This window comes from Nicotiana sylvestris, chromosome 12, assembly GCF_000393655.2.
Source record: "Nicotiana sylvestris chromosome 12, ASM39365v2, whole genome shotgun sequence".
Taxonomy (NCBI): domain Eukaryota; kingdom Viridiplantae; phylum Streptophyta; class Magnoliopsida; order Solanales; family Solanaceae; genus Nicotiana; species Nicotiana sylvestris.
In genome coordinates, this window is record NC_091068.1 from 115,925,978 (window position 1) to 115,998,066 (window position 72,089).

Sequence of the window (72,089 nt, forward strand, 5' to 3'; positions counted from 1 at the left end):
TGTTTACCTCGTAATAGCTATCTGCGTTCAACATCGAATGCATAAGTTGTACTACCGCATTGGAATCAGATCCCTTCATTTCTATGGACGATCTAATATTAGCTAGTGCATCTGCTTCTGCATTCGCTTCCCTCAGGATATGAGTAATTGACCACTCCCGAAACCGACCAAGCAGAGCCTGGACCTTCATTATTTATTGTTGCATGCATTCCTCTTTGGCTTCGAAGATCCGATAGACCTGATTTACCACCTACTGGGAGTCGCATTTGATTTCTATGACCTCGAAGTCCAATCCGGGGCCAATTTGAGTCCTACAATCAAAGCTTCATACTCTGCTTCATTGTTACTCAGAGGCACAATTCTTATGGCCTGCCTTAGGGTTTCTCCCGAAGGCATGGTTAACATTATACCAAGCCCGAACCCTTTCACATTGGAAGCTCCATCCGTGAACAAGGTCCAAACTCCTGATGTCGATTCTGACACCATTACTACTTCTTTGGTAGCTAGAGGTAAAAGTCCTGGACTGAAATCGGTCACAAAGTCGGTCAAAACTTGCGACTTAATTGCAGTCCTAGGTTTATATTCTATATCAAATTCGCTCATTTTGATGGCCCACTTGGCCAGCCTACCTGAGAGTTCAGGTTTGTGAATAATAGTTTGTAGGGGAAAAGTGGTCACCACAACCATCGGGTGACAATGGAAATAAGGCCTTAGCTTTCGAGCGGCGACTACGAGGGCTAAGGCCAATTTTTTTAGATGTAGGTAGCGAGTTTTTGCTCCCGTCAAAATTTTACTTACATAATAAATATGAGATTATGTACCTTCGTCCTCGCGGACTAAAACATCACTTATCGCTATCTCCGAGACTGCTAAGTAAATTAGTAGTTGTTCGCCTTCCTCCGATTTTGACAGTAATTAAGGACTTGACAAATACATTTTTAGATCCTTCAAAGATTGCTGGCATTCCTATGTCCACTCAAAGTTATTCTTCTTTTTGAGAAGTGGGAAGAAATGATAGCATTTTTCTGAAGATTGGGAAATAAATCTGGTGAAAGCGGCCAGTCTCCCTGTTAGCCTTTGAACCTCTTTCATGCTTGATAGCTGGTTCGGGATGTCTTCGATAGCATTGATTTATCAGGGTTAACCTCGATCCCCCCTTTGCGACATGAGGAATCTTAGGAACTTACCAGAGATGATCCTGAATGCACACTTCTCGGGGTTAAGCTTCATGTTGTGTTTCCTCAAGATGTCAAAGGTCTTTTACAGGTGTTTTAGATGGTCACCTGCTTTTAAAGACTTAACTAGCATATCATCTATGTAAATTTCCATAGTTTGCCCTATTTGCTTCTCAAACATTTTGTTTATGAGTCATGGATAAGTGGCTCCGGCATTCTTTAGCCTGAAATGCATCCATTGTAACAATATGTGCCAAAGTTTGTTACGAACAAAGTTTTTTCCTGATCCTCCGGGTTCATCTCAATTTGGTTATACTCGGAGCATGCATCAAGGAAACTTATCAACTCGTGCCCAGCCATAGCATCAATCATTTGATCAATATTTGGCAATGGGAACGAGTCTTTTGGGATCGCCTTATTTAAATCTTTATAGTCTACGCACATGCAAAACTTATTATTCTTCTTTGGAACTACTACTACGTTAGCTAGCCAATCAGTATACTTTGCCTATCGGATTGAACCGATATCAAGCAAGCGAGTTACCTCTTCTTTGACAAATTTGTTTCTGCCTCGGCAATAGGACATTTTTTCTGTCTTACCGAAGGGATGCTGGGGTCCAGGCTTAGCTTGTGAACGTTCACTTATGGCGGGATACCTATCATATCCGCATGTGACCATTCAAATAATCGACATTCAATTTAAGAAATTCAATACATCCATACTGAGTTCAGGGTGCAATCCTGTTCCCAAGTGGAACTTCCTCTCCAAGAAATTTTTGAATAATGCGTCTTGTTCAAGTTTTTCCAATATGGACTTTGTTGCGTCTATCTCTTATGGTACCTGGAAATACCTTGGCACCTGATAGGATTCTGATGACTCTTCCCCCTGGTTGACTTTACTTGGCTCGGGAGCAGGCATCGGTTCCTATAATTTCTATGCTACATGCTCATTCCTTTTTCTACTGGAGACTAAAATTGCATTCATCTCCCTTATTGTCGGTTGGTTGCCTCTTTTTTGTTTAATTCCCTCAGGAGTTGGGAATTACAGCAACTGATGATATATTGATGGCACAACCTTTATATCGTGCAACCATGGTCTCCCCATGATGATATTGTAACCCATATCACCGTATACTACCTTGAAAAGGGTCGTCTTCATCACCCCCTCAGTATTCGTGGGCAGTAGGATCTCTCCCTAGGTTGTCACGCTTGTCAGATTGAACCCGGCAAGAAGTTTCGCTGCTGGAATGATACTTCCAGTGAAACTTAGCTTGCTTCAACACTCTCTACTAGATAATATTGGCCGAACTTTCTGGGTCTACCAGAACACGTTTAATTTTAAAATCTAATACATTTAGAGAGATTACCAGGGTGTCGTTATACGGTAGCAGCAGTCCGCATCTTCTTCCATGAAAGTTATGTCGTCCTCGGAGACTTCCTAGAGTCTCTTACTGTGTGTTACCGACACCTTTGTCTTTTTTACCGCCGAAAATATCACACCGTTAATCTTGTTCCCCCCAAAAATTATACGGATCATCAAACGTGGAGGATCCTTTCTTGCTTTTGAAGGCTCCGTGTTATCGCGACTGCGACCGTAATTGTTTTTAGCCCGATCACTCAAATATTCCCTGAGATGGCCATTTTTCAGCAATGTTGCCACCTCTTCATGCAGATGTCGCCAATCCGTAGTCCGGTGACCATTTGTCCTGTGATATTCGCACCACAAAAGAGGATCCCTTTGGCTAGGATCAGATCTCAGTGGCTTTGGGAATCATGCTTCTTTATTGTTCCTCACAGATGACACCAGCTTCATTACGCTGATGTTAAAGTTGTATTCGAAAAGCCTAAGGTAGGAAGAATCTTGAGAATGTGACGTTTCCTTGTCCTGCAATGACCTTTTATTTCGGTCGCGATTAGTTCTCCTATCGGTAGTGAATCTATCTGCCGAGTGAAAACTTCTTCCGCGTCATTCGGCCCATTCATAGGGCCAAAATTGACCTCTTGAAGACCGTCAATCTGTGTCGAAATCATCTTTCAATTTTTCTTTATTCTTTTCCCAATCCTGACCTCTGGCCGACGCCGGGAAACCGAGCTGATCATCATCAATCCTTATCTTTGACTCGTACTGGTTGTGAACATCCGCCTAAGTTGTCCCGTGGAACTCAAGTAAACTTTCTTTTAACTTCCGGTAAGCATTGAAACTTCTCGGATTCAGACCTTTGGTGAACAGTTTAGCTGCCCATTCGTCTAGTACGGCCGGTAGCAACATCCTTTCCTTCTGGAATATGGTCACAAACTCCCGTAATAACTCATATTCTCTTTGTGCAATCATGAATATGTTGGCCTTTCGGGCTTGTACCTTTCGGGCCCCGACAAGGGCCTTGATGAAAGAGTCCGCGAGCATCTCAAAGGAGTCTATGGTGTGCTCTAGCAAAAGCGAATACCATGTTAGGGCTCCCTTCATAAGAGTCTCCCCAAACTTTTTCAGTAAGACTGACTCAATCTCTTAGGGAGTCAAATCGTTTCCATTCACCGTCGTTGTATAGTTGGTGATGTGTTCTTGAGGATCTGAAGTCCCATCACACTTTGGCATGTCTTGTATTTTAAACCACTTCAGGATTAATTCTGGTGTCGCGCTTTGTTTGAACGACAATTGTGTGCACTTCTTTCAGTCCGACCCTTTCTGCACTGGTGGTGCACCCAGAATTTGATCCATTCGAGCGTTTATTTTCCTTATGAACCACATGAGTTCGATTTTAAAAGGATCATTCTCATTGTTATTACCGGATCCTCCATTGTTCCCCTCGACCCTCTCAAAGCCGACTTTGACCCTTGGGGTGTTGTTATCGACCCTCTACGTTGTTTGATTCGCGGGAGCACCAGGAGGAACTACACCTTGTCCATTCGCATTGTTGGAAGCATCCAACAATGCCTGCTTTAATTCTGTCATGACCTGATCCTGCCACGAGAGATGGCCCATAATGGCCCTTTGTTGTTCCATCGGGATCCTTACTATTTCAACGACGTGCTCATCTTCAGCATCATCAGGGTTTGCCTCTCAGACATGTCGTGGATACTGCTCATCGTGAACCGGCGTGGCCTTGATCCCCTCGTTGCAGGTATCGCTGATGGAATCTTTGTGTTGATTTCCTTGGACCTCAACATTTTGTATGGTATTGACACTGTTATCTACCATTTTTAATAATTTTTGCTAAGAACAAAGAATCGAACAAGTTAGTAATAGATGTAGGGATCAATTCAATTACATGATTGTCTATGACCAACGGTGAGCGCCAAATTATTTACCCGTAAAATGATACAGTTGAATTTGTATATGGTTTATAGACAAATGAGACGATTTGATCCAAAAAATAATAGATGAATTAGACAGAAATGTAAGACTTAGTCTTGAAATTGAAATAAAATGGCAGATATCTTAGTCTCGGGCGCAGAGTTGGTGGAGGCAGTAAGAACAATATAAATAACAAGTAAAATGTTATTGAGCTTTTAATAGAATATATTGTATGCTTATCAGAAAATTCGTGTCCTTACAATGATGGTAGAGCTCACTATTTATAGTTACACCTAGGGAACAAGGTCATAGGATCAAGCCCCTCTTAAATGACAATTATGAGGGTCATTGAAGATTGTGTAATGGTGGAAGTGAATGTCATATTCTCTATAACAGTCCATGCACTTAATGCTATAGAATATTCTTCATTGAATGCTACCGGGTGACAGGCATTTATTCTGTCTTTATGAATATCATTCTCTCTGATGACAAGCAAGATCATTGCCTCCGGGCCCGACTGTCTTCTATCTTCGGCTTTACGTGTCGCTTTCTCATGCAATTATTAAATATGAACATATTTTACTCTATACAATGGTATTAATCTAGATTAGTCGGGCTAATAGGTTCCGATACTTCCGTGTATATGGTTAAAATTAATCGTGCAGTTCAAAGTTGGGACCAAAAGATTGATAGAGCTTTCTTATCTACAGGTCGTTTTTCTTCTCTCTTTTATCAGGTGGTATTTCTCTTCTTTTTATCTAGAGGTTGTATTCCTTCTTTTGGTGTGTTATTGTGATCACCATCTCATTCTATAAAAGGATGACTTCGACATATTCATATTCAAGATTAAGATGAATTTTCATGCTTAGACTTTAGGTAGCTTTCCTCAAGTTTTTTTTTTAAAAAATTTACATTATGAGCACATAAAGATGAAGTGTACTTGGCTTTGGAATAATTGGCTGAAAACAAGAGAAATCTTCACTTTCTTTCAATCCATAAGCCAAGTCACTTTCTTTCTCTTTTATTTTCTCTACCTACACCTAATTAACTTACGTAAAACACTTTTAGAACAAGAATTGTCAAAAAGAAAGCTGCATGCTTCTTATATACGCAAAGGAAGAAGGGTGCCCCCCAATTACATTATAAGATCTAGACACGCTTAGTCCCCCTCGGATATTTCATTTTTATTTTATTTTTGTAATAATAATCGATAGATTATATATTGATCGTTTTATATCTTAAAATGAGTTGTCCATAAATACTTAATCTAGTAGCATATATTGTTACGTTATAGCTTTTGACTGGGGATCGATAAAATTTTGTTCTTGTGAGGAAATTGTTGGATAGTTACAATATGGAAGTGGTTTTTAATAAAAAGAAAACCATACTCCAGTATTTGTTCTAAAAAGGTTTCAACCTTTTGAAATTATATTAATAGAAAAGAATGTTGTTGGCAATTTGAATTCGATAACAAGATTGTATACAAGATAAAGAAAATTAAATACAAGTAGTCACTTTAAGATAATTGTAGTAGAAGGTTTCTTAATTTCACCAATAATGATCGACATATTAAAGTAACTATTTATGCTTGATCTTTCTATATAAGAGCAGACTTCCAGCATGGGAAGCATGTTTGGCAGAAAATAACAACAATTATTGGCTACTAAATCTAGTGGGAAATACCTAATATCCATATTCATTTTTCATTTCAATATTTCATTTAACAGAGTAGAAGGATGTGTTACGCTTTCAATTGGAAATCGATTAGTGATGTTGGTTTCCTACTACCTACGTAGATGATAAGCTAGAAACTTAATTTTTAACTATATTCCGCACTCTTATTACTATACTTTAATTGTATTTGAGCCTAATTATTAGAGTTTTGTACTTATTATGTGTGTTATGTTGTGTAGGATGTGATTTTGAGCGAAGTGAAGCCAGTTTGGAGCTAAAATGGATGATTTAGAGCTTTGAAGTCTGAGTAGAAGCCCAAGAAATTAAGTTGGGATCATGTTCGGGGGTCGAGGACCAAGTCTGGATATTAAAAAGTAAGGAAAAAAGATTACTCTGAAAAAATACACTACCGCGTCGCGGGGTGCAAGATGCTAGTGCAAAATTCCTGCGGAGTGAAAAAAATCAACTCTCTGAAAATCCTCACTGATGCGGCGCATGGCGCTCTGCGCCAGTATATTTTTGTGGTCCAATTATCCCACTTCGGCTTGGAAAGAGTAGTTTCGTTCGGGTCCGTCCCTACATGGTATCTATACACATCAAAACCACGATTTTTAGAAGACTTTTCACCTTGGAAGCTTTTGGAGAGCATGGGAGGCTACAAGACACACGATTTCATCATCTTTCCATCAATTTAATACGGAAGTTTCGATTGTAACATTAGATTAATATTTTCTTACTTTTAAATTATAATTGTGATGACTTCCTCCACGATTATGGAGTAGTTTTCCTTAGTATTTGACGAATATGGTATTTTGATTAATATTTGTGGATATTACTTCTAGTTCTTTGCTCGAAATCGTTTGTGGAGCTTTAAATTGTTTGCAATTTAATTCACCGGTTTATTTAATCAAAAGAGAAATATTTTGGTGATTATCTTTGCGTTACTTGTTTGGTTTAATTCAGTGATTCTTTTAAGTAATCGAAAGAGCTTATTGAATTGTTGATTAAGTCAAGTTAGGAGAATATTCGAGAAACGATTTCCTAGAGACTAATCCATTAATGCATGCTTGCATATTTTTACGGTGCTTATTAAATTATTTCATCTCGTAGAGTTAAGATTTAATCGAGAGAGGAGTGTTGGCTACACGTTGGAACTAATCATCGAGTGAATTCGTGAGAATCATTAGAACAATAGAGTGAATTGAACTTGAATGGATCCCAAATAACTATCTTGCACCTATCATGTCACGACCCTTATTTCTCTCATTGATATTTCAGTGTTGTTCAACTCTTGCCTTTCTGTGATCAATTGTTAATTGTTTTAATTTCATAGTTAATTTTAGTTACTAATCATCCCAATCAAAGTGTTAATCATCCTGAATAGCGTTAAGCTAGAAATTACTTGAATAGTATTTAAATCCAATCCCTGTGAAGACGATAATTAAAATATACTATATTTGGCTAGCGAACATCAATTTCGTATAGGTTTTACGCTCGTCATACCTCAAACGGAGTTGAATTATTATAAATGATTATGATCTCTGATATTCTATAAAGTGAGTGATGAAAAATGGAAGTCGATATGGCGGAAGTAATGGTGAAGAAGAAAATAAGAGCAGCAGTGATTGTAGAAGCAGAATAAATTCAAATATGTATTTTTTTCTTTTGCTAATGTGCTCTTTTTCATTATTTTGTTACGGAAAAATGACATTGTATAGTTGTTCTCAAAGTAATAATCAAATATATATATATACATTTTAATATATTATATATAAATTGTATGCAGTTTTACAACTATCAAATGTAAATAGTTTCGGGTGAGGGCTAAAAAAATAATCTTTACCCATTATGGTACCACTTAAGCTGTGTTGGAAATGCACGTGCCTAAGATACATTTTGTTTGCGGTTCGAGATTCTAATAAGACAATCCTCTTGTTAAAGTGCTTTGATGAAATTTTATGGCTAAGTTTAAGGGGCTGTCTATGTATTTGGTCATTTTTTCCTTTCGAAGATATATAGATTTGTTTCTTGTGAAAAATGGAAGTATGCATATCCACAAATTAAAGTTGCATCTATGTATCGATGTACTATTAGAGTGTTTCTTTTTGTTTTAACCATATTGTGAATGTGCGTGGTTAATTTACTCCCGTCGCAAAGTATAGATTAGATTTATTGGAGAATGTCGATATCGATATCAATACTTTAAAGTTTAAACAGAGGAAACTCTTGTTGGTTTTCTACGCTTCTTTTTCTTTTTTGGGTTATAAAGAGAAGTAGTATACATAGTCTTTTGTTCATTATTCAACTGTCACCTTACGTAATTGTTAAAGTTCTCTTAACACTTCAGCTACCTAATGACAATTATTGTACCCCACATCCCCAATGCTAGCTCCCATTTTCAATTCATGATACAAACCTAATAATTGAAAAAAACAGAAAAGGACAGCTCGATGAACGAAATTCTTGCGTTAATATAAGATTCGGGAAAAAGCTATAACTCAATGGAGTATAATATAGGGAGTCTACCCTGACATAAGCATTAGTGGTTATGCTACAACTCGAACCCCTAATTATAGTTCACACGACAACTACATTATCATTGCTCTAAAGCTTCTCTTCAAATTGGGAAAAAAAAGTCATCCTACGAATAGTTGCGGCAATCAGATATCAAACTCCTAAAATAAAACAAGAATAGCTTTCCCAATATATATATATATATATATATATATATATATATATATATATATATATATATATATATTAGGCTAAGCAAGTGGTTGTAGAAGTTCGCTTATGAAGATGAAGCAAGTGGTTCGAGAAAAGAAATAGCAGTAGACTACATATCTGCCATGAGGATGGTTGGTTTCAAAGGACAATTGTATTATTAGGAGTTCATATCAACGAAAGAAAAAAGAATTAATATAAAAACATATTGGTTTTGAAGTTGGTAACAGAAGAAGGATCCTTTTTTCATTAGATGTACAGTGCATTTTCAAAGTGACATTGTAAAAAGAACCGCTGCTACAATCTTGTTGTTCAAGACCTTAGGCTACCCTAGCAAGAAAGTGTTTTAACTTCACCAGTTCTAGTGAAAATTTTAGATTTCACGAAGCTCTTTGACGCCAAATAACTTCCCAACACGAATTCCACATCACAGGAACACTCTCATTGCTATTTAGCGACACCTCTAAATGTATGGTTTTCTTTAAATATTACTAGAAAATATCAGCAGCTTAGCAGCCTTGACATCTTATTGTAGGTGTAAGAGCTAAAGAAAGTGTTTACTTCTCGATAACTCGTTTAGCTCCATCCAAGGTATTCTTGAGAAGCATTGCAACAGTCATTGGTCCAACACCCCCAGGAACTGGAGTTATCCATCCAGCTACCTTACATGCTTCCTGAAAATTGACGTCTCCAACAAGCCTATAACCTGATTTCCTATTAGGATCATCTACAGCATTTGTCCCTACGTCAATTACTGCAGCGCCCGGTTTAATCCAGCTACCTTTGATCTGAAAAATAAGCTAGCAACTTGGTTCAGAGGCCAATCATCTATGAACTAAAAAACCAGCACTTGCTTCATTGAGAAAACTCTATTGCAAGGGAATAGTAAACAAGGAATTAACTAATAGAAGCAAAATGTTCAAAAAAGAGGCTTCCAGGAGGGTGAGAAGGGAGAAATGAATGCTCCTTGTTACCATCATAGCCTGTCCTGCGGCAGCAATAATAATGTCTGCTTCACGAACGATTTTTTCTGGTTCCTTGGTGCGTGAGTGCACTATAGCAACAGTAGCATCTTCCTTCAGAAGCAGCAGAGACACTGGTAATCCAACAATGTTACTTCGACCAACCACAACGGCATTCTTCCCTTTTATGTTAATCCCACTTCGATGCAAAAGCTCGATGCATCCCTGTTTAGCAGAGACCAGATAGGAGTGCTTTTAGAAGACAACAACAGATTGTTGTATATAGATAGTATAAGATTTGAACATAAATTCTTAATTTAGGCAGGAGAATAAGAGAACTGGATGTTTCTATCTTCCATAACATAAATATTAGTTGTTCTCAGAATCAATGAAGTGTCTCACTTTATTACCTTGGGCGTGCAAGGGAGGAACAGAGGTTGTCTGCCTTTCATTGCAAGCTTGCCAATATTCAGCGGATGAAAGCCATCTACATCCTTTTCCAGACTGATTTCACCAAGAACTCTCTCTTCATTAATGTGTTTTGGTAACGGAAGTTGTACCAGTATACCTGTAGCAATGCACAGAGTGCTTTTAGTTCACTTGTCTTTGTTATGTGACATTTGATATTCTACCCCACATATTTGCTTCACAAAAATGTACTTGCAGAACTTTGCAATAAAATGCTTACTCATGGAAAAAGAGAGAAATTAAACATCTATGCAGCAGTCAGGCTCAGGCAAAACTTGAAAAAAGCCACCAACTGAGAGTGAGTGAGTTTTTTTAATATTACCAAGGTAAAACCTACTTTAAATAGTCATGTATAGACGGTCTAAATACACCAACACCAGAACACCCATATATAGAAGTTGTAGCAGGTACTTAGCCAAGTTGAAATCAGACCTACAAAAGCCAAAATGTAGGAATGAGATATTTGATGGGCCGTGCTTTCCCGACACAGCATATTAGATAAGAAACCCAATCTGAGGATTTCAACAATGTGTCAAATTACACTTACTATATTAACTGATTATGTAGTATCCACTTAGTACCAATGTCATAAAGCAATATGCAGGTTGCATGTATAATGTCTGGTTACTATAGATACCACTATGTTGCCAACAATTAACACGATTGATTTTGTCCAACAGAGCAAATTTCATATCAGAATATTTTACTAGGACCTTAAAATTTTCTTTTTGACTCTACGCAGGCATGGACAATGTTGGCTAAAAATAACCAGGTTGTACAAAAATAAAAGTAGGAGCATGGATGACAATGTGTCTCAAATTTATAAAAGTTTCAAAACTCGCTAAATATAGAATTTAATTTTTCCCCTTAAATTATACTCCTATTACGGATTTAAACTCTTGTGATTGACTTTTGAGTTACTTCTTTATTTATAAATAATTGTGACACAATTAGAAAAATATTAATAATTTTAATATTATAAATTATTAAAAATGGGTATCATTAATTATTAGTTAAGTGAAAACAAAACAAAACAAAAAATAAATAAGAAAAAGAAATAAAAAATAAAATAAATGGAAGGATAAACCTAAAAGCCCATAAAGGGCTGTTGGGACCTAAAAGGGTTCCTTTACCCTAATACATAAAAGTCTTATGTTCATTCTAGAACAGAGAATAACGAAAACAGAAAAATCCTTTATACTAGAACAGAGAGTAACGCAACAGAAGCAGCAAACCCAGGAAATATTTCACGCAGACAACACGAAATAATGCTAGGGTTCTTTACAAATTAATAATTCTTGAATTCAGGTATATAAAATTCCGTATTGTCAATTATCCTACAATAGTAATAGGTAAGAATTGAATAGTTAATTCCCTTCTTCCTCTATATCAACAGTAAGTTTCATGTTTAGGTGTGAAACTTTGAAATTAATTCAATTGCACTGGTTGTTGTAGAATCAATTATTTGACGGGTATAAATTGGACTGGGGCCTACGTATTGGCTCGAGAAGTTTTGAGGTGAGTTGATATAACCCTTTTGCTAAAGTGGTTTAACTCACAAAAGCACGCATACAAGGTGTTTGATAAATTGCTTAAAAGAGTTTATATTTACTTAATTGAAGCGAGTGAGTACCTATTAACTTAGAAGTGTTCTAGCAAAAGTTTAGATGATTTATTATGATATATGTGCGTAAATTTTCAGATTTTTGTGTTATTCTTATATGCTATTTTCATGTTGAAAATTTATGAAGAAGCAAGAATCTTTAGAAATACTTTTACATGTTTATTTCATTCTTATGCCATGCCTTACATTTAAGGATACCAGTATGAGTATGTATAAAAGATTTAGACTTGCAAAGTCACAAGAAGAAGTTTTAGAAAGAAAAGATTTTTGGGAGTATCCTTTATTCTGAGAAGGGGTCATCGTCCAGGCCTAGGGTCCTCATCAAGGCGTTGACTTCCTGAAACTACTTGTGCCAAAGTAGGGAGCACACGAGCCGAGGGTCTCGTTGCTGAGAACTTACTTAGTCATGCTAAGGTATGAGACATGAGCGCTGAGAACCATGAAATGAGTGGCACCTCGTGGATTGAGCCTATTCGATCAGGTTGGGATCGAACCCGTGCCGATCACACGGTGACTGAGACAGAATTAAGTCAGGATAGTTAGAACTCCCAAAGTATAAAGTGAAGTATATTTTTTTTAAGAAAGAAAAAGAAAAGAATTTCTTTTGGAATATTGATAAACTGCTATTATGCAATTATTTAGAATTATTCTTATAAGCTTTATGTTTTACATGCATTTAGAACATTTGCTCATAATGTATATGTTATTAAAGTTTCGCCCCCTGTTGTTGAGACTCATTGAGTACAATGGATGGTATTGACGTTCTCTTTTGGGAACCTACAATGGTCTGCAGTACAATGTAGGAACTGGATTTCCAGGCGAGCAGGCTACGAGTTAGGACTTCCTTCTCTTCTAGTGCTATTGGTGAGCTCCGCTTTTGTTCGTGGAGTATTCCTTAGAGTTATCTTTATTTAGTTATTTCTTTGTTTACTTAGAGAACTGGCCAGGAAATCTCATGTCCTGAGCAGTGCGTCAGTTTATCAGTAGAGACTTCATAGACATAGTCGTTGGGTTAAGATTCAAATGTTTTTGATAATAACTTAGCAGTATTTTATTGGTTGCTACGAATAAAGTTTTGAAGTTGGCTTATTTTAGATATTTAAATTATTTAAAAGTATTTGGTTACAGTAGTGCCTTGTGGCATATAAAGTTTGAAGTTATAATAGATTTGATAAGCAGAGATGGTCCGCTCGGTCATGTTTAGTGATCGAGTGCCGGTCCCGACTTGTTCAGAAAATGGGTCGTGACAAACTCCCAGGTTTATGGAGTCCTAGGGGTCTATGAAGCCGTGTTAGTAGAGTCTTGTTTATGTGTATGAAGCACGTCATCCTTATAAACAGGAGGCTACAATCATTTAGGAAAAGTCTCTTTTTTTCCTTACTTTAGATCGTGCAGTAGAGTCTACCTCTAAGAAATTATCTAATTTATACGTTTCTCCAAAACTCGCAGAAATGGCTCGTACTCGCAACTCTGACACCGACACTCAGGATGCTGCTCAAGAAACTATCGCTACTATTGTGGCTAAAGGTAGAACTAAGAAGGCTTCGACTCAGAAAAGGAGGGGAAAATCCACAAAGAGAGTCTAAGTACCCCGGGTTGAACAAGAAGAAGGGGTGGAGCATGATGATCCAGTACCGCCCCTAACAGCAGCTCCGGCTCAGGCAACTATATCTCCCGAGGTGGGTCAGATGTTTAATGCTGTCAACAGTGCTATAGAGATGTTTAAAGCCTTTATGGCCAACCAGAACGAGAGAAGAGATAAGATTCCACCTCAATCAAATAGACAGAACAATTCTGAGTCCTCAAGAGTGAATGAATTTTTGAAGTGGAGTCCTCCAGTGTTCCATGGTTCTATAGTTGATGAAGATCCGATGTTGTGGCTGGAGGGTGTCAAGAAAGCCCTCCGAGTGATGAAAGCATTTGATGATGAAGCTATGGAGCTAGCTGCTTACCAGCTTAGAGATGTGGCCGGCGCTTGGTTTGAGATGTGGGAAAAGGAAAGAGATGAAGATGATGGTCCGCCTACTTGAGAAGAATTTGAAGAGGCCTTCATAGCTAACTTTATCCCAGAAGAGGATAGGGAAGCTAAGGCTACAGAGTTCGAACAGCTCAAGCAAGGGAATAAAAGTGTGCAAGAGTACTACATGGAATTCATAAGGTTAGCTAAGCATGCTCCTCACATGGTTAAGACAGAAAAAGCAAAAATTTGCTGGTTTGTTGGCGGTTTAGCTTACCACATTAAGTATACAACATCAGCTGCAGCAGTAGGGATGACAGTCTTCTCCTCTGTTGTGGGATTTGCCAAGCACTTAGAAAAAGATAGACAACTAAGGAGAGAAGAAAAAGAGCATAACAAGAAAGCCCGGACAGCGGGCAGGTTTAATGGTACATCCAGCGGAGGTGGAAGGGATTCCTCTAATAAAAAGTCATTAGCACCAGCTCAGTCCAGTCATCAGTCAGGTGGTGGGTCTTCCTTCAGACATACTCAGAGTTATGGAAACCAGTCTCGCCAGAATTAGAATTTTAGGACATCATCCTCACATAGCCAGTCATGTTGAACAACATTCACACCAGCAAGGTCTTTGTGGAACAAGTAAGCAGCAACATTCAGGTCAGTGCAAGCTCGGGTTTCATGGTTGCTACCATTATGGAGACATTGGTCATATAAAGGCCAACTGCCCAAAGTTGCGACGTAATTTCAGTGGTGGATCAACTCGTCCTTCTAGTTCCTCAGCTACTGCAGTTGCACCACCTCAGGCTCGTGGTTCTCATAATCAGACCGGGCATGGAGCAGGCAGAGGTGCAGACCGAGTTACTCAGGGAGAGAGACAACCCCGTTTGTTTGCTACACTTGATCGTCAGAGTGCAGAGGCATCTGCAGAAGTTATTACAGATATACTTTTAGTCTGCTCACATAATGCTTATGCCATAATGGATCCAGGTTCAACGTTTTCATATGTGACTCCATACTTTGCAATTAACCTCGGACTAGAACCTGAACAACTTAGTGAGTCATTCCTAGTATCTACTCCAGTTGGCGAGTCAGTGAAAGTCACCAGAGTCTATAGAGGTTGTATAGTTTCAGTCCAAGGTCGCAACACCAAAGCTGATCTCATAGAGTTAAAAATGGTGGATTTTGATGTGATCATGGGTATGGATTGGTTGTCTTCCTGCTATGCCATGTTAGATTGTCATGCCAAGATAGTCAGGTTCCAATTTCCAAATGAAGAAGTCTTAGAGTGGAAGGGTAGTTCAGCATCGCTTGTAGGTAAGTTTATTTCTTATCTTAAGGCACAACGAATGATCGGTAAGGGGTGTCTCACCTATTTGGCTCACATTATTAATCCAGAATCAGAACCACCAGCTCTTCAGTCAGTGCTAGTTGTTCGAGAATTTCCAGAAGTTTTCCCAGATGACCTTCCCGAACTTCCTCCCGAAAGAATCATAGACTTCGGCATTGATCTCATGTCAGGCACTCAGCCTGACAAGTACCCACTGCCAAGAATTGATGATTTATTTGATCAACTCCAGGGTGCAAAGTACTTTTCAAAAATAGACTTGAGGTCGGGGTACCATCAGTTGAGAATCAGAAAAGAGGATATATCTAAAACAGCCTTTAGAACTCGCTACGGGCACTATGAATTTCTAGTGATGTCCTTCGGGTTGACAAATGCTCCAGCTGCATTCATGGACCTCATGAATAGAGTTTTCGAGCCATTCCTGGATACCTTTATTATTGTGTTTATAGACGATATTTTGTTGTACTCTAAGAGCAAGGAAGATCATGCAGAACACCTCAGAATAGCCTTGCAAACCTTGAAGAAGAATGAGCTTTATGCCAAGTTTTCAAAATGTGAGCTCTGGTTGCAGTCAGTGGCATTCTTAGGCCACGTGGTATCTAGTGAAGGAATAAAAGTAGACCCTCAGAAGACAGAAGCAGTCAAGAACTGGCCTAGGCCGACAACGCCAACCGAAATCAGGAGTTTCTTGGGGTTAGCTGCCTACTATAGAAGGTTTGTAGAGGGGTTTTCCTCACTTGCAGCTCCATTAACTAAGTTGACTCAGAAAGCAGTTAAGTTCCAATGGTCAGACGCTTGTGAGCAGAGTTTTCAAGAGTTAAAGAAGAGGTTGACCACTGCACCTGTGCTAACCTTGCCAACAGGTTCGGGTGGGTTCACAGTGTATTGTGATGCCTCCAGAGTGGGCCTTGGTTGTGTTCTTATGCAAAATGGAAAAGTTATTGCTTATGCTTCCAGGCAGTTAAAGAATCATGAAAAGAACTACCCCACACACGACTTAGAGCTTGCAGCAGTGGTGTTTGCATTAAAAATATGGCGACATTACCTTTATGGCGAACATTCTGAGGTGTTTACAGATCATAAAAGCCTCCAGTACATTTTCAAGCAAAAAAAATTAAATTTGAGATAGAGAAGGTGGCTCGAGCTATTGAAAGATTATGACATCAATATCCTTTATCACCCAGGCAAAGCTAATGTGGTAGCAGATGCACTTAGTAGGAAGTCAATGGGTGTCTTGGCCCATCTTGTAGTACAAAGGCGATCTTTGGGTCGAGAAATTTAAAAATTAGCAAATGATGGAATTAGATTGGACGAGACCGAAGAAGGAGGTATAACTGATTATGCCTTAGTGCAATCCTCCCTTGTTGCGCATGTTAAGGCTAAGCAAGACGAAGATCCGTACTTAGTGAAGTTAAAAGAAGGAGTCAGAAATAAAGAAATCACTGTTTTCACTCTAGGAAGTGATGGAGTTTTGAAGTTGAATGATCGGTTATGTGTGCCTGATGTAGATGGTCTTAGGAAGGCCATAATGGAAGAAGCTCACAGTTCGAGGTACTCTATTCACCCAGGTGCTACCAAAATGTATCTAGATTTGAAAGAGTTGTATTGGTGGAAAGGCATGAAGAAACAAGTAGCAGATCATGTAGCTAAATGTTTGAATTGCCAGCAAGTCAAAGCCGAGCATCAGAGGCCTGGTGGCCTGGCTCAAGATATAGAGATACCACAGTGGAAGTGGGAGATGATTAATATGGATTTCGTAGTAGGTCTACCTCGCACGTACCGTAAGCATGATTCAATTTGGATTATTGTAGACCGACTGACACAGTCCGCGCATTTCCTACCAGTAAAGACGATAGATTCCGCAGAGCAGTATGCGCAATTGTACATCAAAGAAATAGTCCGATTGCATGGTACTCCTGTTTCAATCATATCTGACAGAGACCCTCAGTTCACAGCGCATTTTTGGCAGGCATTTCAGAAAAGATTAGGTACCAAGGTCAATTTAAGCACCGCTTTCCATCCACAGACCGATGGCCAGGCAGAAAGGACCATTCAGACTCTCGAAGATATGTTGCGTGTGTGTGTTATAGATTTTGGAGGTAATTGGGATGATCACTTGCCACTTATAGAATTTGCTTACAATTACAGCTATCAGGCCAGCATTGGTATGGCTCCTTATGAGGCGTTGTATGGGCGGAGATGTAGGTCTCCAGTGGGTTGGTTTGAACCAGTAGAGGTGTCGTTGACTGGTCCAGAGTTTGTTTGTGAGGCCTTGGAGAAAGTTCAGCTAATTAGAGAAAGACTTAACGCGGCTCAGAGTCGTCAAAAGTCTTATTCTGACAAGAGGCATCGTGAGTTAGAGTTCATGGTTAATGATAAGGTGTTTTTGAAAGTTTCACCAATGAAAGGAGTTATGAGGTTTGGTAAGAAAGGGAAACTTCGCCCTAGATTTATCGGACCTTATGAAATTCTAGAAAAGAAAGGAAACATGGCTTATAAGCTAGCGCTACTCGTTGAGTTGTCCTCTGTTCATCCTGTATTTCATGTGTCTATGCTTAGAAAGTACATTTATGATGAGTCGCATATAATACCTGCCGATACTATAGAAATTAAAGAAGGCTTGACTTATGAAGAGGTACCTATAGAAATTCTCGATAGGCAAGTAAGAAAGTTGAGAACAAAAGATTTAGTATCGGTAAAAGTTTTGTGGGGTAATCATGATTCAAAAGAGGCTACGTGAGAGGTCGAGGAAATTATGAGAGAGAAATATCCATATTTATTTGAGGAAAAAGGTATGTGAACTTAGGTTTGAATTGGCATTTATATTTTATTTATTAAATACAAATTAGCATGTGTTTATGTCCTTGCTAGATTATACTTAGTTGTTGAAGTAATTTAGTTTTTGTCAGAGTATATTTAGTTATTTAATAATTTAGTGCCATACCAGAGTACATTTAACTCCTTAAAGTGATTTACTTTTGCTAAAATATTGTGTTTTAGATTCTTGTTGGTTATTGTGGTACCTCCTTGCCGGAGTGTGAGTAATTAATTTATAAGTTGTGTATGGTGCCTAAGAATGGCCTGTTATGGTATATGTGGTTGTTGGTGGTGTAGTTGTGGTATTTGTGACAGGGATATTTGTTTGGATAGTCCAAATTACAAGGAAAACTCTGCCGAAATTTTTGAAAATTTAGGGAGTTAGCTAAAATTTTGATTCCCTTAGAAGAGTGAGTAGTGCTAAGAAAACTTAAGAGGTTCAAGGACTTAAGCAATGATTGTTACCTTAAGAATAAGGCCCTAGCAACATTCGAGGACGAATGTTTTTAAGGAGGGAAGATTGTAACACTCCTCAAATTTATAAAAGTTTCAAAACTCGCTAAATATAGAATTTAATTTTTCCCCTTAAATTATACTCATATTACGGATTTAAACTCTTGTGATTAACTTTTGAGTTACTTCTTTATTTATAAATAATTGTGACACAATTAGAAAAATATTAATAATTTTAATATTATTAATTATTAAAAATGGGTATCATTAATTATTAGTTAAGTGAAAACAAAACAAAACAAAAAAAATAAGAAAAAGAAATAAAAAATAAAATAAATGGAAGGACAAACCTAAAAGCCCATAAAGGGTTGTTGGGACCTAAAAGGGTTCCTTTACACTAATACATAAAAGTCTTATGTTCATTCTAGAACAGAGAATAACGAAAACAGAAAAATCCTTTATACTAGAACAAAGAATAACGCAACAAAAGCAGCAAACCCAGGAAATATTTCACACAGACAACACGGAATAATTCTAGGGTTCTTTACAAATCAATAATTCTTGAATTCAGGTATATAAACCCTATTGTCAATTATCCTACAATTGTAATAGGTAAGAATTGAATAGTTAATTCCCTTCTTCCTCTGTATCAACAATAAGTTCCATGTTTAGGTGTGAAACTTTGAAATTAATTCAATTGCACTGGTTGTTGTAGAATCAATTATTTGACGGGTATAAATTGGATTGGGGCCTACGTATTGGCTCGAGAAGTTTTGAGGTGAGTTGATATAACCCTTTTGCTAAAGTGGTTTAACTCACAAAAGCACGCATACAAGGTGTTTGATAAATTGCTTAAAAGAGTTTATATTTACTTAATTGAAGCGAGTGAGTACCTATTAACTTAGAATTGTTCTAGCAAAAGTTTAGATGATTTATTATGATATATGTGCGTAAATTTTCAGATTTTTGTGTTATTCTTATATGCTATTTTCATGTTGAAAATTTATGAAGAAGCAAGAATCTTTAGAAATACTTTTACATGTTTATTTCATTCCTATTGCATGCCTTACATTTAAGGATACCAGTATGAGTATGTATAAAAGATTTAGACTTGCCTTTCACAAGAAGAAGTTTTAGAAAGAAAAGATTTTTGGGAGTATCCTTCATTCTGAGAAGGGGTCATCGTCCAGGCCTAGGTCCTCATCAAGGCATTGACTTCCTGAAACTACTTGTGCCAAAGTAGGGAGCACAGAGCCGAGAGTCTCGTTGCTGAGAATTTACTTAGCCATGCTAAGGTACGAGGCATGAGCGCTGAGAACCATGAAGCGAGTGGCACCTCATGGATTGGGCCTATTCGATCAGGTTGGGATCGAACCCGTGCCGATCACACGGTGACTGAGACAGAATTAAGTTAGGATAGTTGGAACTCCCAAAGTATAAAGTGAAGTATATTTTTTTTAAGAAAGAAAAAGAAAAGAATTTCTTTTGGAATATTCATAAACTGATATTATGCAATTATTTAGAATTATTCTTATAAGTTTTATGTTTTACATGCATTTAGAACCTTTGCTCATAATGTATATGTTATTAAAGTTTCGCCCCTATTGTTGAGACTCACTGAGTACAATGGATGGTACTGACGTTCTCTTTTGGGAACCTACGTTGGTCTGCGGTACAACGTAGGAACCGGATTTGCAGGCGAGTAGGCTACGAGTTAGGACTTCCTTCTCTTCCAGTGCTATTGGTGAGCTCCGCTTTTGTTCGTGGAGTATTCCTTAGAGTTATCTTTATTTAGTTATTTCTTTGTTTACTTAGAGTACTGCCAGGAAATCTCATGTCCTGAGCAGTGCGTCAGTTTATCAGTAGAGACTTCATAGACATAGTCGTTGGGTTAAGATTCAAATGTTTTTGATAATAACTTGGCATTATTGGTTACTACGAATAAAGTTTTGAAGTTGGCTTATTTTAGATATTTAAATTATTTAAAAATATTTGGTAACAGTAGTGCCTTGTGGCATATAAAGTTTGAAGTTATAATAGATTTGATAAGCATATATGGTCCGCTCGGTCATGTTTAGTGATCGAGTGCCGGTCCCGGCTTGTTCAGAAAATGGGTCGTGACAGACAAAATAACATCTGCAATATGCCCAAACCAAGTACAGACAAAAAGGCTATATTTCCCCACTCAAACAACAGAAGCATAACAATGCAAAAGGCTAGAAAGATTAACTTCGTAATATCGCCAATGACTAACCATGTACATCAGGATCAGCATTCAGCTCGTGGACCTTGCTAATTAATTCAGCTTCAGCTACATCCTCTAGCAGGTCTATGTCAAAAGACTTAATGCCAAGCTCAGCACACGATTTTCTCTTCATATTCACATAACTTTGAGAATCTTTCCTATTTCCTACAATGACTACTGCCAACCCAGGGACCTGAAAATAACAAAGAATTTGGATACTTGAATACTGCATAACAACAACAACCAAGAATACTGCATAACCCACGAAAAAATACAATTTCTGATGGACATTGCTTCACCATCTTCGGAATTCAGATGTAACATCTGCAATATGCCCAAACCAAGTACAGACAAAAAGGCTATATTTCCCCACTCAAACAACAGAAGCATAACAAAGAAAGCATAACAATGCAATTGCAATATGCCCAAACCCACGAAAAAATACAATTTCTTTGCTTCACCATCAAAGAAAGCAATTGCTCTCTTTGAATTATCTTCATAAAATCCACGATGTAATTACCAGATTAATAGGAAAATTTTCGTACATGCATTCGCTTAAGCATGAAGATACACATGTCAGGGAACTAACCTTGCCATACTTTTCTAAAAGGAGTCGGACTTCAGAAGCAATCTCAGAACGAATAGTTTGAGCAATTGCTTTACCGTCAATGATGGTAGCCTTGTGATCTGATGGCGATGCCATTGTTTCTTCAAACGAGAGATAACTTCCCTATAATTTCAGGACTGCTGGTTTCATACAAGAAAAGATAAGTTAAACCAAAAGGTTGGACTAGGGTAAGAGTAGGCATGTTCAAAGTCAACATTCTACTACATAAATCAGTATCAATCCAAAACATATTAAGAAGCTATCGATTTACTTCAGCTATAGTGATATTTCAAAGTGTATTGTGATTAACGGTGCCTAACAAGAGTGTGGCGTTCACAAGGCTAATATATGTCTGACTAAAGTGTATTTGTGGACTGATGAGTACATTCTTTCCCTACTTCAGAGGAACAAGTGCACTACTTTTCCTAAAGTTCCATTAGGAAGAAAAAATCATTTAGAGATGGGGCTTTTAAAGGAGTGGAAAAACTAATGGATTTGATTGAGTGTTTGCAAACTTAATGATTGAAGAAAAGCAAAACATTGCACCATAGTGCTCTATAACTGTAGGTTGAATTAGAAAATTCAAAAATTAAGGTCCATTTTCAAGTCCAAAAGTGTTTAGATAACAATGTCGGTAGTTGGTTATGCGACAGAAGCCAATGAGGTTTTTATAGTAAACTTAAAGGTCCTCAATTGGGAGAAAAAAACTTTTGTAGCCTCCCTATTTGAATTTTTCATATAAAGTAATTGGAGATATGCCCAATTCAATTTGATTTCCTCTAGTATTGATAGCCGAAAATATCTCAAAGCTTTTCTCAATTGTTTAGACAGATTTCAAGGATATAAATGCTTAAGTTTAGCACCTTCAAGCAGTAAAAAATCAACTACGCCTCAATCCGAAACTAGTTGGGATCAGCTAACTATATGACCCTCTATATCCATTTTGATTCTCTCGTTCCAACACTTGTAAATAATAAAATGTTATAATCACATTATATAATGCTGAGCAAACAAAGATATAATTCAAGAAAGAATATTCAATGAAACCCACTTAATTTCAGATAAAAATCCAGCAAATAATTCAGCTCAGCATATGCAATTTCATCCTAAATCTCAGTACGTACAATTTTAATTGAGTAGCAGATTGTCAAATCCACAATACCATTTAATACATGTATATTAATAACGATAGTAGCAAGTTATCTCCTTCTGTATAGGACTTTTTGTTATTCTATTTTTTAATATTTCTTTTGGTGCTTATCAGATTCCTTTTGTTTAGGATTGTTATTCACATAGGTTTCTCTGTATCCTAGATTCTCTCTAAGTTGTTACATTATTCACAGCTTTTATGTACTACACTTGGCTATATAAAGCCAACCATATAATCAATACGATATAAGTTCTTCTTCTGCTTATCACTCTTTATGGTATCAGGAGCCCTACTGCTCCAACGAGTTTGATCCTAATTTTTTTTAAACCCACGCACTGCACACACAAATGGCTCCAAGTTCTCCAACTGTTGTCAATGCCGATAACACCTCCGGTTCAAAGACTGTTGTCCAGTTCAATCCCGTTGCTCAACTTCCCATCAAACTTACTGGTAGCCATAACTTTTCACTATGGAAGGCTCAGGTGTCCATGCTTATGCGTGAGCACAATCTCTTTGGTCACCTTGATGGATCGAAACCAACACCCTCTCAGACTATCTCTGCAAATAACCAAGAAGTACCCAATCCTGATTTTCTTGCTTGGTTTCAGCAAGATCAGCTCATACAAAATGATGTCTTGGCATCTGTAGACACAACAATTGCTAGTACGGTTGCTTCTGCTTCCAATGCCAAAATGGCTTGGGATGCACTGCATATTGCTTATGCAAACAAGTCCCAAACTCGTATCTTTAGTCTTCGAGACCGTCTAGCCCGCCTTTCCAAGGACTCTCGCCCTATTGCAAATTATCTTCATCAAGTTCGCTCACTATGTGATGAACTTGCCACTGCTGGATCCCCCGTTTCCAATGAAGAATTGGTTGTCAAGATTCTTACTGGACTTGGATCTAAATTTCGAGACCTTTCCGCTGCCATCCGAGCTCGAGATTCAACAATCTCATACGAATAACTATATGAAAAGCTCCTTGATCATGAGCTTTTTCTTCATCATGAGGAAGCCAAAAGGACTCCTTCTGCTCCAATAACTGCTAATATTGCTCAGGAGACTGCGTCAACTCCTACACGCCAGGGATCCAACAACAATCGGCGATCAAATGCGCCCAACAACAACAATATCAATCAACAAAGTCGCAATCAAGCATGGCGCAATAATCAGCAGCCCAGGTGCAACAATCAGCAACAGCAGCCTCCCAACAACAGCATTTACTGTCGGCTTTGTGATGGTAGAGGACATACTGCTCGTGTATGTCGGACACGGTCTCACAATCATTTTCAAGCTCGCGCTAATTATGTTGCACGCTTCCAAAATCAGCAAGCTTCGTGGATCATTGATAGTGGTGCAACACATCATATTGCCTCGGACACTCAAAGTCTAGCCACTATGCAAGACTACCATGGTTCGGAAGATATAGTCATGGGCAATGGTAATACCATTCTAATCTCCCATACTGGTAATGTGAGCATTAATTCATCAAATCACAAATTCCATCTCCAAAATGTTCTCTGCTCTCCAGCCATTAAAAACAATCTACTCTCTGTCTCTAAGTTTTGTCAAGACAATAACACCTCTATTGAATTCTTTTCTCGTTTTTATTTTGTGAAGGATCTGACTACGGGGGCGCCATTGGTTCACGGATGGACTAGAAATGAGTTGTATGAGTGGCCACCGGGCGATGTTGAAGGTCCTCCCAAATGCAATGTTGCTGTCCTATATCACCTGTGGCATCGACGACTAGGCTACCCTAATCATCGTGCTCTAAATTTCTACTTGACTTTTCCATTCCAGTTTCTGATTTAAAAACCAGTATTATCTCTAATTCATGTTATTCCAATAAAAGTCACACGATGCCTTTCTCAAAAACTTCTTTGCACAGTGATAAGAAATTACATTTAATTTATAGTGATTTGTGGGGACTGTCTCCGGTATTATCAATTGACAAAAAACGATATTACGTTTTATTTGTTGATCAATTTTCAAAATATGTGGTTGTTCACACTCAAAGCTAAAACAGAAGTTTTGAAAATCTTCCAAACCTTACATCCCTTGCTTGAAAGACATTTTCACACAAAAATATTATCCTTGTACACTGATGGTGGTGGTGAATTTCAAAAATTAAATCCCTATTTAAAAACACATGGAATCGAACACTTAGTGTCGCCCCCATACACACCCCAACGGGTAGCCTTAGTTGAACGCCGACATCGGCATGTCATTGAGACAGCCCGCACCTTGTTACACCAAGCATCCTTACCTTCAACTTATTGGAGTTATGCATGTCATCAAGCAGTTTATTTGATCAATAGGATGACTACACCAAATTTACAAAATAAATCACCTTTTGAAATCCTATTTCAAACAGTGCCTAATTATAATTCCATCAAGGTTTTTGGATGCTTATGCTACCCATGGCTTAAACCATATTCAAGTAATAAACTAGAACCTCGATCTACACCATGTGTTTATTTAGGATTTTCTAATAAATTTTATAGCCATCAGTGTTTTGATCCATTCCAAAATATATGTATACAGGGATGTAGTTTTTCTAGAAGACAATTTTCCTTTTCAAAATATTTTTTCAGATTTTAGAAGTAAGGATAATGTAGCTTGGGATAATATTTCTATTGAACAACCAGCCAAAGAGGATAATAATTCAACTTTAAATTCCTCTTATCAGCTTCCACCACCGGTTACTACATTGCCCACGGTCACTGGCCTACAAGCTATCACATCTGCTCGTGATGATGTCTCTCAACAATCAGGTAATATTCCTTCTCCTCATACCTTGACTCCTACTTCTCCACCTTCCACACAAGCTCCGCAACAGCAGAGAACTACTTCTCCTCCTTCAATCTTGGCACCTCAAGTTTTGCCCTCACAGCCACTTATCACATAACAAAGACGAGAAAGACCATCCACTCCTAGCCAAAATCCAGGTTCGTCCCACTCTACATCTGCTTCGTCACTACATCAGCCGCAAATGGCTTCTTCCCCACCTCGACCAGAATCCTCTCAGCCTATTCAGTCGGACCCACCAACCCAAACCCAATCAAACCAGCCAGCCACCAAAATGCACCCAATGATCACTCGATCACAAACTAATAGCCTTAAACCTCATCAATTTCTCACAACCACTACATCATCTCGAAAAATTCCCACAACCCATAAGCAAGCCAAGCTAATTCCCTACTGGAATTCAGCAATGCAAGCCGAATTTGATGCTCTTGTTCGCAACCAGACTTGGGATTTGGTTCCATGTGACTCTTCCAAAAACGTAGTGGATTGTAAGTGGTTATTCCGTATTAAGTATAAACCTGACGGTTCTGTTGACAGGTATAAGGCTCGTTTGGTTGCCAAGGGATTTACTCAGCGTCCTGGACTTGATTACCATTCCACCTTTAGTCCAGTAGTCAAGCCTGCTACTGTCCGTCTTGTCCTAACTATAGCCACTCAACTTGATTGGCATGTTCATCAGCTGGATGTTAACAATGCCTTCTTGCAAGGTAGTCTTGATGAAGAAGTCTATATGCGGCAGCCACCAGGATTTGAAAGTTTTGAGAATCCTACCCATGTATGTCGTCTTCAAAAGGCAATTTATGGCCTCAAGCAGGCTCCTCGTGCTAGGTATACTGAACTCAACAACTATCTGTTTACTTTGGGTTTTTTTAAATCCCGATCTGATTCCTCGTTCTTCATTTTGCATAATATGGGTTCACTGTGTACATTTTGGTCTATGTTGATGATATTTTAGTGACTGGTAATCGCCAACGAGGTGTTCATTATATCATTGAGGCTATCTCAAAACGTTTTTCACCGAAGGATTTAGGACCTCTTCATTACTTTCTTGGTGTTGAGGTAATTCGTTCCTCTACTGGTCTCTTTCTCTCTCAACAAAAGTACACTATGGACCTACTGCATGAGGTTGCGATGGATAATTGCAAAGGTGTTTCTACACCCATGACATCTACTGTTGTTTTTGATCCCTCACCTGATGATCATCTAGTTGATGGTTCGTTATACCGACGCATTATTGGTAAGCTTCATTACCTTTCTTTCACTCGTCCCGATATAGCTTATGCTGTCAGCAAGTTGTCACAGGCTATGCATCAACCGCTTATGTCACATTGGGTTTCTCTTAAGCGGCTTCTCCGCTATCTCCGTTCCACTACTTCCTATGCTGTACACATTGCCAAGGAGAGTGACCGTAGACTGCTTGCTTACTCCGATTCAGACTGGGCGGGAGATCCTCATAATCGCACCTCCACCACTGGTTATGTTATCTATCTTGGTCGTTCTCCTATTTCATGGTCTTCGAAGAAGCAACGTTCAGTTTCTTGTTCTTCTACAGAGGCTGAATATCGGGCAGTTGCAGCTGCTGTTTCCGAGACTAATTGGCTCACCCATCTTCTTCAAGAGCTTCAGTTTCCTTTAACTGCTGTTCCGAGAGTTCTCTGTGACAATGTCAGCACCACTTATATTTGTGCCAATCCTGTTTTCCATAGCCGCATGAAGCATGTGGCCATCGACTTCCACTTTGTCCGTGAGCAGGTTGAGCACAAACAGCTTGAAGTTACCCATTTACATGCTGCGGATCAAGTTGCGGATCTTCTTACAAAGCCTCTTCCACAAGCTAACTTTCAATAAACATTTTTTCAAGTTGGGCGTCGTAGACCTCGATGCCAACTTGCGGGGGCGTAATAACGGCAGTATCTCCTTCTGTATAGGACTTTTTGTTATTCTGTTTTTTAATATTTCTTTTGGTGCTTATCAGATTCCTTTTGTTTAGGATTGTTATTCACATAGGTTTCTCTGTATCCTAGATTCTCTCTAAGTTGTTACATTATTCACTTGGATAAAGCCAACCATATAATCACTACGATATAAGTTCTTCTTCTGCTTTATCACTCTTTATATATACCCCAACAGAGTGGAATAGTTCAATTGGTTAGCAACAATAGAGTCAGTTAGGATACTCACTCCTCCATTAACAGTCAGATTTCTGACGTCTATGCAAACAGTAAGGGAACTGATACTTACAGTAAAGAAAATCTTGAAGTTGTAGCAGAGAAATTGGGTCGCCGGATTTGCACCCTATTTAGATCAAATCTTTCATTTGCAGGAAGAGGAGCTGACAATTGGGGTAGGTGAGACTGTACAAGGGTGAAAATTACTGTTCCTAATAGATATTTTTGGGGTACCCAATGTGGAAAAAAATGAAACCTTGAGAATTATCAAAAGGCGAATCGACAAAATAATAATAATAATAATAATAACAGTAAAGTAGAGAGCATTAAAATGAAACTTTTGAGTAGTCGAGATTAACAATATGTTCAAAGTTAAATGTTGTAAAGAATTTGTCAATAAGTAAAGAAATTCACTTTTCTAATTTTATCGAAAATGACTTTTGTACAAAAAATGACCTTTCACAAATAAAAACAAATTAATAACTTCCGTCATGCCAAACAACCTCGGCTAAAAGTCATTTCCCTTAGTCAAATTAAACATTAGAGATTCAAAACTTAAAGAGCTTTAAATCGGATCTTGAAGGAACTAAGGCACATGGGTCATGAGCTAATAATTGGTTGTGCATTGAGAACATGTATCCTTTCAATTACGAGTTTAATTAAACTCGTAACTTTCGATACAAAATGTAAATTTATATGTAAAAAACTTATTAAATTCTCAATAATATTAGACTTTGAACACATAAGTTTGACAGTACAATAAGTTTAAGGTTAAAAATCTTAAAAGCTAAATCCATTAAATTTAAATCATAGACGTGCCCCTCTGGTTGAGAATCCACTAATGCAACAGGAACAATCCAAATCCAGCTTTGGTATTTGGTACTTAAAATGTATATCAGTTTTGTTCATATAAGTTACACAGGATTATGCAATATCTATCAAGTTGCCTTGTGTCTCCTGGATTTGTAAACGAAGGAGGGAAACAAATCCTTTTAGATTCAAGTCCGCTCCTTCATTTTTCTTAATTTTAAAATGATTCCATAAACCAAAGAGATTCATAAATGGATGAACTGTCATATAATATAATGCAAATGCTGATTTGAAAATCGTATAAATAATGTTGTTTGGTTTTCTTATATAAAATCAGATCTTACTGGATCAGACATGTATATCGCGAATCGCAAATAAATATTTACTCCTATGTTGTTTGGTTTTCTTATATAAAATCAGATCTTACTGGATCAGACATGTATATCGCGAATCGCAAATAAATATTTACTCCTGCCTCTCTTGTAGGGGGTGGCACATCTTCAATTAATGCATCATTTGATTACTATTTAAAAATGGTTAAGCTTTTCTCCTCTTTATCTTGTCCAATAATCTCTAGTAATGATTAAATTTACTTAAGTTTCTAATGCAGCTATGTTTGAATTCTTTTCTTGGACACAAAACTTTTTGGCATATTGTTTAGGTTTTGATAATGTATATTTTAGGTTTAGAAGCATAAAAGCAAAATTATTGGAAATGGTTTTCTTTTTTCTTGTTTGTTGTGGGGGGGTGGGGGCAGTGGCATAACTGACCACCCTTCGTCAAAAAATTGCACTGTTTACATTGGTAAAATATTATATTTTAAAAGTATATAACACATATTGAACACCCTTTGTCGGAATTTTTTCCACTTTTTTTAAATTTGAACACCCTTAGATAAATCCTAACTTCGCCACTGGGTTGGGGTGGGGGTTAATGTATTACAAAAGTGATTTGGTAACAAAAGTACTACTGTATTAAACAAAACTCAACACTTAATCCCAATATTTATATAAAAGCAGCACATGGCCAGCAAGAAAATAGTTTTAAAATGGGAAATAGAAGTAATTGGTGCTACTATTTTGCTAGTTGCTACTATAAGCTTTCATGATCCAACCAAAACTTACATAACTGAAATTCAACATCAACAAATATATCGAAATAAATCCATTTCCATGGGATAAGAATAACTCCAGACATCATTCTAAAAGATAAATCAGTGTTGATCTGGCATGTCAAAAGGAATAGCAGCAGCACTGTGAAAGTTGACCAACAAAATGGAAGATAGACAGGTAGATCTAAGATTTAATCTTGACAGATTCGATCTTTAAGGGAACTCGTTATACTTTTCCAACACTTAATAAACCAATAAATTTAGACGAGTTCACAAGGGCCACCTTTTGGCATCTGCAACAGGATATGCATTCTATCCAAACAAACAGAATAATACATGGCCAACGCCCCCCCCCCCCCCCAAATGGAAAACTAAGAAACAATAGTAACTAAGAGCAAATAGCTTCAGAAAGTTAAAAGGCTATCTAGCTATCCATTTGCAATTTGCTTGCCAGTAGCATATTCAAACTAGCTTTAGTATCTTAAAAGATTGAGAAAGGATCTTCTACTACATAAACTTTGTTACTATAACCTTAATTTGGTGGCAGAAATATGATACAATTCCTACCTACCTTGTAACAAGTTATAAGCTCAGAAGGTACTCTTAAGTAGTTTCACACAATCGCATTTTAAGCGACAAGTTTCACAACGCTTACAAAAATAAACAGCTCCACCATATCTTGAATCGGAGATTTACCTCGTGTTTTCTCATACTTAGTTAACGAAGCAACATAGGTGGAGTAGACATGCTATGTCTCAAGTTATTTTATCCGCCAAGCAGTAATAGGAAACAGCAATAAGCATCGGAAAGGAGTAATCAAAGTTAAAAGAAAAGGCAGCTACGAATTATCAATCCTGGTCTCGAGCATAAATTCATCCGAACGATTAGCACCAGAATGATTATTCTCTCCAGAGAGATTTTCAACAAAATGTTTAAGTCCGCAATGAGATCACTCAATTTACAACAAGCAGGACTCACCTCTACATGAAATCTTATCAGAAATAAAATCTTATCAGAAAATTAATGCTGTCCAATGCTGTTAGCCTGTTACCAACAGTTATTTGATATTTCAAATTCATCCGAACATTCTTTGCTTTATATGCGACTGCTGCCATCATGTCTTCACAGACAATAACTTACCTCAATAAGAAATACAGAACTGAGTAGAGCAGCTTTTTTCAAATTCATCCGAACTCTAATGCTTCTTATGCAACCACGGAGTAGAGCAGCTTTTTTCAGAAAACGACATTGATCAATATACTTAGAGAATGTTGTTACCGCTAACTCCGAGGCCCATTATGACATTAATGCTCCCAAATTGACATTTCCTTCATTATTCATCACTAGTAGCCGACAGGGTTTAAATTAGACGGCAACATGGAGGCTGACAAGAGAAACACGATGCTAACCACAACATAATTACACCTGTAGAAGTTCGTCTAAGTGAACAATTTCAGCACTGACACTACGCACCAAATCCTAATTCTTAAAAACATAAATGGACTGGAAAGTGGATTCACAGTTTTTAAGGACCAGTACAAAGATATAGAGATACTAAAAACTGAAACACCATCTATCCAAATAAAAGGTTCTAAATCAAAGACTTAAGTATTATTCCAAAGCCAGTCTCCAGATATATCCATAAGAGAAATTAACAGGAAATTGCAAATGACAAATCAACAGTTACCCTGAATATCAATCATCTCCCGCTGGAAACAAAGTAAGAACCTTCCTCCCATTAGCAGCTGTAGCTGATTCCAAATCCTCAACATAAGATGGCACCACTGGGCTACTACTATGCACTGATGTTCCCATTCTCTGAACCTGCTGATGCGACTGCCTCGACACGAATGGAACCTCAAACTGCCCGTTTGGTGGCGACCCGAAATGCCTATACTGCTGCTGAAGCTGTGGAGGGTGTCCAACAACTGCAGCCATCTGATGATGATGATGCATTGCTGCCACTGGAACGAACGGCATATAATGGTCAGAATTACCCCTCCCTGGATGCAAAAAATGTGGAGGCACTGCTGAACTAGCAAACAGTTGATCTGTTGCTGTATCCACCATCCCTCCCCCGGATAAACCCGGTATACTTCCATTCCCATTGCCACTGCCACCATTAGAAAGTCCCTGCATACGTTTCAAATATAGCCTATACTTTTGCAAATGACTAGCCACATTCTCACGAGTTAAGCCATCTACACTCATCAACTGCATTATAGTCTTGGGGACAGCATTTTTGATCCCCAAATGAGCAACTGCATCCACAAACCTCTTGTGGAGCTGTGGGGTCCACACAAGCCTAGGCCTTTTTAAGGTGCGGGCAGGTTCATCAACACCCCCTGAACCTGCAGTGCCACCCAACTCAGCCGAGTCAAACTCAGCTGATGAGTTAGGGTGAGATGAAGGTGTATGAACTCCTAGTGGTGGAGCAGTCTGCTGGTGTTGTTGGTGGTGAGTTTTGGGAAGTGGGCTATTGGGGTTTTGAATATCAAAAGCTAAGGCTAAATCAGGAGTGATGAGGGTTTGGGATAAAGGCATTAGCTCCTCAGGAGAAGGCAGTTCTTCTTCCCATTTAGCAAACCAATTAGAATTTTCTTCCCTCATATCACTAGACCTTCAAGAATATTCTAAATTACAAGATTTTGGACCAACTGACAATTGAACTGAAAAAATGAGTTTTTGACAGATGGGGTTTGTGATAGACAGTATAAAAGTAGAAAAAAAGATCAGATTTTTCTGAGGTGGGGTTGAAAATTTTTCTGGGGTCAATGATCTCTCTCTACTTCTTGGAAATTCAGATTGATGGACTAATTCTAACAAATGAACTGAAGACTTAGTAGAAGAAGAAAAAAGGAGTGTATTTGAGAAAATGGGATTGTGATAGAGAGAGCAAAGACTTGAAAGATTAGATTTTTTCTGAGATGGAATTTTTTCTGAGAGCAAAGCTTTGATATTTGGGTGTTGAAGAAAGAGGAGGAGGAAACTTAAGACAAATGAGTTTAGCTTTGTAAATTTGCAATAATGGTATGATTTTGGACTGTGTTTGCAGAGGGTGGGTTTTGGGGGGTTGAGAGAAGGGGGTTGGGGTGGAGGGGTGTTCGAGGTGGATCTTGTTTTTTCTTTTCAGCTTTTTATTATGGTTACTGTTCGTGATGCTTTTCTCACGGATTTTATGGAATTATGAGCGGCAAAAATCACCTTATTTTTTAGAAGTGTTTTTTTCAAAAGTACTTTTTTGGTAAGAACCAGTTTGTGTTTGGCTAATTAGTTTAAAAAATACTTCTGAGCAGCAATTAATGTTTGGCCAAGCTTTAAAAAACTGCTTCTAAGTGTATTTTTCTCAAAAGTGCTTCTCAAAAAAGTGTTTTTGGAGAGAAACTACTTTTTTCTGCTTCTCCAAAACTGCTTCTGTTTCTCCTCAAAATCACTTTTTTCCTTTCAAAAGCTTGGTCAAACACCTCAATTTTTGGCCAAAAGAGCTTTTGACAAAAAAAAAATACTTTTGGCCAAAAAAAACTTGGCCAAACAGAAAGTGTTGTGCGGAGGTATGGGGAGTATGTGATTTTATTATTTGGGAATTTTGAGGGTCTTTGTGATTTTATCACCCTTCTGTCCATTTTAATTAAAAAAATTTTTTTACTATTTTCACATATATTAAAAAATTTACCTTTTAGCATTAATTAATAATAAAATTGATCATATTGATCCTAATTTGATCATTAAAAATATAACAAACTGCTTCTAGGCTCTTTAAGACAACTTTGAAAAGAAAAAATTAATTTTTTCTTGACATTTGAAAAAATCAAATATTATGCAGTTAAAGTGGACCGGATGGAATAATATTGATGAAAATCTCCACCACTCTATTCCTCTAAAGAGATTTTTTCAAGAAGGTTCTTATGCAGTTGGTTGCTAAAAAGGTGTCGAGAGTGAGGGTTATATGAAAGGTTTTTTTGCTTTGCATCGATCCAACATCTGCTTTAGAGTTAAATAATTCAGACTTTATTTGTGCTTTCTTTTCTTTTTGGATATTAGCCCATCTCTATTGTAACTCTTTTGTACCTCAATTATTTGAATAAGCAACTTGTCAGTCAATAAGCATAGGGAAGAAGTCTTTATTTCTACCTAATTAATGTTTGTATTATGTAATTCGACTTTAAGAATCATAAATTAAATTAAAATACTCATTAATAATAAACGTTGATTTTTGTTCGTTATAAATATGCTGGCATCTCTTTCGTTAGACTTAGCCCCACAAAATCCATAGCGCGTGTAAATCACGACCCACTATAAGTGGACTGTACTGATCAATCAGGTGGCAATGAATGGTGCTTTCGTAGTTCCTAAAATCAAGGTCTCATAGATTCTCCTTTTTTTGGTAAGAGAAAAATGATTGTTAAAATAACAGAAAATAAAAATGGATAAAGTATTGCTTTTTCTGTACTTTCTTATCGAGCAAAAATGATAGCATCAGCGAAAAATTATCCCATCAAAAAAGGCAACACTTTATCCATTTTTTCTTAATTACTTAGATACAACAAATTTACACAAATTAAAATGGAACACTTTACACAAATTTACACAAATTAATATAACGGGATTAAATACTGCAGTAATTTTAGTCTTGTAGTAGTTCAGGTCAAAAAAAAAAAAAAAAATTGTCAAAAGTAATTTAAAAAAAAATCACAAAAGAAAAAAGAACCTTGGTAGTTCAGGTTAAAGTTGTTTCGACTTATGAGAAAGTTGTCACCTTGTAAGAAACCTTTATTTATCATCAAGTTTGTTGCTGGAGTGGGAAATCAAATGAGCTTTCAACGAAAGAAGGCGGGTTGTGAAGAACTTAGAATGCATTTTTATACTACTTTTCTTTATGTGATTTAACAGATGGGGAATATTTTTGGGTGCTCGATGTTAGTAGTGGTGGCTTACTGGGTTTTGTTTGGGTGCTCGATGTTAGTAGTGGTGGCTTACTGGGTTTTGTTTGGTTGTGGGATATAGAGTCTGATTCCTCTTATTAATAATATCCAATGAAATGGCAAAATCACTTTTCACTCTTGTGCGTTCTGAATGGACTAAAAATATACTGTACCGAATATGCCCCTATTAAGATCAAAAATAGTCGGAGTTATAAAATTATGCGTAACGTTTTCTAATTGGGGTATTTGAATGAAATATGTCTCACGGATTTAATTTACCAAAACAGTATCATTGCAGCATTATCAATTTACCATAACTACTGGAGGTCAAGCTAGTTTGTCGTAGATTTTACTTTTCAATTTCTCAGTTGTCCAAGTATATTTTCACAGGTCGCGAATTCTGTTTTACAGCCAAATTTGACGAAAAACAAAACATAGATCAAAGTTTATTCTTTTAGAGAACCTCACCAAACATTGCCTGTTTTACCGAAATTCAGTTGAACAACTATGGAAATGTTTCAGAGTTTTTAAACTAAATATTTCAATGCAAGAAAAAAAGTCGCTTTTGGTTATACTATTCATATGAAGAAGCAGCCAAGAGGGATTTGGCTGGAGGTTGCAGTGCAACAGCACCTCTCTCTGGTTTGGAATACTTCTTGTAAATCACTTTCAGCTTGTGTTCTGGAGCTTCCATGTGATAGCTTACGAGCAACTTTGCACAACCCCTGTGTCAGTGTCACAAAACAAGTACAAATATATATTAGTATATTCATATGGGTAGGAAGAAAAAATGGCTAAATTTTGTGTTACTCACAGTAGCTGAGACTCTGAGAAACCAGTATGCAATTTTAGTGTGTCGTTCCAAAATGGAGTGCAATTCAGCGTGTGTTGAGCAACATAGACTGCTGAGGCAGCAATCATCGATGGGCAGTATATATTGGTTGCATAATTCATTAACCCCAATTCAGCCAGGAAATAAACCATGTTTTCCATCTGTGCATTGGAAACAGCAGCTTTAATGTAGCGGACGAGGAACACGTAAGGTGTTGGAACTGTTAAGTACCACTCCAATTGGCCAAGAATCCTTTTCTCCATTCCCAACACCTGCTCATGACTGTAAGCTTTATCTGAGATGCACACAAAGTCATTCACCTGAAAAAAGTTGGTTGTTAGCAACTTTCAAAATGGGAAAGTAACTTGGCATAATTAGACTTGAAATGTACCTCAGGAGCCCAAATTTCTTCATATTTAGAGGCAATGAGCATAGCACTCATGCCTACTAACTGCAATTCCCTCCTTGATGTAGTTGTCACAGCGAGGTAACGATCGACGATATTGATTGTAAGGTAAAGAGTCTCTTGACTAAGCTCAAATTTGTGATGCACTTCAATCAACCAATCAATCAGAATAGCTCTCATCCTTGCAGTTATCTCAGGCTGTGAATCCATGTAGTCATGAATTCTGCTCTCATTCTAGTGTAACAGAAAGATAACCATAGTTAGTGTCAATCAAGATTTGTGAACAAGAAACAAAATGCAAATTAAAAAACACGAAAATATACCTCAGCTATCTTATAAAAATTGTAAATATCCTCAACATATTCCACCACAGCCAACTCATTATTCACATCTGCAGCATCAATATCCACAATCTGGACCTTTGGTTTATGACTCAGTCCACAGGCAGCCTTTGAAAACAGAAGACAAATCAGACAACAAAATAGAGAAATATGACCAAATATAATTGTTTCAGAACTAAATGAATAATTCTCACCTTGCTCCTAGCAGTGAGAGTTGAAGTAAGAGTTGCTTTCTTTACTGAAGAATCATCACCAGCCTTCTTCTTTTGCTTATTTTCCTTCACTTGTTCTTCAGTATCAGGACTAATTTCAATAACATCAGGCTTTGGTTTAACAGCAGCTTTCTTTTGAACTGGTTTCTTTGCTGCACCTTTAACCGGTAGAACTCCTTTAGCAACGATCGGTGCATCCCCATTAACAACCATAGATTTCTACAAATGAATAGAAGACCAACAACCTTTTTTATTAGTATAACTGTTTGATAGAACTTGTTAAGAAAAACTATGATTTCAAGTCACAATAAATTAAACCTTTTGGTTTTCAGCTGCTGCTTGTGCATTAGCGAGCAATTGTGCACAAAAGCCCCTCGTTATGGGGCGTTGAGGAAGTGGCTTTCCCTCGACACCACGAACAGTTACCATATTATTCCCAATGTCACCAAGCGCCTTGCGATTTCTCCCTTGTGCTGCTGCTGCCATATTTTTCTGCTTTAACGCCCCGGGGACTGCCTCACCTGACCAATGTACAAGTCTTATCTTTAGTATTAACATTGCAAGAGTTGTTTTTACATATTACATTGAAGAGGTATGCCAAAAGGTTTATGGAATTTCTGCAAATTATTTACATCATATATTACATTTAAGGTCAGTGTTAAATTGTTAAAAGAACCAATTCTATGACATAAACTTTTAAGATTTATAATAATAATCGAAGTAGATCCTTGCTCTTTTTTTTTTCTTCTTAAATCAGGTTTTCGCAAAACTTGGTAAAATCCAATTTAATTCCAGTAATATATCTCTTGATAGATATGCCAAAAGGTTTATGGAATTTCTGCAAATTATTTATACCTTCAAAGACATTACATGCGAAATTCAGATTACACAATCATTATTATATTCAGATTTACTTCAGGTGGATAAACATTAGGTCAAGATAGACTGCAGATAGTTTAATTAGTTCAAACACTCCCTAAACACCAACCCATCTTTTTCAATGTCCAAATGGCAAAAAAGACAAACAAGGTAGTAATCAAATACTCAAAAAATCACCAAAGCAACAAAAAGCTATCCATTTTTTCACGTTCAGATTTAGTTCAGGATCAGTAGTCAATAAACCCCTCAAGAACACGAATAATCTTTGATCAAATTTAACAAGAAACCCCAAAAGGAATCAACAAAATTAAGTAAAGAAAGAAAAACAAAAAACCCAGTATACTAACCTATATTCTGCTGTTGAAGAACGTTTCTTGAAGCCATTACAGAGAAAATATCAGCTTGAAATTTCCAAATCTTGATTCCTTCCCCCTCTCTCTCTCCCCCTTACCCTCTCTCTGAAAAGCCTCTGAGAAACTATGGATTTTGGTACAACGAAGAAGACCCCTTTTTGAAGCTGTAGAATCGGCGCTACAGTTCTAACGGTCTTATTTTTTTGAAACAGTAGCCGTTAGATGAGAGAGAGCAGATCTAGCGGTCGTCGTTGTATTTCCCTATATTCCACCAAAAACTAGCCGTTAGGTTTATTATACTAAAGAATTACGTACTATATTAATTTTACTTCATTAATACAGCTTTGTAGGAAATGTTTTTTACACTGCCTTAATAACCTTATTACAAAAGACGTGAACGGAAGTTGTAATATTACGTTACAAAAATGTATATTTGTTGTAAGTAATATTTTAACTTGCTTACCTTTTTTTTGCTACAACCATAAAATTTATATTAAAAACTAGTGAAATTGTCCGCGCTTCACGCAGGCATAAAGAAGTTAGCATTATATTACAAAATGCTACTTTGATTTTTTTGTGAAAGGAAGAAATGAAAACAAAAATAAAAACTAGTAATAAGAAAGTGTCAACTAAACTAATGGCAACATTTGACATATGAAATATTCTTTAGGACATAAAATAACTCAAGAAATATATGGTTATTAAAGTGATTTTATAAGATAAAATTCAGATATGACCGATTACCTATGGGATTTTTATAAGTGGTAGCAAATACGGGTAAATCAATGTCTCAAAATCAAGTTTCCACCATATCCCAAGGCAATCATATGCAAACATTAAATTGAAAGATTTATGAAATTCATAGACATACATCCCAACTGTCTTCATCACTCATGGGTATTAAAAAAATTAAAATATGGCAAAATAGTAATGCATTATTTTTATAAAAGAAAATCTGTCTTTACTAATTAAACATCTTTGTATGTTTCGTTTAATATTTTATAAAATAAAATAAAAAGTTAGGCACAAAAAGGAATAAAAATCAATAACAGAGATCAAACGACAAAAAAGTAAGAATGCAAGAAATAGGGGAAGAAGGAATTTTGAAAGCTGCAAGTTTAAAGAGGAAAAGCAAAAGGAAGAGGAGGTAATAACATATGGCTGGTTTCTTTTCCTCCTTAGCTGGATTCTTGGTCCTTTCAGAGCTAATGATATCTTCCTACAGCTAACTTCTTTGTATTGTCATACCCAATTTCTTCTTTGTGTCATAATATAGTTTACATGATTATCATATTTCCTTTATTTAAAACAGAAAATGAAAAGATATTAGAAATTAAAGGTTTTAGAGACTAAAAATGGGGCGCCTAATAGTTGAGAAGCTTTTGTAACTGAAATAAACATAATAGGATATAACAAATAGAATAGAAAATGATCGATTTCAATTATTAAAAAAATTATATAAAAAGAATGAAGGAAAAAAGCCAAAAAAAGGATAAAACAGATAAATAAGATTTTTGGCCAAAAAAACTTGTCAACTCACCATGTTTATGCCCACTTATATATAAAAAAGAGAGAAATTATTTCTTACTTTAACTTATCAACCCATATATGTTCAAGTTCCTTGGATCGCACAAATGAGATTAACCTACAAGCATCCATTTTCTAAATCAAATAAGTACGAAGTAGCAGAGTAATTAGAATAAGTTAATGGCCTACAATTGATCTTTTTTTAATTTATGAATATATAATCCCCCATAATATATTAACTTCCAAAATTTTCTATTTTATTTTTTTGATTCCCCCTTAAAAACTTTTCATGCTTAAAGAAAAGGGCGTTTCGTTATTGAATCATTGAGTTAAGAGTATGTAAATTAAATAACTCCATCGATTATTCTTAACGTAAAATCGTTATATATAGGGCATTGAAAACACTGCCCTCCCATCTCAGAATCAGCAAAAAAAGAATGGATGTAATATTACGATAAAGCAATAAATATGATACAACTTGAACAAATTAGTAATAAAACTTACTAAACATTTTTAGGATGATTCTCATTTCCTTTTGGCAACACCACCATTCATCAATGGCAAGATTAGGAGTTGAAATTTGCAGGTATCTCGAGTATATCTTCATTGCAAATACTTGTAATTCTTCAGAAATTGTTAAAGAAATAGGCTAATGAAGTAGTATCATGAACATGTATTCTCGTCTGGCATACTGGTTAGGTTCCTGGTTTTGCTTTAAGAGGTCGGACTAGAACATATTTTTTGGCAAATATTTGAAGAGCCTCTTGTTAAAAATTATGGTTAAGTAGAACTCAACTCGACCCTCTTCTAACTTAAGACTCCACAAAATTAATGCACTACGAATATTACTCGTTTAAAAATATGATAATTAACGTTATTTATTTATACACTTATATATATATATATATATATATATATATATATATATATATATATTTCGTATACGCCAGTGGCACTAGCCAATCCATCATCCTAAGCAATGGCTCTATCCAGGGGTGTCAATGGATATTTAAAAATCGACTAAACCGACCGAACCGTACCAAATCGATTTTTAAGTTTTTTAATAAAAGCATAAGTTTGTATATAAATCTATAGCCGTACAGATAATTAAGGCAGGTTTTTTATTTTATGAAAATAAACCGAAAAAATATCGAACCGTACCGAATAAATTTAGAATGTGAAAAATATATTTATATGTTACGTTTAAAAATAATAATGCATTAATTTTTTTCATGGGCCTTGGAATTATAAAACAGTTACAAGTCAACAAGTAATTAAACTAAAAATCCTAATTCTCAAACCTATTATGCTACTTCTATTGAAACTAAATTATTTTCAGCATATTCACTAACAAGACACAAGGTATTGTGGCGATTATGAGTAGCAATCTACAATGTATTGAATATGTTTCCTTTGGTATGATTTAAATTTATCTGTTTGAAATGTTTAATCTTATGTAGACTTTATTCTTGAATCCCAACTTGGTTAATATCTTTCCACTCGTGTGATTTATATTTTTTTAGTATTTGATTAGTTTACGCTGCTGTAGAATATTTGATGGATCTATACTCTAGCCATCTTTCATATTTTCTTAATTCATCACCTTTTAAACTGTAAAAATATCTAGAGAGTTTTGTTTAGCTCTATAAAAGTACGCACGTTATTGCATTCTACTTCTACTAGTGACTTTTACATGACATTTAAAAAAATTACCGAAAATTTACTGAACCGTACCGATACCGAAGAGAAACCGACATAATTGGGACGGTTTCGAAAAGTCTAATTTATGTTATACATAATAGAATAATCGAAAATTTGATATGATAAAAAAATTAAAAAATAATCGGCCGAACCAAACCACTAGAACTATCAATACAGGCGAGGTCGGGCTAACCCAGCCCAGTCCACGTGAACTTTAGCAATTGACGGGCTGGGCTGGGCTAGCCCACCATTTTGATGGGCCTTATAATGGTCAATCCTCTCCAGCCCTATGTGGGATGCGGGCCCCCACGGGCCGGCCCATCATTTTTTAAATATAATTTTATATTTTTTCTTTAAATTCTAACCTAAAAAAAAGATAAATATTTAAAGTTAAAAAAATCTTATTGGAAAATTTTTACAAGACTTAATAACTTTTTATATTGTTCCAATATATCACAATAAACACTAAAAAAGTAAAAGACAAGACTATATTTCATTCACTAAAAGTCAAACCTCAAAACAAACTATTCAAGAGAACATCAATGACGCTTATGTGATATCCAACACATTTGAATCCGCTTGTGAGAAGGTTTTCTTAATATTTTCACTTTCATTTACATCTACAATTCGTATGCAATATTAATTAGTTAAATATTAAGAATAATTAAAAAATTTAAACTAATTAATGTTTTAAAACTTTGATTAATATGATGAGCTTAATAAACTTTAAGCTTTGGATACTTTTTTTGTTATTTTTTGTGTCATATACTTTTTATATTTTATATATTTTAAATACGTATTTTTATTAGGCCAACCCATATTGACGGCTCTCCGAACCATTGACACCCCTAGCTCTATCCATTACTTGCGGTCGATCTAAAATACGCCTATTTTTTTCCTTTTTTTTTTTTTTACATAAAATGAAGATCCAAGACCAATGTATATTGCTACTATTTCTTGCGACTAATGTATGTTGGACATACTGATGGTAATGAACCCAACTAGACAATGGTGACGTGGAAGTGTTAAGATTCAAACCCTTCATCTAATTCGAATTAAATTCTCTTCTTCATTGAATTTTCTTTTATGTTAGACTAACAATGGATTCGTTGTTGCATGTAAAAGTGAAGAGGTACGAGATATTGGGCTTGTCAAACTTTTCATTTATTTGGGATATTTGCATCTATACCCACTTTTTGGGTCACGTTTTAATTTGTACCCGCTTTGCAAAAAAAATTGCAAACGTGCTCACTTTTTCGCATAACTTCAGCATACGGGGCTGAAGTAGCAAAGGCAATCAGGGGCGGATCTACCATGTAAAATATGGTTCACGTGAACCCGTGGTCCTCGGGTTAAAGTATAGATATGATGTACATAATTTGGCAAAAATAGATATATATACTTGATGGAACCCATGGTCAAAAGAGACCAAGTGGTGCACTGATTTTGGTCTCTTATTTTCAATAGCCTAAGGTCAGGGGATCAAATCCCCGATTAACCTTTTGGTTTAATATTTTTTTAAAAGTAATGGTGAACCCATCCTCTGGAAATCCTGGATCCGCCTCTGAAGGCGATACGCAAAACAACATTTTAGTAGACGGGTCTGAAGTAGCAAGTGTGCCGAACCAAGTGTGCTGAAGTTTTTGTTTGTAATTGTTGAACTTAAGCATAGTAGCTGAAGTTTTGTTCTCTATTTGCTGAAATTTTTGTTTGTAATTGCTCTAAATAAGCTGAAGTTTTTTTTGTCCTGGATTCATTAGTTTTGTCATTAAGCTTTTTCAAAAACTTCAGCAGAAGATGCTGAAATTATTTAGTTCATTTATAAAAACTTCAGCACTAAATAAGCTGAAATTTTTTTGTCCTAGATAAGCTTTTTCAAAAACTTCAGCAGAAGATGCTGAAGTTATTTAGTTCATTTGTAAAAACTTCTGCACTAAATAAGCTGAAGTTTTTTGTCCTGGATCCATTACTTTTGTCATAAAGCTTTTTCAAAAATTTCAGCAGAAGATGTTGAAGTTATTTAGTTCATTTGTAAAAACATCAGCACTATATAAGCTGAAGTTTTTGAAAAAGTTTTATAACATACTAGATAAATAATCAGATTGTCAAGAGTATCTAAATCATAAATTTTGGAAACAATAAACATGAAAAGAACAGAATTATCATGAAAAGAATCATTAAGTGTGACCTTAAACTTCCCATACGTGAAAATATTCACAAATTATTGTCTAATAATTTACGTAATTATTTATAATTTATTTTTAAATAATCTGATAAACATACTTATGGCAATCATCCCATTAACTGAAGTTTCATAGCAGCATCAACAATAGCAGAAGAAATAATAATAATAATAATAATAATAATAATAATAATAATAATAATAATAATAATAATAATAATAATAAGAAGAAGAAGAAGAAGAAGAAGAAGAAGAAGAAGAAGAAGAAGGAGGAGGAGAAAGGGGGCTGAAGTTGTTTAAAAAGTTTAAAACTTTTTTTAAAAAAAAAGGTATAGGTTAAATGGGGTCGACCAAATAAGGCGCCCCATGCAATTTTTACCATTTATTTGATTTCAAAGTTAAAAGGGAAAGATAATTATTACCGGGGTGATTGACAAGAATGGCCCTGTAAGGATTTGGTCTTAGTTTATTGTCTTCAAAATTGATGGTATTTAGGTCCGCTGGTTCACACTCGAGTTATTGCTCTTCAGTCTTTCTTTATAGGATTAATAAAGTTTATGTTATATTTATTCTACCTATTTGTTAAGTTGTTCATTAAAGTTGACCATGTTAGCATAATTTTGCTCTTCAAAAATTTCTCTACCGGATTGATAGAGTTTATGCTTTATTTACTCTACCTATCTGGTTAGTTATTCATCGAAGTCTACCTGATTGACATATATAATCTTTTATTTTTTTTAACAAAGTGTTTTTCAAATTTATAACTTCAATTTTGGTCAAACCATCCAGATCTGCTCCAAATGATCTTAAATTTAAAAGAAAGTTTTCAAATACAAACAATCCTCAAACATCAATTTAGTCAAATAACACCAATCCACTTTGTCTCTTTCAACACTTCTAAGGTCTATCAATGAAGTTTTGAGCTTTTTAAAGTAAATCACTAAATCGATATATGAACTAAAAATTTAAACATAAATTATCAACATTCAAACAATTTTAATAATAATGAGTTATTAACCTTCCACTTTCCAACCCAAATAAGAATTTCAAATTTTAAATATTGAAGAACTATGATGTACAAGTAAAAACGAAAATATTTTGCTAAGATAGTCAAAAAAATATAAACATTCTGCCAAGACTAGTCCTGTTGGGCGACATACGATGCAAGTTTTTGACTATTTCTTGCAAATTGCAAAAGCGTCAAATATTGCAATTTGCAACAATTCCAAAAGAACTGCCCCGTCAAGAGAAATGAAGCCTTTTTTCCTTCCAGCCCAGTTCTTCTTATTATTCGAAATTCGGATGTACCCAAAAGGGACCCAGCCCGGTTCCTTTACACGCTATTTCTCTTTAGAAGAGTTAACCTAATTAGTCGGGGTGAAATTTAAAAATAGCCAGATTTATAAGTGGCAGTTAAAATATAGTCACAGTTTCAAAAGTAATCAAAATTTAATCACTTTTTATGTAAAGATAAATTTGAACGAAAACACTGTTCAAAATCCGGAAAATATTCTAGCATAATATATTGGAGTTCTAGTATAATATACTGGTCCAGCATAAGATGCTAAAAGTTCATACACAGGTGCTCCAATCTCCAATATATTATGTTGGAACTTTCTGTAACAACCCGACCGGTCGTTTTGAGCTCTAGCGCATTCATCGGCGGTTTGAAACCATGAGCAGCTTCACTTCAGGTATTATGACTTGTACGCGTGGTCGGAATTGAAGTTTGGAGAGTTCGGAGTTGATTTGGAAAGAGAATCCTCATTTCGGAAGCTTTAAATTGGAAGAATTGACTAAGATTGGACTTTTGAGTAAATGACCACGAAATAGGGATTTGAAGGTTCCAACAAGTTTGTATGATGATTTTGGACTTGGGCGTATATCCAGATCGGGTTTTGGATGACTCGGGAGCGTTTCGACACCTATTGTGGAAGTTAGCTTTTTTGGAAGAATTTCATAAGTTTGGGTTGAAGTGCATTTCAGTGTTATCGATGTCCATTTGGGATTCCGAGTATGAGAATAGCTCCGTATGGTGATTCTGGTATTTGGAGCGCGTCTGGGAGTTGATTGGGAGGTTCGTAGGTCATTTTGGGGTCATTTGGCTAAAGTTAGAAATTCAAGGTTTTGAGAAGTTTGACCGGAAGTGGACTTTTTGATATCGGGGTCAGATTCCGATTCCGGAAGTTAGAGTAGATTTGTAACGTTGAATGTGACTTGTGTGCAAAATTTGAAGTCAATCGAACGTGATTTGACGGGTTTCGGCATAGAATGTAGAAATTTGAAGTTCTAAAGTTCATTAAGCTTGAATTGGGGTGTGATTCATGATTTTGATGTTGTTTGATGTGATTTAAGGCCTTGAGCAGGTCCTGTTATATTATGGGACTGGTTTGTGTGATTGGACGGGGCCCCGGGGGCCTCGGGTGCGTTTCGGGGTGGTTTCAGATCATTTCGGGCTATTTTGCTATAGCTGATGCTAGTGTCTGGTGTTGTTCTTCGCGTTCGCGAGGATCCTCTTGCGTTCGTATAGAAGGATTTGGCTTCGGGGATTTTGTTCGCGTTCGCGAATAAGAAAATCTCTGTTACGCAGGTCTGATTTTGGACGCTCATATCTCATAATCTATAAGGAATCTGGAGATGATACAAAAATAAAAGTTGTATCTCTTTGTATCTAGTTTTCAGAAAAGTAAACCATTTAGCATTTGGATTTGTGTACAAAAGGTTATAGCTGGTACACTACAAGCTGTCCAGAAAGATAAAGAAGAAATTTGTGTTGCACAGGGCTAACTTTGCCAGCTTATATCTCAAAATCTATAAGGAATTGGGAGATGATCAAATATAAAAGTTATAGATCTTGGTGTCTAGTTTTCAAAACAATAAACCATTTATCATTTGGAGTTTTGTACTAAAGTTATGGCCATTATACTAGAGGTTATCTGAGAAGAGTTTGGAAATGACTTTTGAGAATTTTGTTCATCGCGAATGCGATGGGGGGCTCGCGAATGCGAAGAAGGATCGTCTGGGCATTGTATAAGTTTGAAAAAATGGGTATGGCTTATTTTATCTCATTTCCTCAATGAGAGCCGACCTAGGAGCGATTTTGGAGCTCCATCTTCATCATCCATGTCAAGGTAAGTGATTTCCACATCTTGCAAGTTAAATACTTGGATTATATTTATATTTTAACATGGAAATTCATGAAAAATTAGTGAAAACTTGGGGTTTTGGTAGAAAACCTAGAAATTGGTATTTTTGAATTTCGACCATGAATTTGGGCATGAAATTGAGAATAAATTATATATTTGAGTTCATGAGGTTATGGGTAAAGTTTATCTTCGAAAATTTTTAGAATCCGGGCACGTGGGCCCGAGGGTAGTTTTTATCGACTTTTCGATCGGGGCTAGAAATTGTTATAAATTGGATTATAATGGGTATTTGAGAATATATTAATGGGTTTGCATAATTGTTGGCTAGTTTTGGAGCGTTGTGCATCGATTTGAGTCATCGGAAGGGCTTAGAAGCCGGTTATGGAACTTCGGAGCCAGATAAGTCTCCTTTCTAAGATTGTAAGAGGGAATTAACCCCATAGGTGAATTAAATGATTATATGCTTCTATTTGTGGGGGCTACGTACGCATGAGGTGACGAGAGTCCATACGTAGCTACTAGATATGCCAATGTCCGGGTAGTTTTAGGCTTACATCATGTCTTGTTGATATTGTTATTGATTTATATTTATTTCCTGACTTGAGAGGTAGCGAGATTAAGTTTGCTTATTAAATATTTTGAAAGGAGTGAAATCGAAGAATATAAGATTTAAAATGTGTCATTTGAACTTTGTATTTTCGAAAAAAAATTGAGAAATATTATAATAGCTTAAGAAAATCTATGTGTAACTGCGTCGCATGTATGTTTCGCGAGCGGGGTAATTTCCTCAAAAAGCTACAAGCTGAATTTTTCTTATTTTAAAAAGAAGCAAGAAAGAGATATGATTTAGATGTTAAAATTATGTTTGACCGCGTCACAAGTATGATCCGCGAGTGGGGTGATTCCTTAAATTTATATTTGACCGCGTCACATGTATGATTCGCGAGCGAGGTATTTCCTTCTACTACTTTTATGGGATCAGACCGTTCGTCTCGGCAGGATTTATGTACCACACTCTCATGGGAGTGGGCTGTTCGCCTAGGCATGTTAATAGATGCATCTATGGTCCGCGTCGTTTGACCCTCGGTAGTGCACAATTTACTTTTATGTTGGATCGGGCCGTACGCCTCGGCATTTCCTATATATATATATATTATCCTCATGGAATCGTGCGTAATATTTGCCAAGAAGCAGTGCATCTGAGGGTGTTTTCCTTGATTTAGATTATGACAACCTCTTTGATGAAATCCACTATATCTACATATATGCTCCGGTTACGAAGGGACTTGCTAGTTGAGAGCTTGAGTAAATTGTAGAGAGAGGAATTGTACCACGTATTTTATACTTGCTTGTTTTATATATTTACTCTGTTTCATATTTATTCACATATTTACTGTATCTGCTATTATTGGATCACTAGTAAGTGTCGAAGTCGACCTCTCGTCACTACTTCTTCGAGGTTAGACTGGATATTTACGGGGTACGCATTGTTTTCATACTCATACTACACTTGCTGTGCATTTTTGTTGCATATGCACGTGTCTGTCTAGCGGCCTAGTTGGGTGCAATGGCATGGTTGATACGGAGACTTAGGTGAGATGTATCTCTCGAGACGACCCGCAACCAGCAGAGTCTCCTTCAGAGTATTGTATTTTCTTTTCTGTCCAAATTTGTATTCCGGACAGTCATTGTACTACATTTTATCTCCTAGAAATTGCTTATGTACTTGTGACACCGGGTTCTGGGGTGATTATGGGATATTCATTGTTGAAATTGGAAAAGATTATTATTTAAATTATAAAGTTTATCTGTTACTAGTGAAAATGAAGGAAACTTTATGATTTCAAAAATACTAAAATGAGAATTCAACTAACTTCTTAGTGTTGGCTTGCCTGACAGTGGTGTCTGGTGTCATCACGGCCTTTAAATGGATTTTGGATCGTGGCAACATGGTATTAGAGCACTAGGTTCCCCTAGATCTCACGAGTCATGAGCGAGTCTAGTAGAATCTTGCGGATTAGTACGGAGACGTCTGTACTTATCTTCAAGAGTCTACAGGGTTGTTAGGAGCACTTCCCTTCTTGATTCCTTATCGTACGGTTTGAATTCTTTGAGGCCTATGCTTTTATTTCTTTCCTACTCAATCTTATGTGACGATAGGCGCTTGTTATCCATCAGGAATTGTGTAATTGTAATGGTACTGCGAATGTAGTGCGAGATGTTCTCCCTATAGAGTTGATTGGGGCTATTGTCGTCGCCTTGCGGAAGGATATTTTGTCATTTCAACTCAGTGGTTGCACTTGTGAGAGCTTTGAGGTCATGCACAGGTTGCTATGATGCTCATGATTGGTTATCGCACAATATTGATGTGACGGTAGGATGTTGCCTGTGTGTCGGGGTAGTGAATGACTTGAAAGGAGATTTACTAAGTGCATGATTCAGAGATTCAGTATTTTAATTCCGGCAGAGAAAATGCAACCGGACTATGAATGTTCAGGTTTGGGTTGATGGAGTAACGAGACTTGTTATTTCTGAGTATGGTAGAATTTTCATCAATAGTGTGTTGTCGTCGCCCTTGATTGGATTTGTTGAATTCGCCGGTGTTATAGTCTTCATCAATTTGCCTTCGGGGTAGGGTAGTATGAGATGGTGCCAAAAAAGCGATTGTCAGAGATAGCTTTTTATTTAAGGCAACAACTGGGCATCGAAGGATGAGGAAGCACATGTAGGAGGTGCCTTGTAGTGGTAAAGTTTTCTAGGAGGCCAAGAGTGGCAGAGTAGCATATGGGTTCAGTGGCAGGATAACTACATACCTTGAGGAAAGCTGGGAATGACTTGGGAATTTTGGTGGACGGTGATAGGGTCTATGGGCTTAATTTGAAATATTGGCTATTTTATGGCGGGAAATTGGATGCAACAGAAGGGAGTCTCTTGATATGAAGAAGGATAAAACATGACTTTGGATTTGAAGGTATTGTCGCACACTTAGTTGATGTCCATAAGGAGCGAATGGACTTGTACAGCTAGTGAATGAGCATGGGCTCAGGATGGGTTGCCGAGTTCGTAGTAATCATGTAGTACATCGTCGTTGGGAGATGCCGGCATGTAATTCCACAGGTGGGTTATCTCCTGTGAGCATGTTAGCGGCCACATGGTGTTGACGGAGTTTTTATGAAGGATTCTACTGGCTATCTAGTAAAAGGTCGAATATGTGAATGTTGCTATAGATTCAGAATGTTCGGGAAATGCTAACAGAAGGATTTCGAGGAATTTGTCGAGATGGTTGTGCAAGATCATATCATCAATGAAGGAAGAATATTGGTGGGTTCCAGAGTTGTGTAATAGTATCTTCAAGCTAAGTGGGAGAGTCCCACCGCCTACGATTGGGTTGCATGGTTGTCTACTTATGAGTTTTCAGGTTATCGGCATATTGGTGAGTTATTACAGCTAAGGGAAAAGAATATCAGAGGTAATTTGAGCAAATGATTTGAGAAATGTATGTTATAAATGGCCTGATCGATTCTTGTTCGGGCTTTGGGAAGATTCAGGATTTATGCTTCGTACAGAGGTGATTTACAAGGGAAGTGATTCAGTCAGGCACTTCATTGAGATGGGTGTTCATGTGCCAGCGGAGCCTTGGAGTTGATTATACTCAGGACCAAGCTAGAGTGGGTGACTTTCAACAACGGTCCTAGCGAATTCAAAGGTTAAAAATGCAGTGCCTAAGGATTCAAGCCCCCAGTATGGTTAAGAATCGAGTATTTGCAACGGATTGCGATAAGAGGCTCGGAATATTCTATGATATTTTCGGTTTGCAATGTAGCATTTGGAGGAATCAGAGAAAATGACTTTGGATTCGTAGAGGAATTATCAGAATGGGTTTAGAGACAATGTGGTCTCGTGGAATGGGATCACTCAAGGTGAGTGCCGATTTAGGTTGGTGATGTAAGGAATGGAGCTATTATTATTCTAAGGCAAGTTAAGGATAATTAGAAGAAATTAGATTGGTTAGCCATGGTTGAATTGGCATAGTGGTGGCGGTACGTGCGAGGCTCGACGGCCGCCGTAATTGATTTTAATTGGGAGTATTCAAGTATTATGGTGTGTTATGTGTAGGCAGATCCTGGAAGGGTTATGGTGGTTTAGACCACTACTTGAGGATTTGAATGTCCTACGGTTATGAGAATTTATTCGCGTGTTTCTACGGTCCTCTTGGAATGAGTTAAGTAAAGACTTTCTATGTGATGAAGTGTTTACCATATTAGTGGTTCAGGAGTTATGGTAAAATTCTTGTACTATCGCATATTGGCTTGTTAGGTGCAATATGAAATTTGGAAATGAGGATCAAGGTTGCAGTTTAGTGTTTGACAAGGATGTCACGAGCTCGGATGAGCAGGAAGAGGATTTGGATGTTTGGAGTAAGTTGGTATTGTCTTCAGCGTCACCTGAGATCGGTATTTTGTGTCAGAGGCTTTGCATCTTGGTTACGAGTTCTTGATATGCTTTACAACATCAGTGTGACCAGTGGTATGGATGTGCAGACTTGTTTTCTAGTGCAGAAGGTCATGGGAACGTACCTCACGGGAAGATTGTATAAGTGTGACATGTAGTCACTTGATTGGTTGAAGATTTAAATCAAGTATGAAGATTGAGGTAATATCTCTAATTTGAGGAATTATGCCTGGAGGGCACTCAGTTCATTAGGTTGTGCACTGCGGAGGTTTACTCCGGTTATGATGGTTGTTCCTGTGAGTTATGGGAAGGAGATGTTATTGTGGACCCTTGAAAGGTTATTAGCCTAGTACAGTGCGATCAGAATCGGCTTGAGGTATGTGATGGATTTAAATATGAATATGGGCTCTATATCAAGCCAGATGTGTTCATTTTAACATAGCGCTCCTCATGAAGGAGTATTTGGATACTGGATGTTGTTTCTTCGTCGGCTATTTCATGTAATATTATATTGCGCCGTGTGAGTTGTGAAATGGCTTGATAAATTTCTTATGTGTTGAGGTTTCGTGTAGCGATGGTATTATGTGAGCAAGATGACTCTTGAGATCCAGATCATATATCACACCTCAATTGTGCTTGAGTTTTGTAGCGTATGGCGCTATCTGCCTCCCCACGGATGGTATTATGCACTTAGCGTGCTTGTGGCCGATATTCAGTAGTTTGTAGTAATGAGCACTCTAGCTCGGTATGTATCTCCTTATATAGATTTTATGAGTGGATCGGGTGGCACGCTGCCACGGGTATGTTGTTTGGATCGGGTTGCACGCCGCAACAGTATGATGTTGAGTGCAGTCCCCTATATTCTATTTTGTGTGTTTTGCTTCTCATTTTCTGAGGTAGGTTCATGGCACCTTTTTGGTTGTCTAATTAGTTACGTGGGTTGAGTAGCCCTTTCCAGAGTTCGTTTTCCTTATGTATCACATTCAAGTTTGTAGCTTATTGGCATATTGTGGCACCATGTGAGACTTTTTGGTCATGTTTGGGATGGCTTGTTGCCTGAGCAGCTCGTATTCGGTGATACGAGATTATTGGATCTAGGATCAGTGCGATCGGATTATATGAAGTATATTAAAGAGCAAATACCATTATTCGATTCAGAATGAGGTAATGTGTCTTGTCAGGAGTATAAACTCAACAATTTGTTGACTCGGTAGTTGGCTATGAAATTTTACACATCTCTTCCGTTGTGGCGGCATTGCAAGAGTCGGAACATGACTTATATACGTCATGGGGTGCATTGTGAGCATCGAATTCGGGAAATGTCGGCTATTATGATCAAAGAGTGTTATTATGATCTTGTGAATGATGTGGTGCATGGTGTAGATTCAGAAAGGGTATGTAGTCATGTTCTGGTACAACATGTGGTGATTGATACGGTATTCATATGTTGGAAGCAGGCCTAGCAGAGAATTTCGGATGTTGGAATTGGGATCTAAGCTTATTTGCTTGAACAAAAGAGAATATCTTCAGATTTAATCGAGCTAATATGCTCAACTGAGTTGTGGTAGTATGGGTAGGTGCACGAGGTGTTAAATAGTAACTTCAAACAACTCCAACGCAATTCTCAGCACGTTCGAGGATGAACGTATGTTAAAGTGGGAGAGAATGTAATGACCCGACCAGTCATTTTGAGCTCTAGCGGATTCATCGGTGGTTTGAGGCCATGAGCAGCTTCACTTCACGCATTATGACTTGTACGCGTGGTCGGAATTGAAGTTTGGGGAATTCGGAGTTGATTTGGAAAGAGAATTCCCATTTCGGAAGCTTTAAGTTGGAAGAATTGACTACGATTGGATTTTTGAGTAAATGACCTCAGAATTGTGATTTGAAGGTTCCAGGAGTTTCGTATGATGATTTTGGACTTAGGCGTATATGCGGATCGGGTTTTGGATGACCCGGGAAAGTTTCGATGCCTATTGTGGAAGTTAGCCTTTTTGGAAGAATTTCATAAGTTTGGGTTGAAGTGCATTTCAGTGTTATCAATGCCCTTTTGGGATTCCAAGTTTGAGAATAGCTCCGTATGGTGATTCTGGTATTGGGAGCGCATTCAGGAGTTGATTCGGAGCTCCGTAGGTCATTTTGGAGTCATTTGGCTAAAGTTAGAAATTCAAGGTTTTGAGAAGTTTGACCGGAAGTGGACCTTTTGATATCGGGGTCAGATTCCGATTCCAAAAGTTGGAGTAGGTCCGTAACGTCGAATGTGACTTGTGCGCAAAATTTGAAGTAAATCGGACGTGATTTGATAGATTTTGGCATTGAATATAGAAGTTTGAAGTTCTAAAGTTCATTAAGCTTGAATTGGGGTGTGATTCATGATTTTGATGTTGTTTGATGTGATTTAAGGCCTCGAGCAGGTCTGTTTTATGTTATGGGACTGGTTTGTGTGATTGGACGGGGCCCCGAGGGCCTCGGGTGTGTTTCGGGTGGTTTCAGATCATTTTGGGTTGTTTTGTATAGCTGATGCTGGTGTCTGGTGTTGTTCTTCACGTTCGCGATGATCCTCTCGCGTTCTCGTAGAAGGATTTGGCTTCGGGGATTATGTTCTTCGCGTTCGCGAAGTGATTCTCGCGTTCGCGAAGAAGAAAATCTCTGTTATGCAGGTCTAACTTCGGAGGCTCATATCTCACAATATATAAGGTATTTGGAGATGATCCAAAAATAAAAGTTGTAGCCCTTTGTGTCTAGTTTTCAGAAAAGCAAGTCACTTAGTATTTGGATTTGTGTACAAAAAGTTATAGCTAGTATACTACAGGCTATCTGGAAAGATAAAGAAGACATCTGTGTTGCATAGGGCTAACTTTGCTAGCTTATATCCCAAAATCTATAAGGAACTGGGAGATGGCCAAAACATGAAAATTTTAGATATTGGTGTTTAGTTTTCAAAACATTAAACCATTTGTCATTTTGTGTTTTGTAAAAAACGTTATGGTCATTATACTAAAGGCTATCTGAGAAGAGTTTGGAAATGACTTTTGAGAATTTTGTTCATCGCGAACACGATGGGGGGCTCGCGAACGCAAAGAAGGATCGCTTGGGCAGTGTATAAGCTTGAAAAAATGGGTTTGGCTTATTTCATCTCATTTCCTCCATGGGAGCCGACGTATGAGCGATTTTGGAGCTCCATCTTCATCATCCATGTCAAGGTAAGTGATTCCCACATATTACAAATTAAATATTTGGATTATATTTATATTTTAACATGGAAATTCATGAAAAATTAGTGAAAACTTGGAATTTTGGTAGAAAACCTAGAAATTGGTATTTTTAAATTTTGACCACGAATTTGGGTATGAAATTGAGAGTAGATTATATATTTGAGTTCGTGAGGTTATGGGTAAAGTTTATCTTCGAAAAATTTTGGAATCCGGCCACGTGGGCCCGAGGGTAATTTTTATCGACTTTTCGATCGGGGTTAGAAATTGTTATAAATTGGATTATAATGGGTATTTGAGCATATATTAATGGGTTTGGATACTTATTGGCTAGTTTTGGAGCGTTGTGCAACAATTTGAGTCATCAGAAGGGCTTGGGAGCCGGTTATGGAACTTCGGTGTCACGACCCAAACTGATGGGCTACGACGAGCACTCGGTACCTTACTTAGCCAAGTACCATTATAGCATATCTTTTCATGTCATACTATCATAGATAATTTAGCCGGAAGGCTACCGTGAGATAAGTAGAATACAACATGTGATACCAACTTATACATAAGACATACGGCCTATAAGACCAAAATAACCACTTGTATACTAAACATAGGCCAACAAAGCCATACAATATTTTACGTACATGACATCTGTCTACAAGACTCTAACAATACATAACTTTCATAAAGGTCGGGACAGAGTCCCGCCATACCAAACAGTACACGTCTAAATCATACTAACCAAACAAGCAACTCCGAAGCAAATGGAGCGCACCAACATCTTCCGCTGAGCTGATAGCCTATTTGGAGGGCTCTCGACCTTTCTATCGGGACCTGCGGGCATGAAATGCAGTGTCCCTAGGCAAAATGGACGTCAGTACGAATAATGTACCGAGTATGTAAGGCACATAAATAAGTACATAACAGGCATGGAAGAAATATAGAGTAAATGATTCAACCTGTAAGTCTGGATAACTCTGTAATTCATGAAATAATTATATTGTCTTGCATATGCTTATGAATGTCATGTCGTGCATAGTTACATGTTTCATAACATCATAAGGCCTCTGAGGGCATCCCATCATATCATCTCGGCCGCTATGGGCAAAATCATCAACGCTATGGGCAAAATCATCGCTCGTTTCATTTGTATTACTTGGATCATGACAAAAAGAAAGAAGGGATAGCCTTAACATACCTCATCCAATTCTATTGACAATCCCTCCAATACACGTTGGTTGCGACAAAACATGTGATGGCGGATTGAAATAGGGAAAAATCCGTATGATATTCTTTGAGAAAGATTGCATCATACTCCCTTAGAATCGCAAAATCCCGTTGCTATAACATTACGTAGTCTCGTATTATTTTTTTTGTATCAAAATCACGTTGCTAACATTGTAAGGGATCATATAAATCCTTGAATTATATCTGTTACTTTGTAGTCTTGTATGAATATGATGAAGTAACTCACGTTGTCATGCCAAAATTTGTATCATACTTGCTGAACCTTTCATTACTCACTTTGTAGAGACATAAATATTCCTTTAAGATGTGAGCAATTTCATAGTGAATTTAGAAAGGTTACCTTCAACCTTTAGGTGGGCCCGACTTTAGGGGGTGACTACGCTACCAATTTCTCATAAGGTGCCATCTTGAAATGTGAATTAAGAGTCACTTAATTAAGCCTTATCTTGCTGCCATGTTTGGGGTGGTGTTCCCACTTAATCTTATCCACCAAACACCTTAATTAATTGCTAATCTTCCCCCAAAAATTTATAATTAACCAAATATTCACTTAATTAAGAATTATCTTAAAATACTTAAAATACTACTTACTTTTAATACACTTTATACACCTTACTATTATGGTCGTGTGATACCTTGTATGGTACTAGTCCATAAGTACCAGGTATTTTAGATTGGGCTGTATTTTATTCCAAAATGTCAAATTTCGACTAAATTCATTTTCTTTGATTTGCTTACCTTCCCACCTTCATAAATTTACTCATCATTTGTTTGAAATAGCATAATGCTTATAATCTCCAAATAATCTTGTCATTTAACTGAGGTCAATTATCTTACGACAATCTCACATATAATACTACGTGGTGTAACAACGTTGTAATATAATACTGCGAAGCGTAACATCATCGTAATGTAATACTACAAGGCGTAACATCATCGTAATATAATACTGCAGGGTGTAACATCTTCATAATATAATACTGCAGGATATAACATCATCATAATATAATACTGCGGGACGTAATATCGATGTAATATTGCGGGGCGTAACATTCGGAGCAAGGTAAGTCTCCTTTCTAACATTTCTCGCGCCCCCTTTTTCTCCCCCCTCGCAGGGAGAGGTACGAGTTTCGACATTCCATGTGGTGTGATAACTCATTTCCTTTTGAGAATTGGATGTTTGAAGAGTCGCCACCTAACGAGTTATGGTGCGTTAGGGCACCTAGAGTGATTAACTCTTGGGTCGTTCTGCATTACCAGAGATTAGGGTAAGGGCTCGAAGTAACCTCGAGGAGAAGGTGTTAGGCACCCTTCTTGGTCCACAACTGTGGGTCCCGACCAAACTTGTATTCACAAATTAGTCCATTACAAGTAAACAGTTGAATCAAATAGGTTGCAAGTAAAGCACGTTGGATAACTCAAGTAATAAGATAAAGATTTGGACAAGTTGTAAAACAAAGATTTAAATAAAAAGGGAATTTTTTTAAAGGAGGGGTCCTATGTTGGTTAGCCTATAGGATCACCCCACACAATGTCCGGTAACCACTCCTCAATGAGGGGCTACACGTGACATTAGCGTGTAGTCATCATATCCCATATCTACCCTTCACATCTCCTTGGTGGTCATGCAAAGCGAGTGTTTGGTCAGCGATCTCTATTGTGTACTGCTACCTGGCCCTTCCTAATGGTCCTGGAGGGAGTTAGGACCTCTACCTATAGGTGGTTCTAGACGGACCCCTAAGTCCTTAAAGGTGAAAATTCTAAGGTGGCAAGCAAAACACATAGGACTTTCAGTACATAAAAAGGAGCAATTAGAGGCTCAAAGTTTCCTTCTCAAACAAGCACATAAACAACACGACTCAAGCACAATTAACGGCTTTTATTAGACAGTATCTTAAGGCAGGATGTCTAGGCGAATATGCAGAAGACAAACGATTTCTTTTTAGACTCAGAAGTGATAACACTAGCAGTTGCCTATCAATTTTAAAAAAACTGTTAGGATCAGAAAACATTAAGCAATAGGAATAGTTTCAGAGATGCAGTTTTGGAAACGCCCTAAAGGCTTGCCTATACGCGGAGTATTGATGGCTATATTTATAGCGAAAAAAGCAGGTTTGGAAATGGACTTCTTTAAGACCTATAGGCATGCTATCTAATGATAGATTGAGGCAGTTTAAAAGAACTTGTTTCAGGAAGAGTTACCAATTCAGAAGTGAACTAGGCGTGGACCAAGTTGAATTATTCAGACTAGTTTAGATTGACAGGCAGAATTTCGAGTATGGCTTCCTATAGGCATGATATCTAGCGTTGATACTGATTTTAAAGGCTTGCTGGCATACATAAACACTGATGTAACAAAATTGTGGTTAAATTACATCATATAGGCATGCCATCTATTAACTAGGCTGATTTAAGACACGCATACATGAAAACATACATAAACACTTGCCATATTCTGGATTGAGTCTTATAGGCATGACATCTATTAGTTAATCTGATTTTAAGACGTTAAAGGCATGATTTCCATTACAGAATTATTTGAAACCTATAGGCATGGTTTCTAAACATGACAAGATATAAAACTCTATAAACATGATTTCTACTTAGTACGGCAATCAAATTTAAACATGAAATCTTATGAGCATGATTTCTACTTGGTAAAGCAATCAAATTTAGACATGAAGTCCTATGAGCATGATTTCTACCTGTATTACCCCATAAATATGTATCTACACATCCCCTTCATTAAATACCCCAATATTTGTTTACAAGTTATTACAGGCCAATGAATGAATTACATAAGTAAATAAGAAAATAAGAAGTTATTCTATAGGGAGCCTTCGATTAGGCCCAGATGTCCAAACCCTCCAATGGCCTCAAATGCCTCAATTCCATAGACAATGTTAGAGTCTAGGTGCATTAAAGTTCCCTAAGGATCTCAATGATCCCGAGCAGTGCTTACACCTAGACTTAGTAACCAAAGATTGAACAAGTACAGTGTGGAAAGGCCAGCTTCAGTATGCAGAGTTTAGAGGGTTCTCAAGCGGATCCCATGGCAGTACACATATTGGAGGGGGTAGAACTTATTGACTAGGAGTAGAGTGAAAGTGATTGACACAAGTTGAAGGTTTTAGTGAAAAACTGTATTAAAAAAGAAGTCTGTTTGAAAGTAATTTAGTAAAACACAGAGACTGTTTGAAAAGAGATTGAAGAAATGAATAGAAGTCCAAACACAACACCTTAGGACAGGTTCATACACAGCCAGGAGTCACAGCATCAAGGCGGGTTCAGTAGTCACAAATAGGGGTCAAGGGGTTTGGGAATACATAGGACATATGATGGTAAGCACATAACAAGTAAGTGATAATTGGTATAGACATGCTCAGAAACACATAGAGGGGGTAATATATTGATCTTAAGGAAGGGAAGTATATAACATGCTAATAATGTAAACATCAACTACAAGTTTCATAACAAAAGCACAAATAGAAGCAAACTAGAAATAGGATGAACTGAAACAATAAAAGAATCATATTGTTGTTGGAACTTTGAATTGAAACTAGAACATAACAGTATGGAGGACAGTAAGCAAAGTGAAAGAACAGGAGAACACAATGGTTAGTCTTGGCTTGCAGCCGGCTAACTTAGAGCAGTAGCAAGTAGCACAAAGAGAGAGCAGAAAATTTAAGGGTGAGAGAGAGCTTTTGAACTAAGAGTGTTAGTGTGTTGTGTTAACGAAAGACTGAGGTATTTATAGCTCGAAAGCAGGTAGCAAATAAGGTAAAAAAAATCAAAGTTCATTAGTAATTATGGAACTTAGAATCAGTCAGTCAGGAAATCAAGGCAAGTACTCCCCTTAAGTCAAGGGAATTAACTCAAACGGTAAGAACAAATGATAAATAAGGAAAGAGATTAGTATACAACTAATAAAGAAAGATTCAAATTCAGTAAGTATAGGGTAGACAATTAGGGCTAAGTTCAGAAAGCTCCTATTAAAGAAATAGTTCAGTAAGAATAAAGTACCATAGCAAATAAGGTAGGAGAATCAGTTAATTTAAACAGACGAGGTAGAAATTTAGGGTTTAAAAGAAGATCTTTCAATCAAACCATAAAATAAGGAAATCAGAATCAATCAAGAGGAAGTTATGATTCCATACTCAACATATAAATAGAGTAAGAATAACTAGACGTAACAAACAAGCAAGGTCAAGAATATCGACATAAAGAGGCAAGTCTTGAACAATCAAGATGAATATAATCACATAGAGGTGGTATAAGTTACGCTAAGAACACAGTAAAACATATTCGAAGCAAGGTAACCACAGAAACTTAATAAGAATCGAGTAGTCATGCTAACACACAGAACTAAACAAAGAAAATCTAGAAATATTAGGGATTTTAACATAGGCGAGTTGAAAAAGTAGTAAAAATATAGAATCAGTCGAGATATGCAAAAGATAAAAGTTTAAACATAAAAATCAATTTAAACAAAGTGTAGAAGAAGTTCCGAAAAAACCCTAACTTTAGAAGAAAGTGAAAACAACTTGAAATCGATGATTTTTTGTAAAAGAGGTTCAAGAACAGTGTAAAATGTAAAAGGAACAGACTCGAATCGTTTAAAAATAGCACAGATCTAGGAGATGTAAACAAAATTAGGGTTTCAGAAGAAACCCAAGTAGAGATGGAAGAACCTGTTTAGAAACTCAAAGATCGTAACAAATACAGTGTGATTTTGCTAGAAATCACACCGGAGTAGCTATGAACAGCCAAAATAGCAAACTCTAGATGCAAGTCGGCATGGCTTAGGGCCCTTGAAGGCCTCAGAGAAGATGAGCATGGCAATGGAGAAGTCATTGGAGGCTTAGGGGTCAAAGGGTGGTCACCGGAGAAGACCGGGGAAGGGAGGCGGTTGAAAGGAGGCTAGGGTTAGGTTGAGAGAAGAGAGGAGATGAGAGGATTTAAGGGCAGCGATGTGTAGAGAATGATTAGGGTTAGGGGTTGTTTAGAATTAAAAAAGGAAGAAACAATACGGGCCTCAAACCATGATCTAACGGTTTCTGGGTTGGGTAAGTGTGTATAGGGTTTGGGTTGGTAATTTAGCTTGAAATTGGGTTGGGTATTGGGTTCGATTTAGGCTACAATTGAAAGCCAAATCTGGCTATAGTTTAAATAGCCAATTTTCCCTATATTAATTTATAATAAATAATAAACAATTTTTGAAAAATAATTTTATGTAACAAAATAATTTAAAATATATATTTATCATTTTAAAAATATATGGACCATTTTTACACGTACGAAACGTAATTATATATTAAATGGGCTAATATTGCAATTATATGCAATTTAGCTTAAACAAATACCAAATGCAATTATAAAAATGCATAAAAAATATATTAACAATATTTTGGCATAAATATAGGAATTAAATGACTAAATCCTCATAACAATAATTTAGGAAATAATTATTGGGGATTTTATGAATAAAAGAGAAGGAAATAAATCAATTTAAATCCTTAAAATTATGGAAAAGTTTATAAAAGCCTTGCGCATGCTTATATATGCATTTATATGCTATTTTGAAGGTATTTATGCATGTTTAAAATATATAAGGAAAAATTGGGTATCAACAACTGCCCCTATTTACCCGGGAAGGATGAAAGAGTTTTCGGGTAAAGAAATGATGGCAAGTTTAGACCAGACGGGATGTTTTGAAAGACGGAGGCTGAACTCCGGTTTTTGAGTTGCCTACATATCCCTGGTTTTACAGGAATCAGGCCATGTGTAGTTCTGGATCCATCCGCGGAGTATGCCGATGAAATTATTGCAAAAACGGACACGAGATACGCAAACGATTGCGATGAGTGGTTAAAGATCGAGATAGTTGAGGGAATCGGAGCAAGATTGCTCCTACTAGGATAGCGGTTGCTTACTGATTACCTGTAGATAAAAGATGCTACAAACGTATTTGCGAAAATTTAAACATGATGCAGATTCCCTTTGGACCATGAAGGTTGTCTTTGGATGGTTAAAGATATCGTCCTTGGACCATGATGTCCTGGGCCATGAATTTTTTAACGAGGGATTCGCAGGCCATGAAATGGTGTTCTCAGGCCATGAAAATGGTGCCTCTAAACCATGATGCCTTTGAATAATGATATGCAAGTTCGAGAGATCCTCAGGCCATGACATGGTGTCTTCCGGCTATGAGGATGATGCGTTTAGACTATGATGCCTTCGGATAGATTGGCGATATTTTAGCAATGATATGCAATAATATGATGTTAAGAGGCAAGGCTTAGTAAAATGGAGGGCAGAGCTTAGCCCGATAGGAAAGCAGATAGATTAAATAGAGCAATATCTGTGCAAAAGGGACATTGCTTAGTCCCATGCGAATGTGGAGGAAAGGATTAGCCTCATGCAAGTGTGGAGGCAAGGATTAGTCTCATGGAGTCAAGGATTAGACTCATGCAGGTGTGGAGTTAAGGATTAGACTCATGCAAGTGAGGAGGTAAGGATTAGCCTTATGTAAGTATGGAGGCAAGGATTAGCCTCATGCAAGTGTGGAGACAAGGATTAGCCTCATGGAGTCAAGGATTAGACTCATGCAGGTGTGGAGTCAAGGATTAGACTCATGCAAGTGGGGAGGCAAGGATTAGCCTTATGCAAGTATGGAGGCAAGGATTAGCCTCATGCAAATATGGAGTCAGGGATTAGACTCATGCAAGTATGGGGAGGCAAGGATTAGCCTCATGCAAATAGGGAGCCAGGAATTAGACTCATGCAAACATGGAGTCAGGGATTAGACTCATGCAAATAGGGAGGCAGGGATTAGCCTTATGCATGTATGGAGGCAAGGATTAGCCTCATGCAAATGGGGAGGCAGGGATTAGCCTTATGCACGTAGTGAGTCAAGGATTAGACTCATGCAAGTAGGGAGGTAGGGAGTATCCTCATGCAAATATGGAGTCAAGGATTAGACTCATGCAAGTAGGGAGGCAGAGATTAGCCTCATGCAGGTATGAAGGCAAGGATTAGCCAAATACAAATGTGGAGTCAGGGATTAGACTCATGCAAGTAGGGAGGCAAGGATTAGCCTCATGCAGGTATGAAGGCAAGGATTAGCCTCATGCAAGTATGGAGTCAAGGATTAGACTCATGCAAGTATGGAGTCAAGGATTAGACGCATGCAAGTAGGTAGGCAAGGATTAGACTCATGCAAATAGGGAGGCAAGGATTAGCCTCGTGCAAGTAGGGAGGCAAGAATTAGCCTCATGCAAATAGGGAGTCAAGGATTAGACTCATGCAAGTCGGGAGACATGGATTAGCCTCATGCAAGTAGGGAGGCAGGGATTAGCCTCATGCAAGTATGGAGTCAAGGATTAGACTCATGCAAGTAGAGAGTCAAGGATTAGACTCATGCAAGTAGGGATCAAGTAGTGAGTAAAAGTAGCATATGTCTTGGTTGAAGATGTATATTCAGTGTCTGATAGCTTGATTGACAGTAATCGCGCTACGTGCATATATCTGCGGATGTCATCGTTACGTCATACGTGCTTACGTTCAAAGAAAAATTGTAAGTTCTGTGAGGGGAGGTTGGTTCGTGCTTCTGTCGGCTCGCTTTGCCCTGCTCCATTCTGAAATCCCCTTCGAGTCCCCTAGGTAGCACCTGACTGTTATGGAAATAGAACATTTTTGGAAAATATGCAATTATTGATAAAAATAGAGTTGTTTTTGGAAATGTATTGATATATCAAGTAATTTTGATGAACTAGTGATTGTAACACGTCTCAAAGGCATTGCAGCTATCTTACATTGGAATTTTGAGGGTCCTCCTCAAAATTCTGCCCCAATTTGGTAGATGATTTTTAACTATTTGCGGATGACGGGCCCTGCTGAACCTTCTCCGGAATTTTGAGAATCCTTCTCAAAATTTCTGCCCCAGTTCTTGACTGATTACTGACTTCCTAACACATGTTGGCGTTTGCTGGACTTGCTCCAGAATTTTGAGGACCCTCCTCAAAATTCTGTCCCAGTTTCTGATCTTAGGGGGAAATGAAAATTTTATTATAATATGACCAAACCTATAAGGCTGCCTACGTATCCCCTCTTAATTAGGAATCAGGTCAAGTATAGTTCAATTACATCAGAAGAGAAAATGTAAATCTAAGCATAGTATCTCTTGACTGCGTCTGAATTGATCAGTTTTGGCCAGACTTCTCCGTCCATTTCTGCAAGTATGAGTGCTCCTCCTGTTAGTACTTTGTGAACCATGTACGGACCTTGCCAGTTAGGAGAGAATTTCCCTTTGGCTTCATCTTGGCCTGGGAAGATTTTCCTCAATACAAGCTGCCCTGGTGTGAACTGTCTTGGTTTTACTCTTTTGTTGAAAGCTATGAACATTCCATTTTGGTAAAGTTGGCTATGACACACTGCGTTCATCCTTTTTCCATCGATAAGGGCCAATTGTTCATATCGACTCCTTATCCACTCTGCATTGCTAAGTTCAGCTTCTTGTATGATTCTTAAAGAAGGGATCTCTACCTTGGCTGGGATGACAACTTCGGTACCATAAACCAACATGTAGAGAGTTGCCCCGGTTGATGTGCAAACCATGGTGCAGTACCCCAGTAGAGCAAAGGGTAACTTTTTGTGCCATTATTTATGGTTTTCTACCATTTTCCTTAGTATCTTCTTGATATTTTTGTTGGCGGCTTCTACGGTTCCATTCATTTGAGGTCTGTAGGCTGTGAAATTCTTGTGCTTGATTTTGAAAGCTTCACATATAGCTTTCATTAGATCACTGTTGAGATTGGCGGCGTTGTCAGTAATAATAGACTCAAGAACTCCGAATCGGCAGACAATACGATCCTTGACAAAATCTGCGACGACTTTCTTGGTTACAGCTTAGTAAGATGCAATTTCTACCCATTTTATGAAGTAATCTATGGCTACCAGAATAAACATGTGTCCGTTTGAAGCCGTGGGCTCAATCGGACCAATAATATCCATTCCCCAAGCAGCGAATGGCCAAGGTGAGCTTGTTGCATTGAGCTCGTTCGGCGAAACTTTTATCATATCGGCATGCACTTGACATTGAAAGCATTTGCGGACATACTGGATGCAATCTGTCTCCATGGTCATCCAAACATAACCTGCCCTGAGTATCTTTTTAGCCAAGACGAAACCATTCATGTGTGGACCACAGGTCCCAGCATGCACATCCTCAAGTAGCTTAGAAGCTTCCCTTGCATCAACACATCTTAGTAAACCCAAATCAGGAGTTCTTCTTTACAAGTTTCCTCCACTGTGGAAGTGGTTTGACAATCTTCGGGGCGTGCGTTTCTGAGTGTGATTTGCGTGCTCCGAGTATTCTCCTTTTGATACGTATTCCTTGATGTCATAGAACCAAGGCTTTCCATTGGCTTCTTCCTCGACATGGGCACAATATGCTGGCTGATTATGGATCCTTACCGGAACTGGATCAATGTAGTTCTTATCTGGATGTTGTATCATAGATGACAAAGTGGCCAATGCATCGGCAAACTCATTCTGAACTTTGGGAACATGTCGGAATTCTGCCTTTGCAAACCTCTTTCTCAATTCCTGCACGTGGTGCAGATATGTCAATATCCCGGAATTCTTGGTGGCACATTCTCCTTGTACTTGGTGCACAAGCAAATCTGAATCACGGATTACCAATAACTCTTGAATGTTCATGTCGACTACCATGTTGAGCCCTAGTATGTAGGATTCATATTCTGCCATTGTTGGTACAGGGAAATTTGAGCTTAGCAGATACCGGATAATGCTGACCCATTTCTGATACCAAAACTGCTTCAATGACTACTCTTTTGAAATTTGCGGCTCCGTCAAAGAACATCCTCCAACCATCATATGCTTCGGTAATGTCTTCTCCTACAAATGATATTTCTTCATTAGGAAAATACGTTTTCAAGGGTTCGTATTCTCCTCCCACCGGATTTTCAGCAAGGTGATCTGCCAATGCTTGTCCCTTGACCACCTTTTGAGTTAGATAGACGATATCAAACTCACTTAATAGTATCTGCCATTTAGCCAACTTCCCAGTACGCATGGGTTTCTAAAATATGTACTTCATAGGATCGATCCTAGATATAAGGTATGTAGTGTAAGCACAGAAGTAATGCCTCAATTTCTGGGTTATCTAGGTCAAAGCACAACAAGTGCGTTCAAGCAGAGAATACTGTGCTTCATAGGGTGTGAACTTCTTGCTCAAGTAATATATGGCCTGCTATTTTCTTCCTGTCTCGTCATGTTGTCCCAAAACACATCCGAAGGCTCCATCCAATATGGATAGATGCTTCGATAAGATTAGTAAGGTAAGGTTTAGCCCAGTTTGTATTGCTCTTGTCCTATGCCTTTGGAAAGATATCCAAATGGCTGTGAGATTATATGCCCTCGTGAGACTTTGCCGGCAGCTACACCATGACTCATCTACATGAGGCTGCCATAAGGGTAATGTGAGGCGCATATGAGTGATTATATAGCCAAGGCATAGAGGCAACACTGTTGGTGCTATTGTCCCCCTTATTTGTACTCTTCCTATGTGGTTCTTTTTTTCTTTTATTATTAATAAAACTAGCCCTAGGCACCTGCCTAGTGGATTTGCTTAAAAAAATACGGATAGATAAAGTAGCAAAGGTCGTCCTAGTTCTGCCAGGGACCAGAACTGGTAGTGTGGACAAGTACTCCTTGATCTTGTCAAAAGCTTTCTGACAATCCTCGGTCCAACTCGTTTCCGCATCCTTTCTTAGCATCTTGAAGATGGGTTCACATATGACTGTGGACTGTGCTATGAAGTGACTAATATAGTTGAGACGTCCTAGGAAGCTCATCACATCCTTTTTGCTCTTAGGTGATGGTAATTCTTGGATATCCTTGACCTTAGACGGATCCAGCTCGATCCCTCGACGACTGGCGATGAATCCCAATAACTTTCCTGCGGGAACCCCGAATTTACACTTTGTGGGGTTCAATTTCAAATTATACCTGTAAGCACGTGATTTTTGCTTCACGGACAATTGCTCCAAAAGAAAATAAAAATAGCGGCAAAGGGCTTCGCTGTACAATTTTTCGGTCTTTCCGTGACATGTTTTGTTAATCGTTTGTGAGTCTGTCCATTTTTGCATTTAATCATTAACAAACAAAAATACAAAATATGCATGTTAGGATGATTAAACCATAATTCGGTCAGTAAAAGAAAATTCAAAATATATATATATATATGTGTGCATCGCTCGTTCTAGGCTTTTAGTTAACTTACTTAAATAATTTTTGTGATAATTGTGTTAAAATGTTGCATTGTTGTTTAGTTTTAATTTCGTTATTTTGTTATTTATTATTTTTATTTTTGTTTTAAAAGAAAAAAATGAAATTAGAAAAACAAAAGAGAAGGAAATCGGTTTGGGCCAAAAATTAAACAAAATAACTGGCCCAACCAGCACGCAGGCCCAGTCCAAATCCGGTTGCCCAGACACCTCCTGAAACGACACCGTTTCAGGCCAATCCATCTCAGCCGTTCCAATCAATCCAATCCAACGGTCCAGGATCATTTTCAGCAACCCGTGTTCAAACCCGACCCAATAACCAATCCGATCCAATCCCCCACTTAAACCAAACGACCTCGTTTAATTACCAAACGACCCCGTCCCATTTCTCAACATCAGATCTAAGCCGTTGAGATCATCTGATCTAACGGCTCAGATCCGATCAACCTCACCATATATAAACCTTCCCTTACACCCCACGCCCCCTATCCGAACCCCACCCCTCACTCGTCTCCTTCCCTGAACCCTGAAACCCCCAAACCCTAGCAGCCGCCCTAGTCTCCTTCGCCATTAAAGCCGGCGGCACGAACGCCGGTGACCACCCCCTGAACACCCTAAGACCCCCTCACTCCCCTGAACACGAATCCACTAACCACGAACCTCGAATCATCTCCTATCGTCTCGAATCTGGATTTGAAGATTCGAGACAAAACTCGATCTACACCAAACCACCCCATCTTCATACCAGACACCCCCCTGACCTTCCTAGTGACCAAACCAAACTTGGTTTGGTCCGAATCTACCCACAACTCCTAAAAATCCAGATCTGGAAATCCAGAACTGGAAACACATGCACCTGGGGAACCCGGCCAGTTTTGACATAGGTTTGAGGTCTAATAGACCTTAGTCAAGGTGTTCTCATGTGAGAACACCCTGACTAAAGTTTGTTCGGCCTCAAAAGTTCGAAGTCGAGTTTGATTTGGGTCTGTTTGGTTTAAACGTTTTGGTAAGTTTTCCGTTCTTTTGTTTTATTTCCAAATAAGTTGTCAGCATATCTCTTTGTGTTTGTTTGTTATTTTGTTATTTTTCATCCAGATTTCTTTCATCTCTGTTAAAGACCTTTTATTTGGTCGTTTGTCTTCTATTTGTATTCTGAATGTACTCTGTGATGAACCTGTTCGATTAGATTGGTCGTCAAATGAATAAACTTATATAGGTCCCCAGTTATTGAACATAGAATTGTCTGATGCCCTTTAGGTCCCTAAACGTATTGTTTATGTGAGCGATCGATTATTACCTGCTATAATTAGTATAGTCGACTCGATAAATGTCGTCGATTAGTTTTCTATAACTAATGAATCGAAGGAGTTAGGATTGTCACATAACTAATTAAACTCGGACACTGGCTGGATGACCTAGTAATGTTTGAAATGGTCTGTTGGCATTATAAAAATGACTAAAAGGGTTCAGTCTAGGCAGTCCTGAGCTCGAGCTTTCATCAGTGCAAAAAATGCCCTAATGCTGCAATAGGCAGGGGCAGTAATAATCAAGGTTGACAGGGGTAATCTGGGGTGCTAAAAAGAACAGAAGTAATTAGTTTAAGTGAGCTGACAAGTAGGGTACTAACTTAGGATTAAACTAATACCAATGGGGAACAAGACACAAGGGTATGGGGGCTCAAAATGAATAAACAAATGAGCCCATAATTCTGGATTAAACAAAAACCAGGCGTGGGGAATAAAGGTAGCTGACACCAAGCATGCTTAGGATGGGCTTAAAGGGTATGGGCATTCTGCCAATTGGCAGGCAGGGCAGCTCAGCTGTAATGGTGCATTTGGCCTATAAATAGGCCATTGGACAACTAAAACAGGGGCTGAAGTTTATGGGTCTGAGGCTGGACTTTTAGCTTTCAGAGAGAAAAAAAAAAAAAAGGGCTGTAAAATTTTTAGTCCAAAGAGAGGTCTAGTGAGTTCAAAGAAAACTGAAAAAACACAAGTTAGCTTCCAATAAACACTGCAACCAAACACTGCCTGAAAAGTTGTATAAGAGTGCATATTGGTCAAGCTGTCTTGGCCAAGTTCTTGGTTTGCATTGGTTGAGCTGTTTCTGGTTATTCAATTGGTAGTGTTGCTGCATTGAATACTCTGTTGTTGCTGTTTGTTTCATCCTTCTTTTCTGGGTTCATTGGTTTGGTACTCGACTATTTGTTGGTCCTCTTTGTTCTGGGAAATATTGTTGGTCGTCTGAGGTTTGTGGAAAACATTTGGTTTGGTTTGTTGCTGTGCTGTTGCTGTGTATCTGCTGCTGCTGTGTTTGTGGCATACTGCCCAACTGATCATTCTTTTCTTCTTTTCGTTCTCTATACCAGGTACATGACTAATACTCTGTCAAATGTAATTGGAAAGTTGAGCATGAATACAAAAGAAAAGACCTGAAGAGTGACTTTTATGCATAAATTGTTACATTAGACATCATGTATTGTATAATGATTGTCATTTTTGTTTGGACAATAGAAACAGCCTACATACTAAGTATATCAATGTAGGTTAACGAATGCTAGCTTTGTATGTATACTGCTAAGTGAGAATACGCCCAGTGTAATAAGTTGTATTTCAAACTTAGTCTGATGGTATAGTATATTCTCTAATGTAGGCCAAATAGGAAAGCTATCCATTTTAGTTAAAGTTCTTTCTCCTTCTGCCATATTGTCCCATAAACTGATAAACTCATTTCACAAAATAAAGAATCAGTTCAGGGCCTCGACCTCATGAAGGTCGAGCCCAAATCGAAGCAAACTAAGTAGGCCCGCGTAGAACAGGCGAAGGCCCAGGTCTGGTCCATCGCGCATGGGCTGGATTTGGGCCCAGAATTGTTTGTTCGGCTGATTGCATATACAGCCCCATTTCTGAAATTTTTTTTAGCTTTTCTGAATGTCATTACAAATAGCTTGCAAGCATTTAATTAATTAGGACTATATACTGTTTTCAATTGATAAGGACAAACGCGATAAGAAACGTAGTTGCTATAGGATAACCTTTTAAAATAAGAACGAGATGAGCCTCGATAAAAATAAACACAACGTGCAAATGCGGGGCCCTTGTTAAATGTATATTGTTGGAGCATTTAGTTTCCGGGATGGGTTGCTTAGCAAATCTCACAACCCTCCCTAAATAACAACACGTTAGTCTCTTTAGGATACGCTTTAATAAAACCTTACCTTCTTAAACTCGGGTGCACATTTATGTGACCCAAATCCAAATCTCAACGGAGTCGAAATATGTCTCTAGTCACGGGCGCATTGATTGTGGCGTGGCCCGAGATGCATTTCCATGACGTTGCAAATTCCTTTAAAAAATAAGAATGAGATGAGCCTCGCCGAATAAAAAATACAAATTGCGGGGCCCTCAGTAAATACTTGTTTTAAATTACTTAGAATTCAGGAGGGCCGCTTAGTGAATTTCGTGGCCTTCCCAAAATAATAACGCGATAGTCTCTTTAGGCGCGTGTTTAATAATTTACTTTCTTAAGCTCGGGTGCACATTGATGTGACCCAAATCCAAATCTCAACGGAGTCAAAGTGTGTCGACAACCACGGGTACATTGATTGTAACGTGGTTCGAGATACATTTTTATAACGTTGCAATTCTTGATAAAAATAACTGTAAATGATAAAAGCGGTTGAAAGATAAAATTTGCACATAAGTTCATATTGTATTAAAAATCAGATAAATAAGCCAAATATAACAGTTGAGCGACCGTGCTAGAACCACGGAACTCGGGAATGCCTAACACCTTCTCCCGGGTTAACAGAATTCCTTATCCGGATTTCTGGTACGCAGACTGTAATATAGAGTCATTCTTCTCCTCGATTCGGGATTAAAATTGGTGACTTGGGACACCCTAAATCTCCCAAGTGGCGACTCTGAAATAATTAAACGAATCCCGTTTCGATTGTCCTTTAATTGGAAAAAACTCCCCTGCGCCCCCCCGGGTGCGGAAAAAGGAGGTGTGACAATACCTCCTTAGCCTGTCGAAGAACTTCCTTAAGTCTGCTATGTGATTTGTGTCCCTCTTAGATTTGATAATGACATCATCCACATACACCTCTATTTCTTTGTGTATCATATCATGGAAGATGGTTGTCATGGCTCTCATGTAAGTGGCCTCAACATTCTTCAGACCGAATGACATCATTTTGTAACAATATACACCCCATGATGTAATAAAAGTTGTCTTCTCTACATCTTCTTCGTCCATCCAAATCTGATGATAACCTGCAAAGCAATCTACAAAGGATTGGAGTTTATGCTTGGCGCAATTACCGATCATGATGTGTATATTTGGCAGTGGAAAATCGTCTTTGGGACTTGCTCTATTTAAATCCCGATAGTCAACACATACTCTGACCTTCCCGTCTTTCTTCGGAACGGGCACAATGTTAGCTAACCAGGTTGGATATTCAACCACCCTGAGAACCTTGGCTTTGATCTTCTTGGTAACTTCCTCCTTGATTTTCAGGCTCATGTCTGGTTTGAACTTTCCGAGTTTCTGTTTTACTGGAAGACACATGGGATTAGTAGGCAACTTGTGAGCCACTATGGAAGTGCTCAATCCGGTCATGTCATCATATGACCATGCGAAAATGTCCTCATATTCTTTTAGGAACCAAATGTACTCTTCCTTCTCTATTAATGATGAGTGAATGCTGATGCGTGTTTCTTTGACGGTCTCAGCGTCTCCCAAATTTACTGCTTCTGCCTCGTCCAGATTGGACTTAGGCTTGTTCTTAAAATTCTCAACCTCCCTGACGATTTCCTCGGGTATCTCATCTTCTTCCTCTGAATCACTATTCTCATGTTGCGTTGCCTCATTACATGTCACAGTCACTGGTTCATCAGGAAAAGTAATAATAGCACTGTGGAAAGAAAAAGTGTAAAGATAGTAGTGAATAATAAAAAGCAAATGCATTTGATTAAAACTTGAGAAATTGTTCAGGCAAAGCAGGGCTTGATGAATCGAGCATTTATTTTGAAACAAATAAAGATTAAAACGAAACTACAGGAAACTTTAAATGCCTAAAATGGCTATAGAGGTAAATCTTTCCAAGCTACCCGGGGACTTGGCGGGCTCAGGATGGTATGGCGGTCCAGTTTCTGAGAACAACTCCCTTTGCCACGGTCTGAATAGTGAGGTCTTCTTCCTCCTCCTCCTCAATTATGGCATGCTATTTGGAGGAGGAGGAGGTGGAGGGCCTTTAGATCTGGTGTGATACGTTGATAAGGCCAGTATGGGTGAACCAACCTAAGGGGTAGGAATAATAATAAAAATAAGCAAAAACAAAAAGGTAACAAGTTAGTGAGGATCCTGAAATGTTTGCAGTATTTAAACACATATTGCGGAAATGTAAATTCGCGTCTTAATTTGGAGAAATTTTAATGCCAATAAATTCTTCATTTCATAATATAAAAATAGATGAATCCTAAAACGACACTAAGATAATAATAAAATAAGTCACTACTGGCACTTGGTCTTATTACATTTAGGAAAAGCAAATAAATCAAGCCTATTTGGCTCCAGAAGGACCTTCCCCAGATTGAATGCTCTCGTTGATCAAATCCTCCAGTTCGCCTAGATTCACCAGTAGAAATGCCTTTGCCAAATGTTCTCCTTCGTTTCCCTCAGCATTCTGGCAGTCGGTGACTCTCTTCCTCACTTTTCCTTCCAATTCCAACAGGTTGTATTCCAGATATTCCAGATTCTCACTAGATTTGGCGGCCCTCTCTTTTCATTCATTGATTTGGTCATCTGATGGAAGATTTCTCCACCAGTCTAGCAAGAGTGAGGGTGTGCTAACCATACTGAAGCTGGGGACCTCGCGCCTCATTTTCTGCAAAACAAAAGAGTTAGACCTCACCCTACTGGACTCGACTATTTATACATTTATGATCTAACATACCGGAATTTAGTTCTCTAAATTAATGCACC

General features: G+C 37.7%; 4 protein-coding genes across 5 annotated transcripts; all 4 read right to left on the bottom strand.

Annotated features, from left to right (window-relative positions):
- Positions 1-9,088: 9,088 nt before the first annotated feature.
- Positions 9,089-27,777, bottom strand: LOC104237570 (bifunctional protein FolD 2-like). 2 transcript variants are annotated; one of them, XM_009791743.2, is made up of 6 exons: positions 27,541-27,777; positions 21,322-21,476; positions 20,742-20,925; positions 10,237-10,394; positions 9,839-10,051; positions 9,089-9,652 (listed from the first exon to the last, which is right to left on the bottom strand). In XM_009791743.2, exons 2-6 carry the CDS (start codon positions 21,433-21,435, stop codon positions 9,422-9,424), a joined length of 900 nt encoding a protein of 299 aa, XP_009790045.1. In that variant the 5' UTR covers positions 21,436-21,476; positions 27,541-27,777; the 3' UTR covers positions 9,089-9,421. The 2 variants fall into 2 exon arrangements, with proteins under 2 accessions (XP_009790045.1, XP_009790046.1); XM_009791744.2 differs by having other exon boundaries at positions 21,322-21,479; positions 27,541-27,726.
- A 3,091-nt stretch (positions 27,778-30,868) lies between these two features.
- On the bottom strand, positions 30,869-32,497 carry LOC104237571 (transcription factor MYBC1-like). The gene has a single exon (XM_009791745.2). It carries the CDS (start codon positions 31,996-31,998, stop codon positions 31,084-31,086), a length of 915 nt encoding a protein of 304 aa, XP_009790047.1. The 5' UTR covers positions 31,999-32,497; the 3' UTR covers positions 30,869-31,083.
- Positions 32,498-34,726: 2,229 nt separating this feature from the next.
- Positions 34,727-37,564, bottom strand: LOC104237572 (G2/mitotic-specific cyclin S13-7-like). Its single transcript, XM_009791746.2, has 7 exons — positions 37,328-37,564; positions 36,420-36,622; positions 36,084-36,320; positions 35,872-35,997; positions 35,534-35,782; positions 35,125-35,462; positions 34,727-35,035 (listed from the first exon to the last, which is right to left on the bottom strand). The coding sequence occupies exons 1-7, from the start codon at positions 37,362-37,364 to the stop codon at positions 34,885-34,887; spliced, it is 1,341 nt and encodes a 446-aa protein (XP_009790048.1). The 5' UTR covers positions 37,365-37,564; the 3' UTR covers positions 34,727-34,884.
- Positions 37,565-64,086: 26,522 nt separating this feature from the next.
- On the bottom strand, positions 64,087-64,563 carry LOC138883582 (uncharacterized). The gene has a single exon (XM_070164277.1). It carries the CDS (start codon positions 64,561-64,563, stop codon positions 64,087-64,089), a length of 477 nt encoding a protein of 158 aa, XP_070020378.1.
- Between the last annotated feature and the right edge of the window lie 7,526 nt (positions 64,564-72,089).

What these genes read in the sequence shown, in the direction of transcription:
- LOC104237570 (XM_009791743.2), bottom strand. Translation starts at nt 21,435, where the DNA reads ATGGCATCGCCATCAGATCACAAGGCTACCATCATTGACGGTAAAGCA. An exon ending in TGCTGATCCTGATGTACATG is followed by an intron (nt 10,395 to 20,741) that starts GTTAGTCATTGG and finishes GCATTGCTACAG; the next exon opens with GTATACTGGTACAACTTCCG. An exon ending in TCCTCCCTTGCACGCCCAAG is followed by an intron (nt 10,052 to 10,236) that starts GTAATAAAGTGA and finishes TCTGCTAAACAG; the next exon opens with GGATGCATCGAGCTTTTGCA.
- LOC104237571 (XM_009791745.2), bottom strand. Translation starts at nt 31,998, where the DNA reads ATGAGGGAAGAAAATTCTAATTGGTTTGCTAAATGGGAAGAAGAACTG.
- LOC104237572 (XM_009791746.2), bottom strand. Translation starts at nt 37,364, where the DNA reads ATGGCTTCAAGAAACGTTCTTCAACAGCAGAATATAG. An exon ending in ATTTTTATAAGATAGCTGAG is followed by an intron (nt 35,783 to 35,871) that starts GTATATTTTCGT and finishes CTGTTACACTAG; the next exon opens with AATGAGAGCAGAATTCATGA. An exon ending in TTCTCAGAGTCTCAGCTACT is followed by an intron (nt 35,036 to 35,124) that starts GTGAGTAACACA and finishes ACACTGACACAG; the next exon opens with GGGTTGTGCAAAGTTGCTCG.
- LOC138883582 (XM_070164277.1), bottom strand. Translation starts at nt 64,563, where the DNA reads ATGGCAGAATATGAATCCTACATACTAGGGCTCAACATGGTAGTCGAC.